General features: G+C 43.6%; 1 protein-coding gene across 1 annotated transcript; it reads left to right on the top strand.

The window, feature by feature from the left end:
* Positions 1–21,749: 21,749 nt before the first annotated feature.
* Positions 21,750–52,295, top strand: LOC105540639 (transmembrane protein 185A; the record flags this gene model as incomplete). The annotated part of the gene is made up of 6 exons (XM_011981333.1): positions 21,750–22,084; positions 40,680–40,856; positions 43,290–43,497; positions 47,766–47,849; positions 51,333–51,509; positions 52,130–52,295. Coding segments are annotated over exons 1-6 (850 nt in total), but the record flags the coding sequence as incomplete, so codon positions are not given.
* Positions 52,296–53,252: the final 957 nt, after the last annotated feature.

The following is a 53,252-nucleotide window of genomic DNA, read 5'->3' as shown; positions in this document are numbered from 1 at the left end:
CCTCTGGCTGGGGAAGAACCGCCCTGGGAAGGTGCACGGCTTCTCCCAGAGGCCACTACAATCACAGAAGCTGCCGCTCTGCAGGGAGCACCTGGCCTGGGACCCGCAGCCATTCTCTGCAAGGGGTGCAGCTGGGCAAAGGCTCAGAGGTGACAGAAACAGAGCATCTGCACCCATCACTGCATCGAAAGAGCCAGGAGCCAAGAGGAGGATCCCCTTGAGTGAGGACTGAAGGTCCACCCTCCCCTCATAGAGGAGCCAGATAATCCAGCTCAGCCCCTTCTATCAGTCCTGGAAGATCCTGGCAATGTTGTTGCGGTAGCCACACACCTCCCATCACTGCCACCTCAGGGGACTGGAAGTCAGAGACTTGGTGTGAAGGGAGCAAACCCAATTGGCAGAGGACGGGGTTCCAGGCTTTGCAAGGAATCAATGTCAGGACCCTAAGGGAAGCTTGAGGGCCCCTATAACCATTGCTACTCCCACAGGTGGAAGAATCCAGTTCCGCTACTGTTGTCAACCCAGGGAAGTCCCAGGCTTGAGGGCTGGATATCACGCCACTGACTTGGCCTCAAGGGCCAGAGGATAGCGAGAGCCTCACTCTGAGTGGCAGCTTGAGATTGGTGGAGGGAAACAGGCCCCAGCTCTGTGAGGAGGCAAGGTGAGACACTGAGGAAGACCGAGGATGCCCCCATCCCAGATAAAGGACCCCAATTAACCCAGTGCCACCCCCGCTGCTAGCCCTGGACCACCTGGGGGCAGACTTCTCAGCCTGGGCCACTCCCGTCTCCATTGCCACTTAAGTCGCAGGGGACTCTGGAGACAGAGCTTGGTGTGACCAGGGAAGAGCTGATTAGGAAAGGGCAGGACCCATGCTCTGCCTGCCAGACATCAAGGTCTGGACCCTGAGGGAGGGCTGAGATCCCACAGAGTGAGACTCCATCTCTGCTCTCAGCCCTGGGAAGTTCCAGGCATGGTGGCCAGGCATGTGGATCCTGATGTTCACATTGGGGGCTGATGGAGGGAACGGGCTTGGTATCATGAGCATGGCCTCGGGGTCCAGGCCCTGCTGGGAGACAAGGCAGGTCTGAGGGGACCCAGCAACCCAGAACAGGGGGCCTACTCCACTTCTGTCTGAGACTGAGGCGCCTCCTTGGGAATTTGAGGGATATAGATTCAGGTCCACAAAGGGGTGAGCCTCAGCCCTGACAGGATCAAGAGGAGGAAGAAGAGGGAGGACTCAGGGGACTTCGACCCTGGGAGGTCCTGGGAGTGTTGGCTGTGTGTGGCACATCTTTGCTGTGTCTTTGGGGTGCCAGTGATGAGAGGGGTGTAATATAAGTAGAGCCTCAGGCCAGCAAAGAGAGAAGTCACCTAGAGCCCTAAGAGAGGACTCAGCAGACCTGTTATCCCTGACCTAGGAAATCTGCCTCTGCTATCAGTCCTGGGAGGCCCCAGGCAGGCCTGTGGAGAAGGGACATTGTCCCCCACTTTCTCCTTGGGGGGGTCCCAGGAAAATGGTAGCCTTGGCATATAAAACTCATCCACAGTTAAGCAGGAGGGAAAGGGCTGGGCCCTGCCAGGAATAAATCTGAACACCTGGAGGACACTTAGACAGAGGAGGCACCCCTGAAATCTGCTCCTTCTGTCAGCCTTGGGAATCCCACGCAGAATTTTCCGTGTGGTGCCCCCTCACTTCTTTCTCCCAGGTCTCAGAGAGGTTTGGGCCTTGGTCTGAGGCAGTGTCCTGAGGTCATAGAGCAGAGGAGGCCCAGGTATTGCCAGCAGGCAAGGTGAGGTGTTTACTTTGAATGTATACAAAGGGTTCCACTGGCCCCAGAACAGAGGGGACTTCAAAGTGCCAACCCCACCTGCCCTACTGTTAGTGCTGGAACCTCGGCCTCTGCTGACAAGCTGCACCCTGACGAGCCCTCTTGTTAGCGGTGGCAGGTACCCAAGTTACCCTGAGTTACTGGTGGTGTATCACTATAGGTCTGCAGCAACTTCAGTTCTTGCCTCCTCAGAAGAAAGAATTCGACTGAGGGGCAAAAGGCAGAAGGAGAGAACGAGGCAAAAAAAAAAAAAAAAAAAAAAAAAAAAAAAAAAAAAAAAAAAGCTTTAGAACAGTAAGGAAACGAAGAAAAGGAAACAAGAGAAGTATAACCTGGAAGAGGGCCAAGTGGGCAACTTGAGAAACCAAAGGCACAGCTTGACCTCTTGGCTTGGGGTTTTATGTTGGCATATCTATTAGTCTGTTTTCATATTGCTGATAAAGACATACCCAAGACTGGGCAATTTACAATAGAAAGACGTTTAATTGGACTTACAGTTCCATGTGGCTGGGGAAGCCTCACAATCATGGCAGAAGGCAAGGAGGAGAAAGTCATGTCTTACATGGATGGCAGCAAGCAAAAAACAAAGCGTTTGCAGGAAAACTCCCCTTTATAATAACCATCAGATCTCGTGAGACTTACTATCATGAGAACAGCATGGGAAGGACCTATCTCTATAATTCAGTTACCTCCCACTGGGTCCCTCCCACAATGCATGGGAATTCAAGATGAGATTTGGGTGGGGACACAGCCAAACCTTATCAGCCTACTTCAGAGATCTTGTGATACTTTGTCCCCAGCCCTGAGATCTTATTGGGAAGCTGCTGATCCAATTCAAGTGTTTTCTATTAGGAGACTGCCTTCCCCTGGCAAGGGCTGTGAACAATTATTACTTTACAGAAATAGTTAACAACCACTTGACCATAGCCTGATGGTCACCCAACATTCCTAGTTTGTGTGTGTGTGTGTGTACGCGCATGCGCGCACACGTGCTCATGTGTGGAAGGGCCGGGGGAGCCTTCTCCTTCCCTGCTCATACCTGACTAGCTACCCACTGTAACACTCTCACTTCCTCCAAGTTCTCAGTGAATAGGCCAGCTAGGAAGATAGGTGCCCCAGGAGGCCCCAGAGGAGCACCAAATGAAAAGATCCATAAGTCAGCCTTTGTTAGAGCATCCAAGGCTTGGCTCTCAGCTGAGGTCCCTCATTGACTCCCTCTCTCCTCAGGCCTTTGGGTCCCCATTGCCCAGCTCCTGCCCACACTCCCACCTGCCATTCTGACCAGAGTCATCATGTCTCCTGAGCAGAGGAATCATCACTGCAAGCCTGAGGAAGGCCTTGAGGCCAAAGGAGATGAGGCTTTGGGCCTGGTGGGTGTGCAGGCTCCCTTGGCTGAAGAGCAGGAGGCTGCCTCCTTCTCCTCTCATCTGACAGTGGGCACCCTGGAGGGGCTGCCTGCTGCTGGGTCACCTGGTTCTCCCCAGAGTCCTCAGGGTGCCTCCACCTCCCTGACTACCATTAACAACACTCTATGGAACCAATCCAATGAGGGCTCCAGCAACCAAGAGGAGGCTCCAGGCACCGCACCAGACCCAGCAGACCTGAAGACCTTGTTCCAAGAAGCATTTGATGGGAAGGTGATTGAGTTGGTTCATTTCCTGCTCTATAAGTATTGAGTCAAGGAGACAATCACGAAGGCAGAAATGCTAGAGAGTGTCATCAAAAATTATAAGGATTACTTTCCTGTGATCTTGAAGTGCATGTGGTTGGTCTTTTTTGTTGACGTGAAGGAAGTGGATACCACTGGCCACTCCTACATCCTTGTCACCTCCCTGGGCCTCTCCTGTGATGGCCTGCTGGGTGATGATCAGAGCAAGCCCAAAGCAGGCCTCCAGATAATAGTCCTGTGCACGATTATAATGGAGGGCAGCTGCACCCCTGAACAGGTCATATGGGAAACCCTGAGTGTGATGGGGCTGTATGCTGGGAGGGAGCACAGTGTCTATGGGAAGCCCAGGGAGCTGCTCACCCCAGACTGGGTGCAGGAAAACTACCTGGAATATCACCAGGTGCCCAGCAGTGATCCTGCACACTATGAGTTACTGTGGAGTCGAAGAGCCCACACTAAAACCAACAAGATGAAAGTCCTGGAGTATGTGGCCAAGGTCCACAGGACATTTCCCACCTCCTACCCATCTCTGTATGAAGAGGCTTTGAGAGAGGGGGAAGAAGGAATATAAGTACAAGTTGCAGCCAGGGCCAGTAGGTGGCAGGTTTAGGGACAGGGACAGTGCATGTTCCAGGGGCACAACCTACCCCATGTGAAATCAGGCCCTTTCTTCACTCTGTATTTGAAGAGAGCAGTCAGAGTTCTTGGTAAGGGAGGTCATGGTGGGTGGAAGGAAACACATTGCATACCATCTTTGGTTTCCTGTTCTATTGAGTGATTGGAGATTTATCTTTGTTTCCTTTTAGTAATTTTCAAATTTGTTCCTTTTAACAGAAGATTTAATTAGTTTCAGCATCTAAGTTTATGGATGATATTAATCACACATGTATTTTTATTAATCCATTTCATGCATAAGAGTTTGTTATTTTGTAATGTTATGGGACCTTTGGGGTGTCATTTTTCTGGCAAGAAACCTCTGTGGCCAGTGGCACCTTTGCCTGAATTTTGCTTGGACCTGCTGGGCTTGTTTGGGTCACTCAACCCGGCATGCTGTGCCCAGCTCACACTACCAGTCTGGATCCCATTCCCACCAAGGGCGAGTCAGGTGTGGAATGGCGAGGGTTGTGTGAGTGACTGTGGGGTCCAGCCATGGTACAAAGTCCGACATGCCAGCTGCTGCAGTGGGGCAGGCAGCTCTAGACACTGGCACAGGTATTGGCTCTCCACAAACCTGCAGCTGGGCCAGGCACACCACAAGCAGCTTCCACATCTGGCACTGCAGAACATGGTGGTACCTGGAAGCTTGGAGATGCCAGGAATCGCCCCAAAGAGGGAGTCACAGCCCTGGCTCAGGGAGCTCCCAGGTCTGGGGTCCCTGATGGGCCAGCCACAGCTCTTATCTCCTTCCCTTTGCTCGCAACATGGTGAGCAAGGGGCATGTTTCAGTCTGTTTGTGTTACAGCTCTTTTAGCTCAGCTATTCAATGGGTCCCGAGTTCTTGTCTTATGACCAGGAAGAACGAGGTACACAGACAAATGGAGAGTGAGCAAGATGAAGAGGAGCTTTAATGAGCAATAGAACAGCTTAGTCTCCTGCAGGCAGCAGCTCCTTCCTGCAGGCAGGGTGTCCCAACAAGTGTTCAGCTTCCAGCAGAGAGGAGGCCCTAGAGTGGATAGCTCCTCTCTGAAGCTGGTTGTCCTGACATCTGCTCACCTCTGGCTGAGCCTGGGGATTTTGGGGCCTCAGAAGGGAGGAAGTGCAAGCCAATTGGTACATAGGTGGCCATGTGTGGGCCCAGAAAAGGCAGCACAAGTTCCCACTCTGGTCCACAGGACAGGCAGCCCAGTCGCCAGATTTCAGGCCCTCCCTGGCCTGAAGGTGGGGCCTCACCAGGGACTCACCCCCTTCTGCCCAGGAACCTGTCTGCCTCCTGCTGTCATTCACAGAGCCCAGGCCATAGGTGCCAAGGGATGCCCACAGGCCAGTTATGAGCTGCCCTCACCACCCCATCAGCTTCCCTATTATGCTCATTGGTGGCCGAATTCCATAGGGGTCCAAGCCAGCAGGGGGCTGATGTGTCAGCACTGCCCCGAGTGTGTGCACACCCAGCCAGGCTGTGACAGCACCTGGGCTTGGCCCAACTTTGCTCTGAGTCTGGAGTGGTTAGTGATAGCAGGGAGAAGCCAGGAGTAGGAGCAGGCATTTCTGACCCTGCCAGAGCAGTGGGGGCCTTTCTGGGCCCCCAAGAGTGCAGGTATGCCAGAATCTGCAGTCATGGTTTGGGCGGTTGCAGCTGTGCCCAGGGGAGGGGGGTGGGGCTCCTGCCTGCTCCATGGGGCAGGATGTCTGGGTCTGCAACCATGGTTCGGGTGGCTGCAGCTGCACCCAGGGGAGTGAGGCTCCTGTCTGCTCCACGAAGCGGGAGGTCTGTATCCAAAGCTGCAACTTGGGTGGCTGTGGCTGCACCCAGGGAGCTCCCACTCCATCAACTCAGAAGGAGCAGGGCTCCCACTTGTCCCTGCCTCATGCTGGTTCCAAGGAGTGTGCAGCCCTGGCTGCACCTCCCTGTTGTAGCTCATGTGATGGTAGCATCCACTCCAGTCTGATCACTGCTGCCTTCAGTGAGACATACTGGGAAACCTTCCATATTGCTTTGTGACTTAGAACAATATACCATGGCATTGGAATAGATACTCTCTTGGCAAATGTAAGAAATTATCAGTAAGATTGATGGGGCCATAAAACAGAGAAATAAAAGGAAAAGTGTGCTAATTCTAGCCTTTTTATTCATTTTCATTTGTTGTTCTATAAAATTGAAACATATACGTATACCTGGATTTGCTTCACTTTTTCAAGGTTGTAGGAGAAATTACAACTTAAAAGACCTGCTCACTGACTCTTTCTTTCCACAACTTTTATGAGCATCTCCTCTTTGGAAGGCTCTGGGTTATAGTGGAGTTACTAGAATAAGCCAGAGAAACCCCTACCCTTAGAGTTATAGAGTCTAGGAGCTTCAGTCATGCAATTATGGTGGTGAGATGTCCTCTAAGACGCAGAGGAAAAGTAAGAGAGAGGTGAGGGTGTGGGGCTCCGGGTGAGAATGGTGAAGTTAAATGCCCTGAGCCGGGGCATTTTGATCTTTGGGAAACTGTAGTTCCTTCTTGAAGAGTTGATTATAATGCAGCTGACAAGGGCCAGCATCTCAGACCATGAGTCTCAGAGGGTGAGAGAAAAGCCTGGAATGAAAAACTGCTCTGAGAAGTTCCTTTTGGGTGGTGGATGTAGCAGAGAGGAGTCTCCATCAGGGGCAGGAATGGAAAGTGTCCTGCACTTTTGTCCCAGTGTGGTTGAACACAGTGTAAGAGGTAGCTGATTGATACCCAACATCTGCCATCTGCAAGAATTTCTTAAGAGATAAGCATGAATCTCCCAGGAAGGGAGGCCCAGAAGCCACTGGCCAGGTACTCTTCTGCCTGGTTTGGTGTACAGCTGACTCCACTGAAATGGCTATACTTTTGGTGGGGATGATATGAATGAGGTGAATGAAAAATAGTGGTTTGAATGAAACAGAAGCTGGGAGGGAAGAAAGGAGTTTGTGACCCAAATTCTAGGATCTTAAAGTTAGTGAGTTGCACTCAGCTATGGAAGACTCCCTAACACCTAATTAAATAATGAATCCTCTTCAAGGGACATTTACTAAGCAGCATTTTTTAGTGATAATTCTGTTTCCCATTCAACTGCAAATTCTCTGAGATGTCCTGGAAAACAAAAATATTTTCCAAAATCGGGGGTCAAAATAATATTAGAAATAAATGATACTTGTTAAAGATGCAATGTATGTCAGGCACTGTGCCAAGTGTTTTAATAAATTTCTTATATTCTAATAGTCTATTATAAAAAGTACCAAACACATGTTATAGATAAAGAAGCTGAGGCTCACTGGGCTTAGTAATTTCCCAGGATCACATAGCTAGTGAGTGACAGACTGGCACCAGATCTCTGGCCTGATTCATCTAGAGACCACGCTGATCCCTGGCCTGATTCATCTAGAGACCATGCTATTCCCATTCTTCCCAGCTTGAGGTCTGCCTTCTGACTTGTAATTCATTTTTGTAGTAAGCATTGCAGAGTGTCTCTAAGGTGACAAAAAGAAGAATACTGAGGTCAAGACACTAAAAGCTGACCTAAAGTAAGAATGTGAAAATGATCGTCTGAAAACTGTGCCTTGCTCCCAGTGGAATGGCCCAGAATCACCTGCCTTCCCCCTGACATAGAGCATGCCTGCTTCCTGCAAACGTCCTGTGGCTGTCACATTGCTCACCCTGGAACTCTTCTAATGGCAACAGCCTCTTTGACATAAAAGTTCACTTGGACAGTGATGTTCAGATGCCTGGTTATACGCCTGAGAGTCAAAATACACTCTGAAACTTTTTCAAATGGGTGTAGGGTCTGATTTGGCACACAATGTATTCCTTCTTGTTACTGAAATGTAAAGTTAGAGAAAGGTTTTTGAAAGCATCTAGATATTGCAGTAGGATTTTAATAAAATGTCTTATTAGACTTTCCACTGAATATACACAGGTTAATAAGCTTACCTAGGTGGTCAAACATCAAAGCTTGTAGATGCAGAAAGACAATGTAAACCACTGTAGGAAGAAAAAATCTACTGAAGCGGAATTTCTAAAAACCCTGGAACCCTCCAAGGAGGTGAAAAATGCTTCCTTTTTGGACATGCTAGCTCTGATCTAAAAAGAAAAAAATAACTATATTTCTACTATCTCTTGTCTTTGTACCTCTCCACAGGAAAATCCTTGCTTGCAATGTGCCTAATGGCACTTGCACAAGTCTTCAGGTAAATTCAGTTATGTGGACAGTAACAAAGACTCACAAGTTAAAATTTTGACCATGAATCAAAAAGGGTAAAAATCTCAACCTACTAAGATTAGAGGTTATTGCAAAGGGAAGTGCGGAAATGTGCCACTGAGTGAAGAAGGTGAACCTTCCCTTGATGAGATTTCTAGAATTATTTGAAAATTAGATGTGATCCTGTATTTGAAGCATCTGTCACATAATAAGTAGGTACTTGAAAAAGCTGGGGAATTTTGAAGCAAATCTGGCCTTTTCAGAAATTCCTCCCAGAAATGAAGAGGATTGCTGTAGTAATAAATTATAATACAGTTGACCTTTGAACAACATGGGTTTGAACTGTGTGGGTTCACTTATACACAGACTTTTAAAAATAAATATATTGGAATTTTTTTGGAGTTTGCAACAATTTCAAAAAACTCACAAACTGCATAGCCTAGAGATACAAAAAAGAAAAGAGTTATGTCATGAATGAATAAAATATATGTGGATACTAGGCTATTTTGTTATTTAGTACCATAAAATATATGAAGTCTATTGTAAAAGGTTAAAATTTATCAAAATTTATGCACACAAAAAGTTACAGACCATACATGATATTATTCACAGTCAAGATAAATGTAAACAAATGTTGAGATGTAGAACTACATAGAATTAACTACATAGAAATAACTACATAGAATTAACTATAGCATAAGCTGTGCTACTGTAATAATTTCATAGCCACCTCCTGTTGCTATTGCAGTGAGCGCAAGTGTTCTTGTATCTGCTTGAAAAGTCATGGTATGCTAATTATCTCCATGTGAGGAGTTTGTCTCTCCAGTAAATTGCCTATAGCAGTAAAAAGTGATCTCTCATGGTTCTCACACATTTTTCATCATGTTTAGTGCAATACTTTAAAACTTGAATAACACCATCGGATCTATACAATGTGCCACTAGTGATGCTAGAATTCCTGCCAATAAGCAGAGAAAAGAAACAACATTACAAGAAAAGTTGAATTGCTTAACATGTACAGTAGATTGGGTTTGCAGATGTAGTTGCCCACTGCTTCCAGATTAATGAAATCAGCATAATAAGCATTGTAAAAACAAAAGAAAAAAGAAAAAGAAAAAGAAATTCATGAAGCTATTTCTGCAACTACATCAGCAGGTGTGAAAACCTTGCACATTTTGTGAAACACCTTTTTATCTCATATGGAAAATGCAGCCTTTATGTGGTGCAGAATTGCCACAAGAAAGGTATACCTATAGACTTTAATATGAATCCAGAAAAAGGCAAGTCATTATATGATAACTTAAAGCAAAAGAAATGTGAAGAATATAAAGCTGGAGAATATAATGCCAGCAAAGGATGGTTTGATAATTTTATTATGTGAATATATATATATTTAAATATATACATAATAAAATGAAATATATATGTGTGTATATATATACACACATATATAAACTGGGTCAACTGAGGCCAGATATTGGGGAGTATGGGCACGTTTGGGCAAAGCACAGGTATATATATCATATACGTCCTATATGATATATGTCATATACATCCTATATATGTCATATACGTCCTATATGATATATGTTATATATGTCCTATATGATATGTGTCATATATGTCCTGTATGATATACATCCTATATATCATATCTCATATATTTATGATATATATCATATCTCATATATTTATGATATATATCATTTATGATATATCCCATATATTTATGATATATATCATATATCATATGATATATCTCATATTATATATCATATATGACATATATTATATATCTCATATGTGATATATCATATAGGGCATATATGATATATCTCATATATGATATCTCATATAGGACACATATGATATATCATATATATGATATCTCATATAGGATATATATGATATATATTATATATATCATATGACGGCTTTTTCTGGATTCATATTAGAATCTATAGGTATGCCTTTCTTGTGGCAATTCTGCACCACATAAAGGCTGCATTTTCCATATGAGATAAAAAGGTGTTTCACAAAATGTGCAAGGTTTTCACACCTGCTGATGTAGTTGCAGAAACAGCTTCATGAATTTCTTTTTCTTTTTTCTTTTGTTTTTACAATGCTTATTATGCTGATTTCATTAATCTCAAAGCAGTGGGCAACTACAGCTGCAAACCCAATCTACTGTACATGTTAAGCAATTCAACTTTTCTTGTAATGTTATTTCTTTTCTCTGCTTATTGGCAGGAATTCTAGCATCACTAGTGGCACACTGTATAGATCCGATGGTGTTATTCAAGTTTTAAAGTATTGCACTAAACAAGTATTGCACTAAACTGGGCTAGAGGCAATGGTCTGATAATCTTAGAAAAAGGTTTGGCTTGAAAAATGTCAGGATAACAGGAAAAGCAGCTTCTACTAACCAAGAGGTAGCAGACAAGTTCCCAGACGTCATTAAGAAAATCATTGAGGAGAAAAGATATCTGCCTGTACAGGTTTTTAATGCAGATGAAAATACCCTACTCTGGGGGGAAAAATGCCACAAAGGTCATTAATTAGTGAGGAAGAGGAAGAGAAGTGAGCACCAGGATTTAAGGCACAAAGCAATAGGCTAACTCTATTGTTTTATGCAAATGCAGTCAAGTTTGTGATCAGGACTGTCCTTATCTATAAAGTTGCTAACCCTCAAACCTTGAAAGGGAAAGATAAAACACCAGCTTCTAGTCTTTGGGTTGTACAACAAGAAAGCCTGGACAATTAGAACACTTTTTCTGGATTGGTTCTATCGATGCTTTGTCCCTGGAGACAGGAAGTGCTTTGGCAGTAAGTGACTGCCTTTTAAAGTTCTTTTGATATTAGACAATGTCCCTGGCCACCCAGAACCCAATGAGTTCAACACTGAAGGTGCTGAAATGATCGAAGTTATCCCCAAACACAAGGTCTCTAATTCAGCCTCTAACTCAGGGGGTGATAAGGACCTCTAAGGCTCACTACACATGGTACTCTATGGAAAGGACTGTCAATGCTATGGAAGAGAACTCCCATAGAGAAAAAATGTGGAAGTCTGGAAGGGTTATAACATTGAAGATGCCATTATTGTTATAGAAAATCTGTGAAAGCCATCAAACTTTAAACAATAAATTTCTGCTGGAGAAAACTATGCCCAGATGTTGTGCATGACTTCACAGGATTTACGACAGAGACAAATAAGGAAATAACGAAAGAGGTTGTGGATATGGTCCAAAAGATGGAGTGTAAAAGATTTCAAGATACGAATCTTGAAAAAATTCAAGAGCTAATAGACACCATGCCAGAGGAAATAACGGAAAGTGACTTGATGGAGATCAGTGTTTCCAAACCAGTGACAGATCATGAGGAAAAAGATGTATAAGAAACAGCGCCAGGAAAAAAAAATTAACACTAGACAATCTGGCAGAAGGATTCCAATTTTTTAAGACTGCTTTTGACTCCTTTTATGACATGGACCCTTCTGTGATGTGGGCAGTGAAACGAAAACAAACAGTGGAAGAAAGACTGGTACCATATAGAAACATTTTTAGATAAAAGAAAAAGAAAATTACAACTTATTTTCACTCAATTACACTGAGTGTGCCTGCCTCTCCTGCTTCCCCTGATACCTCTTCCTCCTCTGCCAGCCCTGAGACGGCAAGACTAACCCCTCCTCTTCCTTTTCCTCAGCCTACTCAATGTGAAGATGATATCTTCGTGATGATTTACTTCCACTTAATGAATAGTAAATACATTTTCTCCTTCTTATGATTTTCTTAGCAACATTTTCTTTTTTATAGTTTATTGTTAGAATACAGTGTATTATACACATAATACACAAAAATACCTGTTAATCAACTGTTTACATCATCAATAAGGCTTCCAGTCGACAATAGCCTATTAGTTAAGTTTTGGGGAAGGCAAAAGTTATAGGTGGATTTTTGACTGCATGGAGGGTCAGTGCCCCTAACTCCCACATTGTTCAAGGATTAATTGTAGTTGCTTTATGTTGGACATCTGCAAAACAGTTTATGGGAGAGAATACAAGTGCTCATCTATGTCTTATCCTCCTTTCCTTCCTGAACACAGGGGAACATCACAGTCCTTTTGAAGTTAGGAAGGGTCATGTGATGACTCTTTGCCACTGAAATATGAGCAGACACATTATTTTGTGACAGTCATTTCTATTGAAGGTGCTGCAGAAGCAATGCATTCTCAAACCATAACAACACAGAACACAGATCACTCTACACCTAGGAGTTGTCATACACATTTGCTCCCTTAGATGTAAGAAACCAGATTCTGTGCATTTAAGGCCGTGGGTAGGAATCACCCTACAGGATGCTGACTATAGGAAGTTTTTCATGTTACCTGCAATCTTCAGGCTTCTGAAAGTTGTGTTGTCCTCCTCAGTATGGGTGGAAGGCAGTGGCCAAAGTAGCCAAAATCTCAGTTGAGACCAGGGGTTTCCTTCTCCTGTTGCTGTGCCCAAACTAGCCCATACTCCCCAATACCTGGCCTCAGTTGGCCCTGTTTACAGCTTTACCATTCTTATCTCTACTAACAACCACTGGGCCCAAGATAGGATCTGATGATTATGTTAACACGCAAATATCATCATTTGAAATTCCCCAGTAAGGAATCCCCTTCCAAGATATTGTGGTAGAACTGGCAGGAGATGATGAAGGCTTTTGGTGAGTCTCCTCGTAAATAATAAGCATTCTGATACGATGAGTGACAAATCACGATGATTGGGAGATGTTATTCAAATAATTCCCCATGTAATGCCTGGCTTTTGATTAACTGATTACCTTAAATGGGTGACAATGAGGTTTTGCTTTCTGAGGTTGATCCAGAGAGGTGGGGCTGGGGTGTCCTAGCAGAGGCAGCTAGGGCCTCTGTATCCCCAGACAGGCAGTTAAAGAAGACTAAAGGCTATAGCGGATGGTGGGGGCAGTGAACATCGGGACACCCCGTGGTCCCCAGAATACTCCTAGACCCACATTAGGATTTAGAAAGGGGCTTGGTGTGAGAGGGTTTTGGGGTCCTGAGGGATTAGGCCACGCTGAGGAACAGCCACCCCAGGAGATACGTGAGGAGGAGCACCTGCCAAATCCAGCTGTACTGCCCTGGGCTGGCTGTGGGGAGAGGGGCATGGGAGCAGAATGAGGCTGGGCCATGTTATGAGCCAGGTGCTCCTGGGAATGGCCAGGGGCAGATGCCTATGTGGCACTCCAGGTTGGAAGCAAGGACACTGCTGGAAACAGGGACACTGCATGTCCCTTCTTAGAGCCAATGTGTGTGGAGAGTGCTCACCCTGTGTTTCCTAAGGACTGCGGGGCTGGAGCAGCTAGGATGTTCCACACATCCCCACAGCCTCCCCTGGAAGCATTTACAGGGTCCAGCATCCTCCACAGCAGCCCCCAGTGTGGGCACACATCACACAGGACAGAGCCAATCTTGACCATGGCAGGGCGGAGCAGATGGGAGCCTCCTTGTGCCCATCCGTGGATAGGTCTTGAGGGTTTCCAGATGCCCTGAGCCTGCCCACTGAGGGGCTGGTGGGAGGCCTCTCAGACAAAGTCTCGCTTCCCTCAGAAACCTCCCTGTTCCACCAGCCATGGCTAACACCCTACTCTGAACTCCAGCCTCCTTGGCAAGGAGCTGATCTCCTGCCTGGCTCTTGTCAGCCCTTGCCTTTGTTGACATCGACACAATAAATTGCTGGATTTTAATTGGGATTTTGTTAAATATATAGATGAAGTTAGGAAGAACTGACATCTTAACAATACTGAATCTTCCTATCCATGTATATTTGTTTTAAATGCCTCCATTTATTGTTTTTAATGTTTCTGTACCAATATTTGTCTTAGATTCTACATGTGCATTGACTGGTACAGCTTTCTTCTCCTGAAAATCTGTTGTCGTGGGTAGTTCATCTCACATCTCGGAACTGTGCAGATATAACTTGTTCTAGCCCTGGCTGGGGCAAAAGTCAGAGTCACTGAACTGGGGCCAGGATCAATACATGGATCTGTGGGTGTTGACCACGAGGGAGGCTTCTAAGACATCTTCCAGGCCCACCCTCCTTGCATTCAACCCAACACCCCAAAGCTTTGTGAGGGACAGTCCTCTGGCTTGACACCCTGAATGCCAAAGAAAAGGTTCCACACGGTGCCTTCTCCTGGCCTCCCAAGTTCATAGTTTTGAGGAATGCTGGAGCCACATTCCAAATTATCTCTGTCACAGCTTGTACTTGCAGGTTGGCCCTCCACATGATTATTTAAAAACCATTGTTACTAATTGTCAGGGAAATGCAAATTAAAACCACAGTGAGATACCACCTTACTCCTGCAAGAATGGTCATAATTTAAAAATTAAAAAAAAGATGCTGGCATAAATGTGGTAAAAAGGGAACACTTTTACACTGCTGGTGGGAATGTAAACTAGTACAACTATAGAAAACAGTATGGAGATTCCTTAAAGAACTAAAAGTATAACTACCATTTGATCCAACAACCCTACTACTGGGTATCTACCCAGAGGAAAAGAAGTCACTATATGAAAAAGACACATGCACACGTATGTTTATAACAGCACAATACACAATTGCAAAAATATGGATCCAACTTAAATGTCCATCAACCAATAAGTGAATAAAGAAAATGTGGTATATAGACACCATGAAATACTACTCAGCCATAAAGCAGAACAAAATAATGGCCTTTGCAGCAACTTGGATGGAGCTCGAGGCCGTTATTCTAAATGAAGTAACATAGGAACAGAAAACCAAACATCGTATGTTCTCACTTAGAAGTGAGATCTAAGCTAAGAGGATGCAAAGGTGTAAGAATGATATAATGGTCTTTGGGGACTCAGGGGGAAGGATAGGCAGGGGTGAGGGATGAAAGACTACATATTGGGCACAGTGTACCCTGCTCAGGTGATGGACGGGTGCACCAAAATCTCAGAAATCACCTCTAAAGAATGTATCCATGTAACCAAAAATCAACTATACCTCCAAAACTATTGATATTTTTTTTAAAAAAAACTATTGTTGCTCACACAATCATTTTCAAGGTTTGAATCAGCCTAGGGTTACCTACTTGTCAACTGCAAACCTCTCTTGAGCCAATAATATTTCCAATTTCCTTTTCTCCATTTCCTCCCAGAAAGCAGCCAGAAGAGGAATTATGTCTCTGAGGACATAATTATGCCCGCATAATGAACTGGAAGCCACCTCCGAGTGGTTTGGGTAAGACTCTGTGATGGTTAATACTGAGTGTCAACTTAATTGAATTGAAGGATACAAAGTATTGATCCTGGGTGTGTGTCTGTAAGGGTGTTGCCAAAGGAGATTAACATTTGAGTCAGTGGGCTGAGAAAGGCAGACCCACCCTTAATCGGGGTGGGAACCATCCAATCAGCTACCAGCATGGCTAGAATATAAACCAGGCAGAAAAACGTGAAAAGACTAGACTGGCCTAGCCTCCCAGCCTGTATCTTTCTCCCATGCTGGATGCTTCCTGCCCTTGAACATTGGTCTCCAAGAGCTTCAGTTTTGGGGCTTGGACTGGGTCTCCTTGCTCCTCAGCTTGCAGACAGCCTATTGTGGGATCCTGTGATTGTGTGAGTTAATACCTAATAAACTCACCTTTAAATATATATACACATACATATCCTACTAGTTCTGTCCCCCTAGAGAACCCCGACTCATACAGGCTATAAAAGATTAGTTGTTCCGGCTGCACCTTTTCTATGCCTGACCCCTAGTGATCTGCCAGCTTCCTCATCTGAAAAATGGGGTGTATTAGTCCATTCTCATGCTGATATGAAGAAATACCAGAGACTGGGTAATTTATAAAGAAAAGAGGTTTAATTGACTCACAGTTCTGCAGGGCTGGGGAGGCCTCAGGAAACTTATAATCATGGCAGAAGGGGAAGCAAACACGTCCTTCTTCACATGGCAGCAGCAAGAAGAAAAGCTGAGCAAAAAGGGAAAAGGCCTCTTACAAAACCATCGGATCTTGTGAGAACTCACTCAATATCACAAGAATAGCATGAGGGTAACTGCCCCCATGATTCAATTAACTCTTAGTAGATCCCTCCCATGACACGTGGAGATACGGGGAACTACAATTCAAGATGAGATTTGGGTGGGGACACAGCCAAACCAAACCATAGCACAACTTCAGAGCACTGGTTAAGATTGCACTAGTTCCCTGGGACTGCCATACCAAAGTATCGTACCACAAAGTGTGTGGTATAAAACAACACCAATTAATTCTCTCTCAGTTCTGGAGGTTCAGTGCCCAATATCAAGGTGTTGGCAGGGTTGTGCTCCCTCTGAAGGCTCTAGGCGAAGATCTTTCCTTGCCTATTCCAGCTTCTGGTAGCCCCAGGTATTCCTTGGCTTGTGGCAGCATCACTCCAGTCTCTGGCTTCAGTTTCACATGGCTGTTTTCTCTCTGGGTCTGTGTTTCATTTTCCCTTTTCTTACAAGGACATTAGTCATATTGGATTAAGGGCCCACTCCAATGACCTCATTTTAACTTTATTACAGCTGCAAAGTCCCTATTACCAGTGAGGTCACCTTCACAGGTATTGGGGATTAGGACTTCAGCATATTGAAGGGTATATTTTGGAGGGTACAATTCAACTCATAACAACAATTAGATGGCCCAGAGTAGGCCTTCTCATGATCAATAAGAAGGAGCAATTAATGCTGAACATCTAAGGTGCACCTTCTCCTGTACATGGTAATATTTCTGAAAGAGTATAGATCATAAGATGTATAAGTACATTGATTCATGCAGGGTTTTTCCCCTCAATATCTGTTATTAAATAGATGGTTCATCTCACATCTTAGAACTGTACAAGCACAGTATAAGTTGTTTTATAAGAAGACACAAAAAACCTCAACATGTCAATGATTGGTAGGAAAATGGGAATGTGGGTACCCACAGATAATGTCTGCAGATATTAGAAACTTGGAAAGAAATGGCCATTGTTTCTGCAGACACAAGTTGCCTGGTTTGAGGCAAGGGATGAGGAAGAACTGCTTTTTTGTCTGTGCCCTGTGACTGTCCAACATCAGCATTCATTTCATAACCATTGCCTGAGCACCTACTGCATACCGGGATCCAAGGATGCAGGGTCATAGTGGGGAAGCATCATGGGACTCTAGAACTGAGTCCTCCAAGGGCAGAGAGCTGAGAGAGCACACGCACAGCTGCCTGTAGGCAGAGTGGGGTGGTGGGAAGGGAAGGGAGGATGGTTGCAGACAACACTGTTCTCCAAAATGGTGCACCTGCCTCCACTCATTGACTTCTGCGCTTTTACAACTGTTGTTTACTCTGCCTGGAACCTCATTTCCTCTCTTCCTACCCTGCAATGTTATTTTTTCTTTCAGATTCAGCTCGGCGGTTCCCACATCCCTAATGCTTATCGTGCACAATGCTGTGTTTTCATTATTCATATCTGTGTGTTCCCAGTGCCTTCCACAGCACCCGGCACAAAGCAGACACTCTGGAAGATATATGTCAGATGAATGCGACTAAAGGAGTGAAGGTTATAGCCTACCCAAGATGAAAGGATCCATAAGGGGAAGGCAAGATGTGGAAGAGTGCATTTGATTAGTAGGGCAGAGGGCCCCAGAGGAATGTGTCAGAAATCCAATGTGGAAACACAAAGGGAGAAAGACAAGCAGTGAGTGGAGATTCAAGAATGAGAGCAGGTTGGGAACAAGCAGAAAAAGGAATCCATGTGGGCAGCTGGTTGGTGACCTTTGGCAAGCATGGGCCTTTTTGTCTGCCCCATGTGCTTGGCCACATGCACTTGACCTGGGCTTTGCATACACTGCACCCTGGAGGAATGTGGCACAGCTGGGAAGGCTTCCTGGAAACCCTGGCATCAGGAGAGGTCCAGAGAAGCAGCAAAGGGATACCGTGGTGGTTTGCAGGCCCAGGCAAATGCTCCCCATTCTGCCTTCCAACAGGAAATGGCCCGCTTCCTTTAGTAGAAAGCTTGCTCCATGAGGGATGATAAACCACCCACTCCCAGGGCTACCCTGGGTAACAGGAGGTCCACTGGGGCCTTGGGATTGTCCTCCCTCCCTCTTCTCTCTCAGTAACTGTAGTTTGATACCTGAGGGAAGACTCCCTGAGGAGGTGGCTCCTTCTGGGCTCTGGAAGGCCATGGGGGTTGCTGCTAGTCCAAGCAGAACTATAGCTACTACCTCTGTGGTCCCTTCGGTTGCCTCCCCGCAATCTCTTCCTCCAGTTCTCCAAGCCCCTAAATCTAGCCCTGTATTTAACCAAATCCCTGTCTAGACTCCAGACCTACTCACCTCCCAGGGAGATCTCAATGTGCATCCAAGTTAGGCTAAAGTTGTCTGAAACAACGGGTTCTGTCAGGAAGGGGGAGATTGCATTCTGCAGGTGGATTAATTCCCAGCATCTTCAGCAATTCTCTAACTGGTGGCATTCAAAGTGTGGACTTTAGGGAACCTAGAGTGGGGAATTCCAGACTGAGAAAGCCTTGCAGGCTGGCACCTCCATGTTTCCTGGCTAAAGAACTTGTCAATCTGACCTCCCAGAAGCTCTTTATAGTCCCATAGACCTTGCAGGGACTGGATCCCAGCAGGCCCTCCCTCTACTGGAGCAAGGGTGAAGCTGGTGTTGAGTTCGAATCTACTAATTCCACACTCTCTCCATTCTACTGCTGCAGCCAGGGAAGGAGCCTTGGTGGTGTGGAGAGCTGTTTCACTGCCATTTTCTTCCCCTATGCCAGGTCTCCCCAGTCCAAGTGTCTAAATGCACCAGGATTCTCTTCACCAGGGCCTTGCTCTTCAGAGGACAGCCATCCTATATCACCACATTGGAGCTAATGTGAATATTGAATTGGTCAAGCCACCAACTTATCAGAAAGGTGGTACAAATCCAAGTTAGTCTTTAAAACTATGGTCAGATATACACTAATGCTTCTGGAACACTGTAACCTAAGCCCACCCCAAAGTCACAAGAATATGCTTTCTGGCTTATTTGGGGGTCATGCTTTTTCAATCCAGAGCCATTTCTTGCCTTTGAGTGAAGAACACTGGGAGCCCCTAGTAAGATAGCCCTGGAATTTTGTGGCAAGTCAAGAAAAAGATAAAGTCAAACTCTGCTAGTGGAGATGTGGGTGTCATCTTCTCCACTAGTAATACTTACTCTTGATATGTCACCTTTCTTCTGAGAACGTAGAAACATTTCATAAGTGGTAATTAAGCTTCCCAACAATCCTGGTGCCTGCATATGGCCCAGGATCTTTCTCTAATGTCAGGATCACTTGTGGGTCTGTCTACACAGGTCATTGAGGCTTTGGACCTCCATCTAGGGTGGGACACTGAGTGAGGGCTCTGAAGTGAGCAGCGGGTTGTCAGTAGGGTCTTTTGCACTTGCTGGAGAGAGGACCAGATGGACATCTGGTTTCTGGCTTTTTTTTTTTCCCAGTAGCGTACCGGGCTGGGCTTCTAGAAGCAGTCCAGGTAATTCACCTCTTGAAGACTGGGGATGTAAGGCCTCGGGAAAGTCCAGTTCTTCCTGTATTTCCTCACAGACAGGTTCGTATGTTCCTCTTGGCAATTTACCTTGTCAGAGCTAAAGAACACACTGACAAGTAATTTGTGCATCAGTGCCCTGTTGCCTTTGCTAGATAGCTTCTAGGGCCTGGTCAACTCTGGAAGAACTGCTAAAACTGAACTTGTGGGCCTGTAGAGCGGTGGTTCAGCTCCAGGACTCCCTGAGATCTCACTAAAATAGCATCTGCCCTCAAGGATCTGGACTCTGAGAAGCCTGCCTGGTCTCTATCTATGAAGCTCTTGAAAGGACAACGGTGCCTGTTATTCAAGTGTCTGAACTGGCAGACCATCTTCTCATGCCTGCTTGGGGCAAGGTCACTGGTAATGAAGATGGTGCTGTCCAATCTGACCACTGGCAAGCATCTCTTTCTAACGGTGTGGACTTCAGGTTCAGCTAGACCCTGAGTTGCATCTGTGCTCCTCCACCCTTACTTGCTGGCTTGCTCAGGGTCTGTTTTACAAGCTTCTCTGTACCTTAGTTCCTCGTCTGTATTTGAGTGTTTATTGAGAACCTCCTCTGGGCTACACATTGGACTTTACCCAGATGATGGGAAAGGAAGATGGGTGAAAAAGTCTGGGACAGGGTCCTGGTGCTTCAGCAGATGAAAACTTGATTTGGGTTACTCATCCTTAAAATCAGCTCATATAATAATATCCATTACCCAGTGGGTGTTGGGAAGCTTAATTACCACTTATGATATGTTTTTACGTTCTCAGAAGAAAGGTGATACATCAAGGCCAAGTATGACTATAGCAATTGTGATTCTCTCAAGCTGCCCTTGGGGCTAAACAGTATAAAATTGTCATTTGTGAAACTCTGCTATTGCAACAAAGGATGACTACTATCCATAATGATACTAGACTAATGTTTAAGACATTGCTGTGCTCATGAAAACTTAAATCTGCCCGAAGTGAAGATGGTAAACTAGGTCACCTGCTATGAGCTTGTCTTGCTCTTGGATTCCAAAAGCAAACAAAATCCTCGAGGGGCTGACACCTGAAAGAGTACCAGATATCAACAGCATTCTTTGAACACCTAGCGTGTACCAGGCAGTGTGTTATGCACATGATCTCACTGAATCTTCCTAACACGCTTAGAAAAGAGGATTTTATCTTTCCATTCTCCAGAGGAGAAAAACTGAGACTCAAAGACGTTGACTTGCCCAAGGAAGACGAACCTGGTACCTGTAAGTAGGGCAGCCTGGAGTGGAGGCAGACGTCAGTGTGAAGTGACCACAAAGTTTAGACAGGATCCAAGGAGGCTCTGAATTGGGTTAGAAAAATGAGGATGATTTCCACGTCTCCTGCTTGAATATCCCCCTACGAATAGGCCTGCTGCTAAGGGAAAAAGGGAACCCAGGAGGGGAAGGCGGTTGGGACGGGAAGTGACTTTGGGGCTAGGTAGCCTGAGTTGGGAATAGCCAGCATACCTGGACATGCTGCCTTGGGAACTGGAAGGGAAGCTGGGACCCAAACTTTGGAGTCGTTGACAGATGTGACAGGTGAAGCCTGGGATGACATCGCCAAAACGCAACGTCTCACTCGTTGTCACTACTCCCAGGGCTCAGTTGTCACTGGGGAAAATCTCCAGAAGGTAGCGCGGGCCAAGGTGACAGGTGTCTGCCAAGACCTGTCCGCCAGACTCCTCGGCGGCGCGCTCCCTCCCTGCAGGCCTTCAGCCCGTCAGTATCCCCTTCCTCGGGGCCCTGCTCACTCCCAGCCTCCATCCCCCTGCCATCTCCTCTCCTCAGCGGGTCGCGTGCAGACCCAGGCATGGGGGCCTCTCAGCGCTGTGCGATCTGGGTGGGGCTCCGGACGCATGCGCGGCCGCCGTACGGAAGCCCGGAAGGAGGGGCAGGGGGCGGTGGCTCAGGTTTCTCCGGGCGGTGGCGGTGGCGGCGGCGGCGGCGGCGGCGGCGGCGGTGGCGGTGGCGGGAGCAGCAGCGGGGACGCGGCTGGAGCTGGCGCCATGAACCCGCTGTAAGGCGCAGGCTGTGCAGCACGGGCTGCGGGGGAGGAGGAGGAGGACGCCGCGGTGAAGTTCTCCGCCATGAACCTGAGGGGCCTCTTCCAGGACTTCAACCCGAGGTGAGGCGGCGTCGTTGGCGTCCCCGGGAGTCCGCGCTGCGGGCTCGGGCATTTGCTGGTGTTCGGCTCCAGGGAGACACGGCGGGCGAGATGCTGCAGCCGGAGGACCCAGGCGCCTGCCCAAGCCTCCCTGCGGGTGCAAGCTGTCCCCAGGCAAAGCAGTCGGCCTCGGCGCCCGCCCGCTTCCTCCTCCCGTGCCCGGTGCCTTCAGCCCCTGCCCGGCCGCGAGCCCCGTCCTGCCCCAAGGGAGCCCCATTCCTCTCTGCTTGCTGTCCCTCATTGGTGTCCCAATTTCTTCCTCTCGGTTCCATCCTCTTCTACCCCGCTGTGGGCCCTCCATTCTCCGCGTCAGGGCCGTCTCACTTGACCCAACACCCCTACCCCCACCCCAGCTGTTTCCTCCAGTTCCGCGCAGTCCTTGGGGTTTTCCTTGGGTTTATGCCCATCCCTCTCTTGTTTGCTTCTTTGTTGAACGGATACCTGCAACAGTGTTGAATACTTGGAGTCAGTGTCAGGGTATGGCAATGCCTTATATAATGCATTTCTGGGTAAGCCTGATCATTTTCCATACTCATTTTCTCATCAGTCTTCACTACAAGTTTATTTGCAGGAAGTAGATATTGCTGGCCTTCTTTTCCAGCTGGGGAACACCCAGTGGACAGTGTGGAGAAAACACTGGCTAAGAACTCAAGCGCCTGTCCTTGCACTTGCCCGACTGTTTTGTAACTGTTCTTTCCCCCAGGCTGTGAGCTCCCTGAAGTTGAGACCATCTCCTGCTCATCTCAGTGTCCCCAGCGCCTCCCACCCACCGTATCTGGCATATAAAATGTTTGTGGAACTAAACTGAGCCCTAAGACTTGGATTGGAGACCAGGCCATATGTAACTGGGTGATTCTCTGCCCTTCTTTGGCCCTCCTGTAAAATAAGGAGTTGGCCTAACTGATCACTTAAGTGCACTGCTCTCCGAAGGGAGTATGCATTTCCCTTATTTGCTAGTTGGGAAGACATGCGCTCAGTGAACATTTGTGTGCTGTAACCTATGCTAGGTGCTGTAGATGCTGGCGGTCTCAGCATAGGGGTGAAGAAGGGCTTGTACACTTAAGATGCCTTACAGTACTGTGCAGTGCTGTACTATGGGGGTCAACTCTGGGGACCGTTGTCTTGGCTGCTTGTTGAGGATGAAAGGAAGTTTTAGGGAAGTATTTGTATGTTGAGGGTGCAGTCTCCCTAGGGATGGTGACATTTTAACTTGTGAGTCATTGTGACTTTCTATGTGCTCTTATTCCACTTTGAGTTCATGTTCTGGTCTGCAGTGCCAGTGTCTCTAACACAGTGCAGACATTATCATTGCTGGCCTGGAAGGCATAGAGGAGGTAACAGAACTAACTGCAGTCCGTTCCTCTGCTGCATCAAGGGGTTAGGATTGGTCTGCAGGGTAGTAGGGTTGGTGCTGTAGCTGGACAAGCCATATGTGTCTTCTATTTGGAGATGGTGATAAGAAAGTTAAGTAAAAACTGAATTGTTTTGTGCCCTTGGGCAACTCACTCATCTATTGTTTTATCTGTAGAATGAGTATAATCTCTCAGCAGGGTAAGGAGGCCAATTAATGATTGATTACAAAGTGCCTTACAAATAGAAAGCTACATGACTTGTTTGCAAGGTGACAGATAATTCAGAAGCCACAAGAAACTGCCTCAAGTGATCAAACAGGCTAACAGAGTTACCAAAGCAAAATAGTGCTGCACTGATATTACCTTTAACCATTTTTTCCTTTAGCCCTTTCCCCCCCAAAAAAATTAGTATATGAAATTACAATGAAATACCTGGTATCTAAGCAGATTTATAGTAATTATATCAACATATTTATCAATATCTTAATTCTACCTGGATTAAAATGTATTTCTGCCTGAAAAGTTTAAAGGTCTTTTATACTGTGCCATTTTCCTGATTCATTGTTGCCAGAGGTAGTGAGTTCCTTAATTTTACAGATATTTCAAGAGGACATTGGCCAGGTATTACTGGTAAATCAGATTTGTTTTTTTAGCTGGTAGTGTTTCATGTCTCCTGAGCACTCCTAGTTTTTGACAATGTGCTTTAGTCCCCTTGAATGCTGAGGAAGGCCTTCCCAATAGCTAGAAAGAAAACTGAGGGGTGTACACAGGAAGCTACCTTATGCTGGGGATTCAAACCTTGATGCTACTGCTTTGCCCCCTGCCTCTAATTTTGAATCCATTCAATATCTCCCTCCTACCCCAGAACCTTGTCACCTACTGTTCTCTTTACCAGGAATGTTTCCCTCTCTTTTCCTCTCCTCTAGGCCTAGTGAACTGCTATTTATCCTCACTTGGCACTTGCTAAGGGAAGCTCTCCTGACTTCCCTGACCAGATTTACTGCTCCCTGTTTCTACGGTTCCTGTAGTATTTACTACTCCTCCATCATAGTACATATTTGTACCCTTGTGTCTGTCTGGATTCTTATTTGATTAATACCTGCCTCCCCACTAAACTTTAAGTTCTATGGGGTCAAGGCTGTGACTGTGTCAGTATTGTAGCCTGCATACTTGGAATAGTACCTGGCTCAATAAATATTTTTTGAATAAATAAGTGGATAACTCTCCAGAGCCTATAAGAGAAATCTAGAGCTGCTGCCTTCAATCACTGCTTTCCTGGTGGTCTGTGGCCTGGTTCTCTTTCTTCTCACACTCTTCCCACCTTCAGAGTGCAGCCATTCCATTGGAGAGATGGGAAATAACATGGCACTAAGGCAGAATATGGCTATATTTACTTTGAAGAGTATGTCTTTGTTACAGAAATAGTCACTGTCATGGTTTGGTGGGTCCCAAGGCATGGGTCATGGCTCCAGATCCCCTTTCCAACCTTTTGGATCTTGGTAAGTCTGAACCCATTGCCGTGTTGGCAAGGCTCTGGAAACTGCAGTGACAGAGAATGATTCACGGGTGTCAACACTCAGATGTACAGGGCTGCCAGCTGACCCACTCTGCCTATTTCCATCTGGCACAGAACTGGTTGATCATGAACTTCTTTTCATAATTGCTTTTTAGTTGTGCAGGTTAACACATGCTGAAACAGATGTACTGGACCCACAAACAAGTCCTTCCTTGAATGCCTGAGGCTTCCTAACAGTGAAAGAGCCCTGTTCTTAGAATAGGCAAACTGATTCTGAGGCATTTTGGGTGGTAGGGATCTGGTAGTAGGTAGCATTAGGTGGGCTCCCCGCACTCACCACGGAGCCTTGAAATTTTCTGCTACTTTGGGGGAGTTGCTGGTTCAGAGAAGGCTCTTCCACCCTCGCAGCCATGTGGCACTGGAAGGCTGTGAGAACTCTACTGGGCCTTCTTAGTCATCTGTGTGGTGAGCTCCTGATGAGAGTGTGGTATATCCCTCAGGTGGGCTAGACTGGAACAAAGGCTGAGAAATGTTGCTCCAGGGGTTCCGTCATGTGGGCATGGGGTACTGATGAGATCAGTAGTGTTTGGAAACTTCTGTATGCTGCATCTTCAAAAGACATTCTGTAGTCCATATAAGTTATCTTGTACCTTGTTTGAAGTCAGGAAAAAGGAATGCGATTGCTGGTAATATAGTTCACTAAAGGCAGCTACCTGGCCTCTAATAGTTATTTGCAAAGTATATTTAGAACATTGATTCATCAAACATCTCCTAGGTTCCTATCTCATGCCAAGCGATGTACTAGGTGCTCTAAGTACAAAAATAAATGGAATATAGTCCTCCTCTCAATGCATAAGCCTAGTGGAAGAAGCAGAAATGAAAGGGAAATAAGAATTCAATAGAGTATGAGGCATTACAGAGAAAGAAAACAAATGTCTTGGAAGTACAAATGGCAGAGCCACTAGTTCTGTCCCGAGCAGGCAGGGAAGAGTCTATAATGGAAATAACTTTTGAGCTAGGTTTTGAATTGAGCTAGTCTTTTGAGCCAGACTTTTGAGCTAAAATTGTAGGGTTGTCATCAGACCAGAGAGTTGGAAGGGTATCTTGTGGGGAAAAGAAAGATCAGATTGTTACTGTATCTATGTAGAAAAGGAAGACAAGAAACTCCATTTTGATCTGTACTAAGAAAAATTGTTTCTGCTTTGAGATGCTGTTCACCTGTAACTTTAGCCCCAACCCTGTGCTCACAGAAACATGTGCTGTAATGAATCAAGGTTTAATGGATTTAGGGCTGTGCAGGATGTACCTTGTTAACAATGTGTTTGCAGGCAGGATGCTTGGTAAAAGTCATCGCCATTCTCCATTCTCGATTAACCAGGGACACAGTGCACTACGGACAGCCGCAGGGACCTCTGCCCAAGAAAACCTGGGTATTGTTCAAGGTTTTCCCACACTGAGACAGCCTGAGATATGGCCTCATGGGAAAGGAAGGGCCTTATGACACCCATAAAGGGTCTGTGCTGAGGAGGAGTAGTGAAAGAGGGAGGCCTCTTTGCAGTTGAGATAAGAGGAAGGCTTCCGTCTCCTGCTTGTCCCTGGGAATGGAATGTCTGGGTGTAAAGCTGACCATTCCCATTCGTTCTATTTGGAGATAGGAGAAAACTGCCCTGTGGCTGGAGGCAAGATATGCTGGCAGCAATACTGCTCTGTTACTCTTTGCTACACTGAGATGTTTGGGTAAAGAGAAACATAAATCTAGCCTATGTGCACATCCGGGCACAGCACCTTTCCTTGGACTTATTCATGATACAGATTCCTTTGCCCACATGTTTCCCTGCTGACCTTCTCCCCACCTGTTGCCCTGCTACACTCCCCTTGCTAAGATAGTAAACATAATGATCAGTAAATACTGAGGGAACTCAGAGGCTAGTGCTGGTGCGGGTCCTCCATATGCTGAGCACCAGTCCCCTGGGCCCACTGTTCTTTCTCTATACTTTGTCTTTGTGTCTTGTTTCTTTTCTCAGTCTCTTGTCCCACCTGATGAGAAATACCCATAGGTGTGGAGGGGCTGGCCCCTTTCCGTATCTCAGAAGGGACAAAGTGCACAAAGGCATGGGGTCATGATAGTGCCTGGTATGTTCAGGTAGTGAAGAGGTCCGTGTGGTATGAGCACTGCAGATGACATGTGTCGTGTGAATTAAAAATATGTAGTGTCAGTTACTGCAAATGTTTTTTACACGTTATTGTTTTTAAGAAAGCAGTATCCAATGCACAAGTGTACTGTCAATACTGTCAATGAACTACTTACCACTCAAGTGACTGCTTATTTGTTGTTCTGTCCTCTCAAGCCACCTACAGTCAGAAAATGGTCTTGATTTTACTGATGTTGCTGTTAATAATAGCTGTGACTTCTTGAGTACCCACCACATGCCAGGCCCAATGTAGGGGCTTTGCATCCATTATCCATGATCTTTACAACAACCCTGCAAAATTAGATATCAGCCTTATTTTAAAGTCTTGACAGCTTGTGACTTCCCTGAAGTTTCTCAGACAGGAAGAATCCAAGTCAAGATTCGAATCCACGTCAGTCTCATGAAGCCTGTGCTCTTTCCTGCATGCCATGCCGTATTTCTAGTTAAGTGACAACTCCTTTCCCCCATGACATTGTAGATCCAGTATACTAAGGAACCCTCTATTTACAAATTGTAAGTAATTAAAACAAACCTCTTAGTGGCGCTTATACATCCAAATGAGTGTTGTCATTCAAAGAAGTTACTTGGGGAAAGAGAATGTATAAACCTATTCCATCGTTCATACTCCTTGTTACTCATCTGGAATTCCCTTTAAAGTCAGTTTACATATCACATAAGAGGATCCATCTCATTGCTTTATGATCATCTATCATTTTCAACCAAAATAGTTCCACCTAGTTTGATCACACATCCTATTCACTAACCTTGGCTCTGACTGACTGCCATTTCCAAAATTCGAATCCACCCTCAGTGAAAATGTAGTACCATTTGGGATAGTCAGAAGATCAGACTGCAGGTTCTTAAGGTGCTTCCAAGAAAAAAGCTTCAAAGATGATTTGAGTAATGAAGTACCATTGGAATTACTGCATTGCCTCCCAAGGGGACTGGTTAAAGGAGAGAAATCTCATTTGAATGTATAATTTCTAGTTTTAAAAATATCATTCCTATTACTTGATAATTATACACACATTGTTCTTAGCTGTGTTCTTTAAGGGCCAGGATTTGGAGGTGCTGAATTAGGTGCTGAATGAGTGGATGTTGAGTACAAATGGACATCTACCACTGGGAAATCTTTGTTGTACAGGAGAGACGGTGAATTGAAGGAGGTTTAGATAGTTTCCTAGGACTCCAGAAGTTAAGCTTTTTAATATGGAGCTTGAGTTTTTAATTATTTTGCCTGATATGTCATGCCTGTACAAGGTGACTGGAATTTAAGACAAAAGCCTCGGACTCTGGAGATAGATGCTTTATAAGTGGAGACTCATACTTTGTCAGCTCCAACCTAATAGTGACAACAATGATTACTGAACAAGATTGTTACCTACAGTGTGGCAGAACTTTTGTCTTTCATAGTACTGCTAAAACTAGAATGGGTAAAATGTATCATTTACACAGTGCTTTCACATACACTTGTCTTAATGAATCAGTATATGAGGAATCAGATGAGGAAACAGACCTGGGGGAAAATAACTCACCCAAGACCACACCGCTGATGAATAGCAGTTGAGGAACTTAAATGCAGATCTTCCTACTGGCGTGCGCTCTGCTATTATTTGGCTTTTGTGCTTTTTTGTATCTACTGGTTAAATGCTCTTAAACATTTTTCATCTTAATAAAACCAGCTAAAATCTCCACTAAAAGACTTTAAATTTGGTTAATAAGGTGTAAGAGGGGCAATTCCCTTGATAGTTTGTGAGAATGTCAGGTTGTCATTTGGAGCCATGCTGTCAAGCTGTAAACTGGGATGTGCCATCCAAAGTTTGTGTGTGCGTATGTGCCTGTGCGTGTGTACGTGCATGCAGGCATGTGTTAAGGCGCGTGTATGTGCTCCAGGGAAGCCAGCAGCTTCCACTGGAAAAAAACTGATAGGTCTAAAAAGAGTCCAGCTGCATTCTTATGATATGCAGAAAACAGATACCAGAACTTTTACAGTCAGAGTCATCATTCCTTTGCTATGTATATTCTCTCCCTCCCTGCTTCCTTTTCTCTACCTATTCTCCCAACCCTGCAAACTGGAGAGAGGGAATTTGAGCCTGAACAGAAAGCTCCATATAAATTTCAGAGAGGACACCAGGTAACACTACTTAGTGATTCATAATATACTAACACTACAGATTCAAATGAGAGTGGAATAAATCCATTCTAAAGGTGTAACTGGAAAGGTGCATTTTAAGAAGTAGTGATTAATGTTAAACCGGAACCTCCCAATTTTCCCAGGTTTGTGGAGAATTAAGCAGTCTATTTTTATATTTGGAATCTGGTCTGAATATTTCTTGAAAAGGAACTCAAAGTAGTTTAGGCTATGACTGTAACTTATTTTTGTAAATGCATTTTCTTATCACTGTATTATTGCACATTATTGTGTATTCTCTTGCAAATCAGGCTTGATATTTCCTTTTGGCTATGCAGTCACCTTTTAGACTTTGCTTCCAAATATATTGATATAGTTAAGATACTATTCTCTTTCCCCAACTAGGAATGTGTATGAATTACATCTTTTGAACTTTCTGATTATATTACTTTGTTTTACTTGATCAGCTTTGTAGTTTAATTTTTTTTAAAGCCAGCTGTTGGGATTACTGATCAGTTTCATTTTCATATCTATATTTCTACTTTTACTTTTATTATTTTCATGTCTTGGCTTTCCCCCCAAATTTCTTAGAAACTCAGTTTACTAGTTTTCCTTTGCCTCTTTTTTTTTCTTTGTTTTCTACTTTTATTTAAACATTTGAAATGAACACATTTTCTCTGAGTTTTGTTTTGGCAGCTGCCCAGGTGTTTTTATGTTTCAATTGTATTTTAGTAATTTTTTTTTTTTTTTTTGAGACGGAGTCTCGCTCTGTCGCCCAGGCTGTAGTGCAGTGGCCGGATCTCAGCTCACTGCAAGCTCCGCCCGTAGTCCCAGCTACTCGGGAGGCTGAGGCGGGAGAATGGCATAAACCCGGGAGGCGGAGCTTGCAGTGAGCTGAGATCCCGCCGTTGCACTCCAGCCTGGGCGACAGAGCGAGACTCCGTCTCAAATTAAAAAAAAAAAAAAAAAGAAAACTTCTAAAATTATTTCCATATTCCATGGTCATGTTGTTAGGTTTTTGTTATTTAGGTTTTCCTTATTAGTCCTCTTGGCATTTTAATACTTTTGGCTTTGAAATCTAATTTATCTCATTTTAAAGATAGTAAATTGTTGCTCTTATCTTTATCCAGGCGTGCTAAACCTCTGTCATCTGATTTCTGATAGTTGGTTCGACTTTTGACTTTGGTTCCAAGTGTAACTCTTGAATGTAACAGATTTACTTTCTTAATCTAGGAAGCAAGCTTTCTTTTTATAGAGGTGTGGTAGGCAGAATAATGACCCCCAAGTATGTCCACATTCTAATCCATGAAACCAGGGAATATGTTTTGTTACATGGCAAAGGGGAATTAAGGTAGCAGATGGAATTAAGTTTGCTAATCAGCTGACCTTAAGATGGATTATTCTGGATTCTCTGGCTGGGGCCAATGTATTTACAGGGTCCTTAAATATAGAAGAGGGAGACAGAAAAGGAGGTCAGAGTGATTCAGTATGAGAAGGACTGCATTCTTCATTGTTGACTTTGAAGATGGAGGAAGGGGCCATGAGCTAAGGAATGTGGCAGCCTCTAGAGCTAGAAAAGGCAAAGAAACATTCTCTCCTAGAGCCTTCAGAAGCATAGTCCTGCTGACACCTTAAGTTTAGCCTAGCAAGACCCATATTGGACTCTGACCTCCAGAACTGTAAGGGTTATGCTTTTTAAACTACTAGGTTTATGCTCTTTAAGCCACTAGGTTTGTGGCAGTTTTGAATGGCAGCAGTAGGAAATTAATAAAAGAACATTCAGCCCATGTATATTTTTCTAACCCTAGTATTTGAATCATGAATTATGTTTTGTGTGTCCTTTTGTAAGTTTATCTTCTTTTCTATTTTCCATGTAATAAACATAAAATTTTAAGTTTCCTTTAAATTATGTCAAAAACCACATAAATAATCACTTTTCCAGCATTTAAAACATTTTGGTACTTCCCTTTTCTTTAGTTCCACTATTCTCTTTTTTTATTAAATAAGGAAACTGTTTTACAGAGGATAATGAAGTTAGCTTACAGCATTTACCCCCCCCCAACCACCACCAGCAGTCTATTTTTTTATTTATAGTCTGAAAATCCTTTAGGATAAAAATTACCTGTACTATTATCTAATTTACATATGAATCCTGTGTCTTTCATTATCTTAGCATTTGTTAATGTTTGTATCCACTAATTTCTTTTAAATTGTGTGTTTTCAAGTCCATTGTTTCTGATAATTATATTTGTAGCCACAGGCTTTAGTTGACAAATTGGCTCTGTTTTTTTAGATTTTGGAATATTCCCCTCTGCTTTAAGAGAGAAAACTTCTGCCTCTACTAATTGTGCAGTGTATTTGTGGTGATAACTCCATTTCTATTAACTTGTGAATCCTGCTCCACCCCACCTTGACACAGGCTCTCTTCTTGTCCAAAGTCTAAGGGATGAAGTCATTTTTATCTTGGTTTCTTTAAATGTTCTCCCTCTCTTTGTAGCAGCTTGTAAAAGCCTGTTTTTGTTTTCGAGTATTAATAATATTAACTAATGCGTATTGAGTACGCTGGTTGTCAGACTGTTTTCCACAGACCTTGGAGGTGGGCCTTGAGACCCTTTCCAGGTATCCGCAAAGTCAAAATAATAATAATACTAAGACATTCTTTGCCTTGGTCGACATTGGCACTGGTGGTGCAAAAGTGGTGCGTCAAACAGCTGGTGCCAGAGCACAAATCAGGACAGTGGCACCAGCTACACTAGTCTTCTGTCACTGGATTCTTCACCCCCACATGCTGGACTTGCAGTTAAAAAAAATGCCAGCTTCACTTACGAATGTCCTTGATAAAGCAGAAAAATATTAATCTCATTTAATCTTGACCCCTGAATGCACATCTAGTTTAATATTCCATGTGATGAAATGAGAACAATGCATAAAGGCTTGTTGTATGCTGAAATGCAGTGGTTGACTTAAGGAAAAACGTGTGTGCCTGAGTTACAAGCTGCTGTTTTCATGGAGTATCATTTTTATTTGGAAGGATAACTGACAGACAAGACTGTGGTTATTTGTGTTATGGTGTTTGACAGACATTTTCTTGAAAATGCAAGAAGCAAACCTTCAAAGAAAACAACTCATGGTATTTTTTATAAATGGTAAAATTTGATCTTTCATGGGGAAACCAGAATTTTTGAAAAGTTGTATCTACTACCATGAGTTTGACAGCCTCCCAGTACTTAAAATATTTCTGATGAAGTTGGTGGAGATGGTAAGTAATGTGATATTTTTTTGCTATTGTATATGAAATGTGTCGACATTTGAAAGCTCTTTATAACTCAGTAAACCAATATTTTCCAGTCAACCTACATTGTATTATATAATAATGCTGGGATAAAAGATTCACTGAAAGTATAAGAGAGACCAGTGGATTTCAGTGTAGCAGAGTACAAAAAGGTCATTGATATGATTCCGGATTCCACATCGCAGTTAACCTTTAAGAAACTACCACTTGTTGAGTTTCAGTGTCCTGTTGAATATCTACCATTATCTGAAAGAGCTATTAAAATAGTTCTTTTCTAACTACTGTTGGGGTCCGCGTGTTTCCTAAACAAAGGAATGAACACACAAGACAACACAAGACAAGACAAACATGGCGGCCGCCTCGAATGGCGCGCTCTGCTTTATTTTATACAGTCGTTTGTGGAATGTTGCCAAGTCACAAGACACATTGTTGTTTTTCTGACCTTTCCCTGACTTTCTGGATTTTCAAGATGTTTACACATAAACAAGCCCCCAACGCCCTGCTTCGTTTGCAAGAGCAGGACTTGTCGGGAACGTCTCATTTGCGAGCACGTAGTCTTCTACAAACTACACATCTCTGTGAGGCCAGATTTTCTTCATATACTTGAACCAAAACAATGTATTGCAACAGAATGAATGTCAATGTAGATATTAGAATCTAGGCGTCTTCTATGAAATCATACATATAAAATTTTGCTAAACTGTAGAAACAGTGCTGCTGCTCTCACTAAATTTGTGTTGGATTTGGAAATGTTTTTAAATAATGTTATTTATGTTAGTATGTAATGTGTTTATTATTACCTTTAAAGAGTAGATATTTTTTGAATAACCACTGTATCAGAAATATTAAATACCAATAGGGATAACCCACATCAACAAGAGCTCTTTGGGATCCTCAGTAATTGTTAATACTGAAACAGAGTCCTTTTTAAGAGTTAAACGTCAAAATTTTTGATACTAAAAACTTTGAGAGCCACTGACTTAGTGCTTTATACAAAGCACTTGTTATACTCATTATCTTATATTCCTAGCCACCTTATGGGGTACATATTATTGCCCTAACTTTACGGGTAAGAATACTATGACACAGTGATGCTATGTATATTTTTGTTAGCAACCCCTCTGAATCTCATGGTCTTCCCAGCATAGTTTTCTCTCTTAGAGGCTTGCTTCTGAGTTTAATTTTGTAGGTCCCATCTTCTTACAACCCTCCTCCCTTTTTTCCAATCGAAGTTTCTTGTGTTATTTTTCATAGTACAAAAATAGTACACGTACCTTACAGAAAACTCAGATATCATAAGCAAAAGAGTATAAAGACTATCCTTAATCTTCCTGATTGGAGACCCGTTAGCTACTCAGCAGATACTTATTCAGATGCTTTTCTGAACATGTTCATTTATCAGTGTAAAACTTGTTTAGTATAATACTGAATTAAAAGGATTTTGGAGTCAAAGAGTTTGACTCTCAACTCTGAGCTCTTAGACAAGTTATTTAACATCTAAGCTTTCTGTTCCTTATCTGTAACCGCACTGATCTGTTTTCTGTGTCTAGAGTTTTGCCCTTTCCAGAATGTCAAATAAGTAGCATTGTACAGTATCTTGTGTTTTCAATCTGAATTATTTTACTTATAGTGCGTTTTAGATTCATCAGTGTTGTTCTTTTCACCCGTAGTTTACTTTTTACTGCTGATTAGTATTCCATTGAATGGATATACCAAAATTGGGTTAACCATTCACCAGTTATGGATATGTGAGTTGTTACCAGTGGCAATTATGAATAAAGCTTCTTTGAATATTTGATTACAAGTCTTTGTGTGGACATATGTTTTCATTTTTCTTGAGTAAAATACCTAGGTGTGGGATTGCTGGGCCATAGAAGAAGTATACACTTACCTGTATAAGAAACTTCCAAAATGTTTTCTAAAGTGGCTGTACTATTTTGCATTCCCACCAGCATATGTAAGAGTTCTAGTGTGTGTGTAATCTTATCTCATTGTGGTTTTAATTTGCATTGTCCTAACACCTGAAAATACTGAGTATTTGTTGTGTGCTTATTTGCTTTTTGTATGCCTTCTTTGATGGGATGTCTCTGAATTTTTTGGCCATTTTTAATTGGCTTGTTTGCTTATTTTTTTAGTTGTAAAAGTCCTTTTTATATACTGGATACAGATTACTTTGTCAGATACGTGTTTTCAGAGCATGGTCGTCTAGTCTGTGGCTTGGCTGTCATTTTCGTAATGATAGATATCTTTTGGAGAGTAAGAGTTTTTCATTTTGGAGAAGTCCAATTTCATATCCCATCTAAGAAATGTTTGCCTAACCCTGGGTTGCAAGTATTTTTTTTCATATGTGTTTTGGACATTTTATAGTTGTGTATATGACATTTAGGTCTATGATCCATGTTACATAAATTTTTGTATATGTTGTGAGTTTAAGAGTCGAGGTGTACTTTCCTCATTTATCCAGTTGTACCACCATTTATTGAAACATAATTATTTCTCCATTGAATTGCCTTGGCACCTTTGTGGAAAATTAACTGACTCAATATATGTGGGTCTGTTTTCCGACTCTCTAGTATGTTCTATATATCTATCCTTATGCCAGTACTACATTGTGCTTATTACTGTAGCTTTATAGTAAGCTTTGAAAGCACATAGTATAAATTGTCCAACTTTGCTTTTTCTCAGAATTGTTTTGCCCATTCTAGGTCCTTTGCATTTCCATTATGACTTTTAAAGTCAGTATGTCAATTTCTACAGAAGAACCTGCTGGCTTCCAATTTTCATTGGTATTGCATTGATTCTTTAAAATAATTTGGTTAATTTGGTGTGTGTGGTAGGCTAAATCATGGCCCTCAAAGATACCAACTTCCATGGAACCTGTTAAAGATCTTGAGATGATGGGGTTATCCAAGTGGGGAATAAATGCAGTCAATCACAGGTTCTCTTAAAAGAGGGAGATAACATTAAGAGAAGGCAGTGTGGTGGAAACAGAGAGATTTGAAGATTTTGTGCTGCTGGTTTTGATGATAGAGGAAGGGGCCATGAACCAAGGGAATACAGCTCTGGAAAAAACAAGTAATAGATTCTCCCGTAGAGTCTCCAGGAGTAGGTCCTGCTGACATCTTGATTTTAGCCCAGAGAAACCGTTTTTGGATGTCTGGCTACAGGATAATAAATATGTGCTATTTTAAGTCACCAATTTTGTGGTAGTTTGTTACAGCACCCATAGGAAACTAATACACGGAGGATGTAAATCTTAACAGTAGTGAGTGTTCTATGAACACAGTATATTTCTCCATTTATTTAGATCTTTAATTTTTCTAGGCAGTCGTGAACTGAATGTGTCCCGTCAAAAATCACAAGTTGACTCTAATCCCCAATGTGATGGTATTTGGAGACAGGGCATTGGGAGGTGATTAGGTTATGAGGGTGGAACCCTCATGGTTGGAACTAGTGTCCTTATAAGAAGAGACCAGAGAGCTAGCTCACTCTCTTTTCACCATGTGAAGGGTGTGAGAAGTCTGCCATCTGCCACCCAGAAGGCAGCACTCGCCAGAACCCAGCCATGCTGGCATCCTGATCTCCAACTTCCAGCCTCTGAAACTGTGAGGAATAAATTTCTATTGTTTATTAGCTTCCCCACAGTCCTACCAGTGTTTTGTAGTTGTCAGTATATAGGTTTTGCATATATGTTGTTACGTTTGTCCCTGTTTTATATTTGTGATGCTATTGTAATGGTGGATTTTTCATAAACTTTTAATTTTTGAATAGTTTTAAATTTATAGGAAAGTTGCAGTAAATGATATATATTTTTAAGTTTCTGTTTCCAATTTGTCACAGCTACTATATAGAAATGCAATAATTTTTGTACATTTACTTTGTATCCTTCAATTTTGTTAAATTCACTTACTAGATCTACTAGCTTTTTCGTAGATTCCTTAGGATTTCCTACACAGAAAATCATGTTGTCTGTAGATAATGACAGGTTTACTTCTTTCTTTCAAAACTATATTCTTTTAATTTCTTTTTATCATGTTATTGTTGTGGCTAGGACCTTTAGTACAATGTTGAATAGATGCGTTGAAGTGGACAAACTTGCCGTGTTTCCTGTCTTAAGGGGAAAGTATTGAGTCTCTCACCATTAAGCATTATAACTACAGGTTTTTCATAGATGCTTCTCTACTCCTAATTTGTTTAGAGCTTTTACCTTGAATGGGTAGCAAATTATGTCAAATGCTTTTTAAACAACTATTGAGATGATCATGTGATTTTTCTTTTTCGGCCTACTAATACCACGAAGGTTGCTAACTGATTTTCAGATATTAATCCAGGATTGTGATCTTGCAATCCCAGCTAAACCAGACTTAGTCATAATGTAGTATCCTTATATATTGCTGAATTCAGTTGGCTAAAATCTTTTGAGGATCTTTGCATCTCTGTTCATGAGAGATATTGGTCTGTAGTTTTCTTTCTTGGTCAGTTTTGGTATCAGGGTAATGCTGGCTTCATAAAATAAATTGGGAAATGTTCCCCCCTCATCTTTTTTGCAAGAGTTTGTGAAGAATTGCTGCTATTTCCTCCTTAAATGTTTGGTAGATTTTGCCATGGCCTGACATTTTCTTTGTGAAAAAAGTTTTAACTAGAATTGCAGTTTCCATGTCTTTGTTTCAAGAAATTTCCTGGCATAAAGTTGTTTATAATATCCCCTACTTATCCCTTTAGTATTTTTAGGATTTGTAGTGATATCCCTGCTTTCATTCTTGATATTAATAATTTGAGCCTACTCTTTCTTACTGATTACTCTGGCTGTAGATTTACCAATTTTCTTATTTTCTCAAAGAAACTGCTTTTAGTTTCATAGATTTTTTTCTCTAATGCCTTTTTACTGTATTTTATTGATTAATGTGCTTATATTTATCAGTTTGTTCTTTCTGTTTACTTTTTTAAAATTTCCTTCCCTTTCTTACATGGAGGTTCCTTACCTCCACGTTCTTTCTATTTTCATAAGATAGAATCTTAGATTATTGACTTGATATCTTTTCTAATGTAAGTATTTGATGCTAAAATTTCCCTTAAGTACTGCTTTAGTGTATCCCACAAATTTTGGTATATTGTGTTTTTGCCTTTATTTAATCCAAAATATTTTTCAATTTTCTTCATAGTCTTTGACCTATGGAGTATTTAGCAGTGTGGCATTTAATTTTCAAGTATTTCGAGAATTTTCCAGATATTTTTCTACTGTTGATTTCTAGTTTGACTCCATTGTGCTTATTTACTTTGTGTGATTTCAGTCCTTTTAAATTTGTTGAGCCTTGTTTTATGGCCCAGAATTCAATCTGTCTTGGTGAATGTTCCATGTGTTTTTGAAAGGAATCTGTATTTTGCTTTTGTTGGGAAGAACTCATTAATATTAATTAGGTCAAGTTGGTTGATAGTGTTGCTACAATCATATATATCCTTAGTAATTTTCTGTTTATGTGTTCTGTTAGTTACTAAGAAAGGAATGTTAATTTCCATTTATAACAGTTTGATTTTTTTTGTTTCTCCTTTTAGATTGATCAGTATTTTCTACATGTATTGTGAAACTTTGTTATTAGGCATATAAACATTTATGATTGTTAGATCTTGACAAATTGGCCCCTTTATCATTATGAAGTGCCTCTATTTGTCCCTGGAAATAGTCCTTGTTCAAAAATATACTGTGTCTTACGTTGTGGTAGGCAGAATGCCCCACCCCCACAAATACACAGATACTCAGGCCTTAAGCCCTGAAACTTGTGAATATGTTATTTTACATGGCAAAGGGGACTTTGAAGATATATTTATTAGCATTAGTTTCTGCTGTTACCATGACAAATTACTGAAACTACTCAAGCTTATTATCTCTCAGTTCTTTAGGTCAGAAGTCCGGGTACAGCATGACTCAGATGGGTCTTCTGCCTAGTTTCACAGGGTCAAAATCAAAGTGTTAGGAGGGCTCTATTCCTTTCTGGAGCCTCCAGGGATTCATCTGCTTTCAAGCACATTTGGGCTATTGTCAGAATTTAGTTCCTTGGGGTTGTAGAGCTGAGGTCCCCTTTACCTTGCTGGCTGTCAGCTGTGAGTTATTCTCAGCTTCTGAAGCCTGCCTGCATTCCTTGGTTCATGGTTCCTTACCTCCGTGTTCAAAGGTAGAAGTAACAGGCTGAATCCTTCTCAAGTCTGGAATCTCTGACTTCTTCTGCCTCATCTCTCTTCCACCACATCTCTCCGATTTACTCTTCTGCTGTCTTAAGGGCTCATGTGATTACACTGGGCACACCTGGATAATCCAGTATAATCTCCCTATTGTAAAGTTAGCTGATTAGTAACCTTAATTCCATCTGCAAAGTCCCCTCACAGTATTACTTAGATTACTGTTTGATTGAATAATCAGGGCACAGGAATCCTGGAAAACTTCTTTAGAATTCTGCCTACCACAGTTATGGACCTTAAAATAGGGAGAGTAGCCTGGCTTAACCAGGTGGACCCAGTTTCATCACATGAACTCTTAAAAGCAGAGAACTTTCTCTCACTGGAAGCAGAAGCGATATGGCAGAAGTGAGAAAAAAATCCCAAGCATGAGAAAGATTCAATATGCTATAGCTTGTTACTGGCTTTGAGATGTAGGGGCCTATTTGCAAGGACCCAATAGAAGCCCCTACTATCTAAGATCAACTGCAGGGTGACAGCAAGCAAAGAGACACGTACCTCAGTCCTACAACCACAAGAAACTGGATTCTGCCAACAACCTAAATGAGCTTAGAAGTGGATTCTGCCAGAGTCCCCTGATAAGCATTCCACCAACCGACATCTTTATTTCAGCCTTGTGAGATTCTGAGTAGAGAAACCAACCAAGCTCATCTGGCCTTCTATCATATAGAACTGTGAGATAATAAATTTACGTTGTTTTAAGCTGCTAAGTTTGTGGTAATTTGTTATAGCAGCAATGGAAGACTTAAACAGATGTTAATATAGTCATTCCAGCTTTCTTTTGGTTAGTGTTTATTTGGTATAACTTTTTCTTTCCTTTTGCTTTTAATCTGTCTGTGTCTTTATAGATAGATAAAGTGGGATTCTTATAGACAGCATATAGTGCCTTGCTTACTAATCCAATCCGATCATCTTTGTCTTTCAGTTGGCCATTTATATTTAATATAGTTATTGACAGGGTTGAGTTTTAACTACTTTCTTGCTGCAGCCTGGAAGCTGCCTCTGATCTGCAAACTGCGGCAGTAGTGGGGTTTACCTCCTTTGTTTCCTCCCTCTCACCTGTTCTCCACTGCCTGTTGTCAATGTCTGAAAACTGTTCTTTTGTAGATGGTATCAAGTTTCTTATTTAGGTGGGAAGGTAAATTATATTCCCATTATTAAATCAAGGCTGGAAATAGAGGTCCTCAAGAGTATAATTTCTAATTATTTCAAGGACATCTTCAGTAGCGATTCCCTTTTATATGAGACGTGAGCATGTGTGTATGTGTAATTTATTCATTCATAGAAAGTATAATACATATACTAAAATGTTCATGCCATATGAATATGACAGATGGCTGCCTTTTTAGAAATAGAATCAGTCAGTGATAGAACTTGACCATTTTCAGAGCACATCAGCCTTTTCCAGTCTCTGTGTCTTGGTATAGCTAGTTCCGTCTGCCTGGAATACTTCCTCATCTCACTTCCTTTCCTGCCTGGCAGCTTTCTGCTTGCCCTCTGGAACCAGCTCCAGGGTCACCACCTCTCTGCTTCTGAGTGCCTCAGACACAATCTGTATTTCCTCTTCCAAGCGCTCATCACAAACATCATGCTGTATTATATGTTTCTGTGTGGTCTTCCTTCTATGAGGAAGCCTTGGAAAGCAGGAGACTTATTTTAGACTTCTTTATGTTTCTCTTATTCCTAACACATTATGTCTGCCCCATAGACCTTTTCAATAAATGATTGGTTAAGCTAGTGACTCCTTTTACATGCTGACAAATATGGCTCTTATTGCTCCCCATTTCAGTATCACATATTTGTGAAAGTGAATCCTCTTTAATCGTTTTACTTTTCTCCTAGTAAATTCCTCATCTATGCCTGTCTGCTGCTGTTCTCTGTGCTGCTGGCCCTTCGTTTGGATGGCATCATACAGTGGAGTTACTGGGCTGTCTTTGCTCCAATATGGCTGTGGAAGTTAATGGTCATTGTTGGAGCCTCAGTTGGAACTGGAGTCTGGGCACGAAATCCTCAATATCGGTAATACTGCTTTATACAACTCATTGGTCTCTAGCATGAGGGAGCAATATCTTGACTTTTCTCACTTTTGATGAAGTAAGGACCATTTTATTTTCTGCCTATCTGGGGTCTTAGAACTATAGTATAAGCTAACAGATCTCTTCTGTGTTTTTGAAAATTTGGTCTTTGGTATGTAGTTTCTTACAAAAGCAGTGCCATTTGGGGGGTAAGTTGTCAGCCAGCTCACAAATGCCTGTATAATCCAAAATGTACCCAAAATGCAGAACTGGTATGCCATACTAGACTAAGCAGCATGAAACCACCCTGTTTTTAGGAAAAGACACTCATATTATGTTTGGTCATGAAAGATCTGTCTCCAATTCAGTTTTGAAGCTGGGGCTCCCATTGTCCCACCCTCCTAGTCCCAGAGCTTTAGGACTATTAGTAGTGTAAGGGAGGTGGCTTGGCCAGGAGACCATGAGTCCCTCAGACAGCAGCTGGGGAATGAGGAAAGTCAAGGGTTGGTTGCCAAGAAGGAAAGCAGAGCCTTTGGGGGCAGGGGAGAGGAGTACCCTTTACTGTTTCCAACTCTTGCCCTCCCTGCTCTTGGATACCTCTGCTGGCCCAAATTCTTGGGAGTTGGCTCACACCAGCATGCAGCCTGGTGTTGCTGGGACCTGCAAGAGACTTTCCCTTCTCTGCCACAGAGACTGTAACTACATAAAGGGAAAAGGGGGACTTAAGACTGGGAGGCTATTATGAACCTTCACTGGGAAGATGAGGAGTACAGGAATTCCCAGAAGGCAGCTGCTCGTGTGGGAAAAGTGTAAAGTTGAAACTTTTTTTTTTTTTTTTTTTTTGAGACGGAGTTTCGCTCTTGTTGTCCAGGCTGGAGTGCAATGACGTGATCTCAGCCCACTGCAACCTCCACGTCCCGGGTTCAAGTGATTCTCCTGCCTCAGCCTCCTGAGTAGCTGGGATTACAGGCACCTGCCACCATGCCCGGCTAATTTTTTGTATTTTTAGTAGAGATAGGGTTTTACCATGCCAGGCTGGTTTCAAACTCCTGACCTCAGGTGATCCACCCACCTTGGCCTCCCAAAGTGCTGGGATTACAGGTGTGAGCCACCACGTCCAGCCACTACATCAACTTTCTAAATTTTTGTTTACTAAATATAAAAATGATTCAGATCATGTAAATTCCATATCACATACATGTCTAAGAACTGTAAAACAGTTACACAGAGAGCCTTGGCAGGTGAGGAACATTCATGTATAGCTGTTTCAAAGTTCTTAGATTTTGTTTTGAAAGATTGATGACCTGTGTGGCTGTATATGTTTTCTTTTTTTTATGAGATCTTTCAGATAATCTAATGTTTGCTTCTCAAAGAATGCAAAGTTAAATAAACATTTAGGTTCTACTAATTGATATTTAGAATATATTCAAACTTCTCTTTGTTGGTCTTATTTAAGATGCTTGGAGCAAGGAAAGGAATTGTGTATGTGGGGTTGAATAAGGAATGTACAGGCGTGGTCATTCTCGTGTTAACATTAACCAGTGGAACACGGTTGGGTCCTACAGGAATAACCTCTGATAGCATTTTCTCTGTGATCTAACTTCTGGTGTATTTATCACCCACAATACATGCATATCATAAATGTTCATCTGTATTTTGAATAAACATTGTAGACCTTTCAAATGCATTATAGAGCCTTTTCCTGATTGCTGGCCTTACCATTGCTCAATTGTAGATCTGTTAAGGTTATTGTGTGTGATACTTAACTAATTAAACTGATTTTGTTTGAGAACAGTTTTAACTCTTGTTCTTCTTTCTCTTTCATCTGCAGGTGTTAATGTATCTTAATGGAATAGAAAGGAAAAAGAAAATCATTTATATGTTTTATTTGCATTTTAAAATAGCACCTAACAATAGTTACTACCATCTTGTTGAAATATAACCAGCACTTGTTCATAGAACTAGAGTTATTTTTATAATATTGTGTGAAGGATGGTTTACATGGTTTTTAATTCATTGAAAAATGAGGATCGTGAGACTTAAGGGGTATTTGCCTGGTTTTAGCAGCAGAAGCAAATCAGCTTGAATACTCTTGGAAGTAACTCGTTGTTGAATTTAAAGATGTGAACAGAAGTGTTTATGTACATTGTCAGGGAAATAACTGGCTATTACTTTTGAGAATATGCCTATACAGTTAAAACATTAAATTCTGGTTTGGTTGTAATGTTCATTTGGTATTATGTAGTAGTTCTTCGATGTTTCAGAGATTGCCTACTAAAGTTTAGGTTTAAGTTAGCTTTCTACCTGATTTCCCTTACTTTTGTCAAATTTTCAAGTAAAATTCAAAGTATCAGTATAAGTTGGTATTTGCCCTGAACTGCTTGCTTATAATGGAGATTCTGAAATGAGGGTGTTTTCTTCTTCTCTCCCTTTTTAGAGCAGAAGGAGAAACGTGTGTGGAGTTTAAAGCCATGTTGATTGCAGTGGGCATCCACTTGCTCTTGTTGATGTTTGAAGTTCTGGTCTGTGACAGAATCGAGAGAGGAAGCCATTTCTGGCTCCTGGTCTTCATGCCGCTGTTCTTTGTTTCCCCGGTGTCTGTTGCAGCTTGTGTTTGGGGCTTTCGACATGACAGGTCACTAGAGGTGAGATTTCATATATTTAAGAATGTTTTCCACTTCGGGAGGTCAAGACAGGCGGATCACTTGAGGTCGGGAGTTCGAGACCAGACTGGCCAACGTGGTGAAACCCGATCTCTACTAATAATACAAAAATTAGCCGGGTGTGGTGGCACGTGCCAATAATCCCAGCTTCTCGGGAGGCTGAGGCTGGAGAATCTCTTGAACCCAGGAGGTGGAGGTGGCAGTGAGCCAAGATTGCACCATTGCACTCCAGTCTGGGTGATAGAGTGAAACTCCATCTTAAAAAGAAAAAAAAAAAAGAATGTTTTCAAAAGTAAAATATTTTGCTCAGTTATTCACATGTCAGTTTTTTTACCCTTTGTTAGGAAGAGTTTGATCATTAACAACTCTACATCATGAGACAACAAGGCAACAAAAGACAATGGAAATAACCATTTTTCTTTCTTCACTTAGAACACTAGCTTTTCACCCAGGACATCAGCCTTCTCTCAGCTTCATATCCTGTATCAGACAGAAACAGAACTGATAGGTTAGATACAGATGTACGTATAAAGAGAGTTAAGGAACTGGCTCACATTACTGTGGGGCTGCCAAGTCTGAAATCTCCATGGCAGGTGAACAGGCTGGAGACCTAAGAGGAGTTGACACTGCAGTCCTGGCACAGAATTTCTTCCTCTCCAGGAAACCACAGTTTTTGCTTTTAAGGCCTTCACCTGATTGCGTGAGGCCCACCCATGCTATGGAGGGTAGTCTCCTTTATTCAAAGTCAGTACCTTCATAGCAACACCAAGCTTAGTGTTTGATTAAATAACTGGGTACTATAGCCCAGCCAAGTTGACACTCAAAACTGACCATCTCCCCACCTCAGACCCCATGATTTAGCACCTCCCCTGCTCTCTGGTTAGCTTATACTGATGTGCCCATGTGTTTGTTTATTCATTCAGTAAACATTTATCAAGTATTTACTGGATGCCAAGTCCTTTTTCCCTAAGCATAGGGGATATGCAGATGAATAAAATACCAGGACTAGTAATAGTAGTAATGAAAATAATTGCAGATAATGTTCATTGAGCACTTACTGTGTGCCAGGCATTGTGCTAGGCACATCACATGCAGTAGTTTTCTTATTAACTATTCACAACCCTGTGAGGTAGGTCCAGAGAAGATAAGTCATTTGTTCATGGCCACATGCGAAGGGGCAGAACCAGGATTCCATTTGAGTCGGCCCAACTCTAAAGCCTGGGCACATAACTACATAACTGCACAGAAGCTGAGGGCCCAAAGCTGAATACTGATGGGTTAAGGGGAGAACTAGAGGCTGTAGATGCCTGGTTTTGAGCTGTGTGGATAAAGAGTGAAGGAAGAAGACCGCAGTTGGCTTAGGAAGTAAACATAGCAGCCGTAGGGTGGGTCAGGCATATAAGCCTGGACCCCAGGTATAGGCGTGAGGGGAAGGTACCTAGACAGAGGGATGGTGATGGAGCAAGGCCCTGTGGGACTCAGGGAGAATGGGACCCGGAGCACCAGGAAGGGTTTGGCCTTGAACAAGGGGAGCTATTCCCTGATTTTCATGCTGGTGGAAAGGCCACAGCATGGGTATGACTGGTAGGTAGGAGTGAGCTATGGAGGGAGAGTATCTGATGGTCCACTTTCACTCTCCCTAGAATTCCCAGTTTATATCAGGGACTTGAGCATCCATGGATTTTGGTATCCACGGGGGGTCCTGGAACCAATCCCCCACAGATACCGAGGGATAACTATACAAGGGCTAGGACTGCATTGGGCCTGAATTGCAGAAAGTCAGTCTTTCATACATTCACACTCTTGGCATTCCTGCCCTTGGAAGAAACAACATACCAGGAGCTGAGCTCCCTCCTCCTGTGACGCAAGAACAGTACCTATGTTGGTGAGGGGGTGGTTTGGAGTAGGCTCATGCAGAGATGGGAAGGAGGAGTTGAGGGTCTGCCAGGGAGCCCTGTGTCGGGAGGAAAGGGATGGCATTTTTGGGACACATTGAAGCCTAGAGGCAGGAAACACTCCATCAGCTGAGTGGACTGTGGCAGTTCAGATCCGACGGGAGCACAAGGTGGAAAGGAAGGAACTGTGGGAGTTGAGATGAGAGGGAGCCTCTACAGAGGGATTGGGCCAAATAGGGGCCACATCCTCAGCCTGCAGAGCATGTGCTGAAGTGCCCCAGGCACCCCAGTGCACTCGCAGGGCACCAGGGGATAGTGGACATTTTGAGGAAAACAGTAATACCTGACATTTGTTGGGACACCATACAAACTACTAGCTTGAAATAGTTTACAGGTTTATTTTTAGGCCACACTACATTCCTTTCAGTGATGTCGTATCTTTAAGAAGCTGGGTTTTCGGCAGCTGCTTTGAAAACTCAGAAGGCTACTGCTGTTTGAAAATCCAGGTGAAGAACAGGTGACAAGAGTGGGAGCACCTTGTCTGATTCCAAGGCGTGGGAAATGGTGAGCTACCTGACAGGCACACGCATCCCACTGGGAATTAGTTTTGGTTATTTAAGAATAATATTAACATTTTTCTTTAGATTTATATGAATTATTTTTTCAAGTGGCTACTTAGAAATACTTACTAGGTTAGACGTAATTACTTAAATCAATGCAACGGTTGACATTCCTAGCCACATTAGGGATTTCTTTTGGCCTAGAGGTCTGTGGAGGAATTACTAAATTCCTCATGTACCTATGTACTGAGAACTTTGGGAAGCTCTGGGCCCGGTCCCAGATTTCGATTTTGTGGGCAAGAATGTACTTTACCAGAGTGAGGAGCAGCCTGCAGGGCATTTGAACTGGAGGCAGGAGGTTAGTAAGGGGTTGCTGAAGTGGTAGGGGGATGGTGAGGAAGAAGGCCTCACTAGGCAGTCATCATCAGCATAGAAAGTGGGCACGGGATTCAGGAGAAGTCTGGACGCTACAGTGGACAGGATGTGGTGACTGAATGCAACAGTGTAGGAAAAAGAATACAGGGTGATTCCCGGGCTCATGGCTTGACAAATGAGACCACTGTTGTGCCTCAAAGTGACATGGGAGGCTATAGAAAGAGGAGAGATAAGGTTCTAAGTGCAGGCGATAATGACCTCTGTTTGGGACTGGCTTCATTTGAGGTGCCTCTAGGAGAGCCGAGTGGCATATGCACAGCTGGGTTTGCTATGCAGCAGGAAGGCTAAGTTGGAGACAGATGAGAGAACTCACCACTAAGGAGGTAATAATGGAAGCCAAGGGTCTGGTTGAAATTTCTTCTCCCCCAGTCCAGGGTGCAGCAGGTGAGTGAAAATATGTGTGTTCTTGTGTCTGTCTCCCTAATGGGGAGAGAAGACTGTTTGTGGCTCTGGGGAGCATCACCATTTAAGGAGGGGGAAAAGGAGACAGAAGGAATTACCAGAGCACTCCAGAGGGCTCCAAGACTGCATGGTGGGATCTTAGAAGGCCAGGAGGAGGGGAGCAAACAGGAAAGACTCATCCACAGTATCAGTAGGATGCCAGCTGAAGTGTTTTTGCTGTCTCCTGGTTATTGGTGACTTTGATGAAAGCTGTCTACTGATGGTCATGGGGGGTGGAGGCCAGATCACAATGGAGGAAGCTGGGAATGGTAAATGAGATAGTAGGGGCTTGCATATTCATTACTGTCTCACAGAGAGAAACCTGAGGCTAAGAGGGGTCTTGGATCAAAGGATGGGGTGGGTTTATCTGGTTTGGGGTTTTTTGCTTTTAATGAGAAGGAGTTATTTCTGTGCTGCTAGGAGGGATCAATGGAATAGGTGGGGTTAAAGATACAGTAAAGAATCTATAATTGATGGCTTGATGTGACAAGGTCCTCAAGGAGCTTGAAAGGAAAGGGTGGGATCCAAGGGCAAATCTGAGATATGAGAAGAAGGACGCACAAGAATGGTTTTGAATAGACAGTATTGTTGGTAGGGGCATGAAGGAAGCTTAGTGGTCTATTGCAGTTAGCCTGTGTTCCCAGCGAACCTGGAAACAAGGTTCTCATCTGTGCTCAGGCCTCAGGCCACAAAGGGCAAGGCAGCAGAGGGGCAAGGCAGCAGGCCGAGCCATATTTCCCCTTGCCGTAATACTGCCGTGCCCCTCTGGTACCGAAAATCAGGAGTTTCCAGTGCAACATAATATTATACAAGTTACACTGTATTATAATGTGTATTGTCTTTTAGTGTGTTAACCAAATTACTGCAATATTAAATGCAAATTATATTTTGTTTAACTGATTCTTCTCTTCATTTTTAGTTAGAAATCCTGTGTTCTGTCAACATTCTCCAGTTTATATTCATTGCCTTAAGACTGGACAAGATCATCCACTGGCCTTGGCTTGTATGTAACTTTTAAAATGCTTAAATAAACTTCTTTTTTTATTATAAAAGTAATTCATATTCACTGTAGAAAGCTTGAAAAAGACAGACAAGCAGAAATAATAGCCTAATAGTCACCCATAATCCCACTATGGGGAGATAACATGGTTAGTGTTTTTTATGTCTGTGTTTTATACAAACAGTTGGGATATAACTGTGTGTACCGTTTTGTATCCTGATTTTTTTGTTTTAATGTTGTATCATAAACATTTTATCATGTTAATAAAAGGTCTTTATAAACATGACTTCTAAAGTTTAATTGATACAAAATATTCTTCAAGTGCATGTATCAAACCATCCTCTTATTTCTAAAATATGGTATTTCCATTGTTGCCAGTACTGAATGATTTTAAATCATGCTGCAGTGTATATGTTTATGCATTAAAATTTTTGCCTTAATTTTTTTTTTTGGTTGTTTTCTTAGGAAATAGTCCAGAAATAGTGTTACTGGGCTACAGGTTGGGAACTGTTTGAGATTCCTATATACATATACTACACTGCCAACTTGCTTTTCCAAAAGCCATACCTGGCCAGGCGCAGTGGCTTACACTTATAGTCCCAGCACTTTGGGAGGCCGAGGTGAGCTGATCACTTGAGCTCAGGAGTTCGAGACTAACCTGTGCAATGTAGCAAGACTGTCTCACTAGAAAAAAAAAAAGCCATACCCATTTACACTCTTGCTGGTGGTGGCATCTGTCATGCTTCTAAACTGTGACTTCAGTTACTGGGCATTTGGTTGAAATTAACCGTGAATAAATGGGTGGATGGATGCAGAGACAGAAAGATAAGTGGCAAGACAGAAATTAGAGAACACAGTATAGTTTCCACTATTAAATGCATGGAAAAAAGATGGAGACTAAAGGCAGAAGAGTTCTATTGCCACTGGGAGGTAAGGTCATGCTAGTGTTTTTGTTTCAGTTTTATTTTCTCTGTTGTTTGATGTATAATTTTGCATACAATATATTTTATGTATTAAATATAGTTACCTTTAAAAAGTAAAAAGTACAGTAAAGAATTGGGAGCAGAGAAGAAACGAAGGGAAGCTAAATACACTCCATACTTAAAGATGGGAATAATCACTTCTGCCCAAAGCCTTTGTTTTTATTCAGCCACTCATCCTCAACTTCACAGTGCTGTATCTGGAGAATGGTCATTGGGTTCAAAACTGTTTCTGTTGTGACATGGAGGAAACATGTCCAAACAAGACCAAATTTTTTAGTATAAGATACTGTCAGGGAAAAAAAAATGATTAGTAATTTTTAGTGCTTTCCACAAATGAGAAGGAAGATTTTTTCTGCCCTTCATCCTCTGTAGATCCCAGTTGATGAAGCAGTCTGAGTACATGTTTCCCATAGTGAGCGAGAGACAAGAAGGAAGGCTATTGAGATCTAACATTCCACCCATGAAGGAACTTCAGTAAAAAGGAGAATCTCATCACAGAACGGGGAAGGGGGAAGAAAGGCTGTGCATAGACTCTGCAGAAAAACCTACGATCAAAAACTCCAGGCTGGTCAGGAGGGGTAAAATTCCTATGCCAACTCAAATCATAGATCTAAAAGAAAATGTGAAACTATAGATCTGTTAGGAAATAACATAGGACAGAATCTTTGGGGTTTGCAATTAGGCAAAGAGTACTTAGAAATGGCACTGTTAATATAGTCCATATGAGAAAATTATAAATTTGGACTTCCTCAAAATTGAAATGAAGACAGACCACAGACTGGGAGAAAATATTTGCAAAGCACACATCAAAACACTGACTTGTACCCAGAACATACAGAGAACTCTTAAAAACTCAAAAATGCAAAAAGAAACACCTACTTTAAAAATTGGCAAAAGAGTTGACAATTTGCAAATGGGATATATGCATGGGGAAAAAGCACAGGAAAAGATGCTCAATGTCATTACAGGTTAGGGAAGGCAAACTACAACCAGGATGAGGGCCCGAAACACATGGCTTCAGAATGACGAAACTCAGTAACACTGACAAGGGCATGTGCCCAGGAGGATGCAGAGGAACTGGGACACTCCAGCGTCACTGGGGGGAAGGCAGATGGTACAGGCATTGTGGAAAATGGTTTGGCAGTTTCTCATGCAGTTAAAAGCACATTTACCCTGGGATGTGGCTGCCCCACACCTAAGTATTTACCCTAGGAAGTGAAAGGGCGCAGCCAGGTAGAAACCCACACTCTAGTGTTTGTAGCCACCGTGTTTGTGATAGCCAAGGGCTGGAAACCATCCGCAGCGGAGGGTTGGGTAAACAAACTGTAGGCATCGATACAATGAAATACCACTCAGCAATGAGAGGGTCCACCTGTGGATACAGGGAGGGAACAATTTGGATGAATCTCAGAGGCATTATGTGGATGGCGGGAAGCCAGTCTCAACAGTCTTGTCTCGCGATGTCATCTACATAAAGTTCCAGCAGAGACAAAAGTACAGTGACAGAGAACAGATCAGTGTTTGCCGGGCTAATGGTGGGACAATGTGATAGTGGAGGGACAGCACGAGAGAGTTTTGCAGGGTGACAGACTTCTTCCGCATCCTGTCTATGGCTGTGCGAATCTACACTTGTGTGAATACTCAGGGAACGCACACTAAAGGAAGACAGTCACTTTTCCTACTGTATGATAGATAATTAATAAAAAGGGAGAACAGAGAAGTGTCGTCCCAGGGGGCAGGGCAGGAGGGTGACGACGTGTCACAGGGGAGCCTTGGCCAAGTGGCGCCCCCAGAACTCATCCTCTGGGCTTGTGTGTGGATGAGACAAGGTCTACCTGGTACGACAGCAACATACTTGGAATGCACCCTTGCCGTGGAGGCAGGGACCCGGCAGCCCTATGTATCCAGCATCAACCTGTATCCAGCATCAACCTGTATCCAGCATCAACCTGTGAAGCTCACTAACTTGGTAGGGGTGAGGTTAGGGATCCTTAGGAGCCCAGGCAGCCACACTTTCCAGGGAGCCCTTTCCCATTTGTGTTGCCAAAGTACCCTCAGTAGGTTGTGGGAATGTTGGCTGTGAAGAGAGTCTGTTGGGGTGAGATCTTGTGTGTGTGCACAGGGTGACAGCTGTGTCCCGTTTCCTGGGAAGCTGTGATGGCAGCAGAGCCTGGGGGAGCCTGAGCGAGTGTGAGAGGGTGGGCCTCTGGAAGAGTAGAGGCTGCGGAGCCAGATGCAGGGCTGTCTGTCACCCAAAAGAAGAGGGACTGAGGACTCACTGAGCGTTTGTGTCATAAACGGTGGCAGCAGGCCCCATAGTGAACATACCATACCTTTTCCGTCCTGAGCGATCCTCGCAGCAGTCCTGGGAGGTAGAACGTCCTTATTCAGCTCGCGGGAGGGACCGCCTTAACTGGAGAGACACAGCAAGGTGCTAAAGGTGCCTTCCATCAGAGGCCGGGTGGGAAGCTCTAAAGAGACTTCTTCTCTCCCCCACTCCCAGGTTGTGTGTGTCCCGCTGTGGATTCTCATGTCTTTTCTGTGCCTGGTGGTCCTCTACTACATCGTGTGGTCCGTCTTGTTCTTGCGCTCTATGGATGTGATTGCCGAGCAGCGCAGGACACACATAACCATGGCCCTGAGCTGGATGACCATCGTCGTGCCCCTTCTTACGTTTGAGGTAAGCGTTCCACGGGAAGCCTCTTCAGCCCCTGAAGCTTGCGCTTCCCCTGACAGGATTCTGCACCCCTGGAAAGGCAGCCTCTGTCCGTCAAGCTCACAGTGAGCCCACTCCAGGAGAGGGGAGAGAACACGGCCATCTCTGGGAGGGAGATTTGGAGAAAGGAAAGCATCCTTCCTTTCTCTTGGGGGCAGTGTGTGGGCCTGGCAGGGAGAAGAGTGCACCGCTTTTAGCCATGGTGCCTCTGTAAGGCTCCAGTTTCCACTTTGGAAAAGCAGAGTTGGATGCCGGATTTATGTATTGGAGTCACATGGAGAATTCTAGAATGGGAGCTGTTGACTCCTTAGAACAAACACTGGGAAGAGTTTGCCATAAAACTGCTGGCATTGCGAACTTTTCAAGTGGAGAGGCTACTGCTGAGCTCTGAAGAGGGACATAAAAGCTCATTTGGAGTTTTCCCCATGGATGGGTGGTTTCCTGCCTTTTCCTGCGGTGCTGATGTTCCCTCTTCTGGGAGCCCATGCGGGGGTGGGGTGGTGGGGAGGAGCTGCCTAATGAGGTCTGGCTTCCGCCTCTATCCATTTTCGATGTTGGCATCAACAGGGACTATGTCTCTTTAGATTCTGCTGGTTCACAAACTGGATGGCCACAACGCCTTCTCCTGCATCCCGATTTTTGTCCCCCTTTGGCTCTCGTTGATCACGCTGATGGCAACCACATTTGGACAGAAGGGAGGAAACCACTGTATGTACTCAGCATTTGAGAAGTCCTTGGTGTGTGTGTGGGGTGGGACCATGGGGTGGGGGATGGATAGAAGTCTAGGAAGGGATGGGTCTCCGAGGGCCCCAATTTAGAAGCTTGTGTGGGAAAGCGAGGGCTGAGGAAATTCTGGGACCCTCTAAGGGAAGGGCATGCCATAACTCCGGTGTTCCACTGGCCTGCACCGGGACTTTTCTCGCAGCGCACGCTGCCATTTGAGGTAGAACCAGACAAGGCAGGCAACCTCTCAGAGATCCCGTTCCCTCCTCTGCAAAATGAGGATCAAGATAGATTTTTCCCAGGCCTGTGAGGGATTGATGGAAAATCCACATCTCCCACCCAAACCCTGGGATTCATCCTAGGTCCCTGTTGGCCCCTCTGCCTCCCCCATATCCTTGCTGCCATCACCTGAGCCTTGCCTGTCTTGCCTTGCTAGCACTCTATTCCCCTCCATCTGCTTGCTGAGGCAGACACTGCCAAAATGATCTCTGCAGAGGGTGCCTTCCTGGCGAGGCTGTGAGCTCCATGGCATGGAAGCCCAGAGCACTGCCCTTCGGAAAGCCAGTGGGTTTGGGGGCCGGGCCTCACTGCAGCCCAGCAGCCCAGGCTACGCTTGCTGTTTGTGCCTCTGCCCCGCCGGGAGCAGGGAGGGCCTGCACCGAGCTGACACTCCAGTAGCACTGGGACTGGGAAAGTGGCTTTAAGGTGGCTCCATGAGTTCAGGCCCCCTCCTGGCCAGGACCCATGCATGACTACTGCCCTCGCAGATTCTAGAGGGTGATGGAAATCGTGTTTTTGGGTGGCACCGTCATCCACGAGCTTATCCTGGCTGGAGAAGATTAGCGGAAGACACCATAGTCTACGCACCACAGATATTTTGAGACTCCCTGGAGCAGTAGTTCTCAAACTTGGGCACCCAGCAGAATCCCAAAAGGGCCAGAAAAAGGGGACCGCTGGAGTCCACCCTAGCCCGACTCAGTTTCT

This window comes from Mandrillus leucophaeus, unplaced genomic scaffold (genome assembly GCF_000951045.1).
Source record: "Mandrillus leucophaeus isolate KB7577 unplaced genomic scaffold, Mleu.le_1.0 Scaffold2233, whole genome shotgun sequence".
NCBI classification, from domain to species: domain Eukaryota; kingdom Metazoa; phylum Chordata; class Mammalia; order Primates; family Cercopithecidae; genus Mandrillus; species Mandrillus leucophaeus.
This window is presented reverse-complemented; position numbering and strand designations above follow the sequence as displayed.